Raw genomic sequence first — 68344 nt, 5'->3', positions numbered from 1 at the left:
GTTATTATAGACTACCTAGGTACTGCTACATACTAGCAGATCAGCCCTGTCTTTTTAAGGACATGAAGCATGTACTACGGAGTACCTAGGTACCCGAACAGGCTTCAGGTCGAGCGACTCTGCAAAAACAGCCCTAAATTTCATAAGAATGGGTGCTACGCACAATTATATCTTGTATGCACGGAGTATCTCATTCGTGGGCAATTTTCATCGCTAAGCATGTAGGTGGTTAGATCGTTGGCTGGACTTTTTACTATGTACGATTATGACTACGCAGAGTAACGGCAGCGCCGAAATCGCTCTTGTTGCATGGAACCTACCCCACTCCCTAGTGTTATTTGTGTCTTTGACCACCCCAGTCAACCTTCTTACGAATTTCCGGAGTCTCTCTACCAGACATTAATTTCCTGGATTTTGTCTATATATCGCATCGCCGTGCTACTGTCTTTCCTTGGTACGATGCTCCAAGATATTGGAGGCCCAGTCCCTCCTCACACCGATCACGTATGTTTATAATCCCACGTACCCCGCTTTGCTTCCAGTGTAATGTCTTGTCTGCCATTATCTCTTCCTGTACATTACCCTGGCTTTACGTCGCTCGGATTCAACTCGGGAAGGCTTGGAATTGGTCCTTGGCACACAGTCACTCACAGAGGAGCAGGCAGTCAGTGTTTCCCTTCCGACATGGAAAGTCAATGTGGCATACGAGGAAGGGGAGTCATGGGTTATGGATAGAATGAAATGCGGCTACCCTCGGTTTTTCATACACCCCATTATCCAGGAACTCGCGCGAGAAGTTGTGCGTCGCTACGGGAACTCAGAATCGGAAACCGCCATGTTGTTCCCATCTCCAAAGACTGCGGGGGGCTGCTGTTCGTTCCTCCTGTCAAAGATACCGGCCGAAGATTCCTGCAAAGTCCGAGTAATAGATTTCGGTCCTTCCCGTCAGATTGATGCCGTAATATCTACTACAGAGTTCCTGTTATCCTGCGTGATATACCCCATTCAATATGCCCCAATTGCCAAACAGGTATGGCAACATACGGGCAATGGCATATCGAGTAGACGCGCTGAGTTCTGCCTGAGTGCACTGGAGTCTGGATTCTTGACAGATAAAAAAGCAGGCATTTTTGACACAACGTCACCGAGATTCTGCAAAGGCCCTAGAAGATATCAAGGACGGGACTTGATAAGCGGAAAGCCTCAAGGATGTGGAGCACAGGCGCATGAATTCATCCCAGGTACAAACAGCTGCATACCAGATGGCCGAGAACATGATCAGTTCATTGAAGAGCGATTTGGTCGCAACTTGAGCATTTCGCTTGCTGGCCAGGCAAAGTTGGCCGTACGCCGACGAATAGCAGGTGTTCTTACTGCCGATGTTGAGCTCAGTGAAGCTCTTGAGGAAGAATCCGGAGAAGGCCGTGTCGCGGGGCTAATAGAGTCTGATGTATACCTGTTTCCGACGGGAATGAGCTCTATATTCAGCGCTCATCAGCTGTTGATGTCTGCTAGGGGCGAGATGAGAAGCATATGCTTCGGGTTCCCATACACTGATACGCTCAAAATACTACAAAAATGGGGCCCGGGCTGCCTGTTTTATGGAAATGGTTCGTCTGAGGATCTTGATGATTTGGAAACAAGGTTACTAAAGGGCGAGCGGTTCCTCGGCCTTTTTACTGAATTCCCAGGCAACCCCTTACTGAAAGCTCCCGATCTGAAAAGAATCCGATCACTCGCCGACATTTATGATTTTGCGGTCATAGTCGATGAGACAGTCGGGAACTTCCTCAATATCAATGTGCTTCCCTACGCAGATGTTGTTGTTAGCAGTTTAACCAAGGTTTTCAGCGGAGACAGTAATGTCATGGGGGGAAGTGCCGTGCTTAACCCACATGGACACTATTATCGGTCTCTAAAAGATACATGTGCGCGTGAATACGAGGAAAATCTTTGGGCAGAAGATGCCGTTTTCCTAGAAAGAAATAGCCGCGATTTTGTGTCGCGGATTGACAAGATCAACAATACTACAGAAGAAATCACAGCAATGTTGAAGAGTTCCCCACTCGGTAAGTCATCCTTCTTTTGTTTCTCTGGTTCTCTTTCGTTCCCCTCATCGATATCAGTGGAGATAGTTCAGTGCTAATTGGACATGCAGTGAAAAATGTTTATTATCCGAAATATAACCCTTCAAGGCCAATCTATGAGTCATTTCGTACCCAGAACGGAGGCTATGGTGGTTTATTTTCTGTTACTTTTCATTCCACGGCAGAGGCCGTTGCTTTCTTTGATCACCTTGAAGTACACAAGGGCCCTAGTCTTGGGACCAATTTTACATTAAGGTAAGTTTTTGACCGGTAAAAAGCAAGCCAGAGAGTGACCCCTGTTAACCGCGTCGAAATGCTAGTTGTCCTTACACTTTGCTAGCGCACTATAGTGAGTTGAAATGGGTACGCGAGCCGCCTCAATCTGCATATATTGTCATGGGGGTGAACCCCTTTAGTGTAACTTACTGACAGACACCTATCCAGGCCAGCTCTTTTGGCGTCGACTTTGACCTGGTAAGAGTAAGTGTTGGGTTGGAAGACGTGCCGGATCTCCGCCATCGGGTGCAGCAAGCATTGAATGCTGTTGCCCAAGTCAATAAATAATGTGCGCTCTTGGGCGTCCAAGCCATTTGGCTCTAAAAACAATGGGTCGGGGCAAATCATAAGATCTGAACGCTCTCAGCGTCTACGGAATATAGTATCACTTCAACGAAAATCGAATAGACTTGTGCGATGAAATATTATCTACCATATGATGTCCAGGGTTGTGAAATGTTAATGTCTCAAGGCACAACAGTGGCTTGAGTTCACCAATTATAGCCCATGGCAATATGACACAGGTACTTCGTATGTGAGAACATTCTTCCATAGCAATTCTATCTATTACCAGCTTAGCTTAGGAACATACCGTTACTCGGTACCTGGATAGTATTCTCCTTTGGTGGTCACATGGTTGGTGAACATGATCCCTGGCCTTTAAATGCCAGCTTTCATAAAAAAAGTTTAATACAACATAGCAATGTAAAGGCGCCATTCATTGTCGCTAAGATCACTTCCCCAACCTGGGGGAATTTATCGAGTGATCAGATTGAAATACTACCGACGTCCATAATATAATTATTTTCATATATTGTCAGGTGCATAAGGTGATGTCTCTGCCATGTATCGTGTACATCTAGCTCCTGCGGATGCGGCGGGTCCCATAAAGAGTTAGGCTGGTGGTTGCAAGGTCACGAGACTAGCAGCTCGGAAAAAGTCAACTTCCCAAATTCATGCGGTATCCATCACTTTCAAACACTCCTATCCATTACAATCATGCTCTGGTAGTCCCGACCACAAGTTCGCGGTTGTACGTACGTACGTTTTTATTCCTAGCCCTAAGCCTCCCTCCTCGTTCCCTCCCCCCCCCCTTTCCCCCCCGAAGTCGTATCCGCTATTAGATGTATAATTGCTCACTATGACCCATTTGCGCCAGATTTACCCTTCACCGGATCAAACCCTTTGGCTACCCCTAGTCATCTTTGCAGCGCCACAACCCATCAAGGAACCTCAATCATCATGGCCCACTGTATTGCAGCTCCTAAGAGGCCTTTGGTGGCTCTACCGTTTCTTCTACCTTCTCCTTGCGAGTCCATCGCTCTAGCTTTGCGACGAAACCAGTCCTCATATAGGCGCACCAAGCAACGTCTACGTGTCAAGCCCGATGCCTCATTCGGCTCTTCCTTGACCCATACTCAAGAAGATCACATTGTCCACAACCCGCCCTCGAGTGCGCCTTCAGTCTACCTCACGCCGACTAAGTTCCTACCATCCGGCGATATCCGAAGAAATTTACGCCTTGCGTCAGTCAAAAACAACGATGCTGAAGCGCTTCCTCCTGTAGTCAGGGCACCCAGCGAAAAAAAATACCACCTAACCCCATCAGATATTCGAGAGATTAGAAGGCTTAGAGCCACTGATCCAATGATGTGGAGTCGTCTGAAGTTGGCCAAGCACTTTGAATGTTCTCCTATATTCATTTCACTGGTTTGCGAAACTAGTCCACAGAAAAAGGAGATACAGAAGCGGGTTCTAGAGGCCGTTCAATCGAGATGGGGCTCTAAACGCCGGATGGCCAGAGAAGACCGACAGTTGCGGAAGGATGCATGGGGAAGGGATGAATAATACTTTTGCACACTCTTCCGCCTTCTGTCTCCATGTTCTTGCTGTTTCGATTTGTGAACCTTTTGGGTCGCATTCCTAGCCAAAGGTTGTCACACTTTGCAACGCCCATGATACTGGAAGCTTTCGTTTTTGGTATAAAATCATGTATTGTAGCGTCATTTGTACCGGGAAATGTGTGGAGTACCCTCTGCAACCTCTTCATTAGGTAATTATGCTTATCAAGTACCACGAAAGTAGGATGCCTGGCAGCCGCCTATTTGCGCTTTGCAACGGGTCATCTCTATCTACTAGTAACGCGTAGTAATTTAGTTGTACAGGTTACTCCGTAGATACCTCGGAACCCCGACTGATAGCGAGGATACTGTTAGGTAAACTTGTTCCAATCCAGCAAGCAAATCAGGTTACTTCGATTAACTTCCACCACAGCACCAATGCCCCTCCCCCTCCGTCGCATTGCAACGTCGCTTAGGGAGTTTAGAATATACCCAACATCTTTGTCGACCCCCAAAGTTACCAGGGCACGACGAATCGTTCCACACCAACAAAAAGGCTACATATCTTCTCGCTGCTCATTCTACGGAAGCATCAGTGATCCGACAATGGCACCGCAACTTGAGCCTTTTTTCAAGCAGTAAGCGACTCACCTACGCCTCAAATCCAATCCCCTCACCCTTACTTGTCCGCAAATCGTCTAGTCGTTCTGCATCAATGTGCAGCAGCTGACAATCTTTGGGTGGTTATATTGATAGGGTCGATGATCTGTCCGGATCTTTTATTGACCGTACGTTCATGTTTTCCAACCAATGTTATTTGGGGAGTTGAACCAACCCTAAAAATCCTTCAGGTCTGCGAAAGGCCGTCGCTATTCCTTCTATTTCTGCTCAGGATGAAAATAGGAAGGATGTCTTCAGGGTATTTCATATTATCCCATATCCAATTGAACGGCGAGTAACTAACTTGTCGACTCTCTCCATAAGATGGCCCAGTTTCTTGCTTCTGAGCTTGAAGCTTTGGGAGCCGAAGTTGAGCAGAGACCCCTAGGGAAACAACCCGGAAAGGAGCACCTTGACCTACCCCCAGTCGTGATTGCTCGGTATGGTAATGACAAGAGTAAGCGAACAATCTTAGTTTACGGTCATTATGATGTCCAGCCTGCTCTGAAGGAAGATGGCTGGGCAACAGAGCCTTTCCAGTTGACAGTCGATAGCCAAGGAAGGATGTACGGGCGTGGAAGTACAGATGATAAAGGCCCAGTTCTGGGATGGCTGAATGTGATTGAGGCTCATAAGAAAGCTGGGGTTGAGTTTCCAGTTAATCTTCTCTGCTGCTTCGAAGGGATGGAAGAATACGGCTCGGAAGGTCTGGAAGAGTTCATCCAAGCCGAAAGCAAAAGGTTTTTTAAGGATACAGATGCTGTGTGTATCTCAGACAACTACTGGCTTGGAACCGAAAAGCCTTGCTTGACCTATGGGTTACGGGGCTGTAATTATTACTCCTTGAGCATCTCGGGCCCTGCCCAGGACTTACACAGCGGGGTCTTTGGTGGCTCCGCCCACGAGCCAATGACTGACCTGGTCAATATCCTTTCTCGGCTTGTTGATTCTCAGGGCAACATCCTAATTCCTGGGATCATGGATCTTGTTGCACCTCTCACAGAAGAAGAAAATTCACTTTACGGCGGCATCAGCTACACCATGGAAAACCTCCACGAATCGTTGGGCAGTGAAACCAGCATCCATGCTACCAAGGAAAGAACGCTTATGGCTAGATGGCGATACCCATCTCTGTCTATCCATGGTGTTGAAGGCGCATACTCTGCTCCTGGAGCAAAAACAGTGATTCCAGCCAAAGTTATTGGCAAGTTCTCAATCAGGACTGTTCCCAACATGGAGAGTGAGGATGTGAACAGGCTTGTCTTTGATTATATCAAATCGGAATTTGCCAAATTGAATAGCAAAAATACATTGGACGTATGGCTCCAGCATGATGGGAAGTGGTGGGTTGCCAGTCCCAAGCACTGGAACTTCACAGCTGCAAGCAAGGCAGTAAAGCAGGTTTTTGGGGTTGAACCAGATATGACCCGTGAAGGTGGCAGGTACGTCCTCGATGTTTTCCCCTCTTTTTTATATTATGTATTATTACAGAAATTCTAACTCCAGGAAAGCATTCCCGTCACACTGAGCTTTGAACAAGCAACGGGGAAGAATGTCTTGCTTTTGCCCATGGGAAGCTCTACCGATGCCGCCCATTCGGTCAATGAAAAGCTCGACAAGAGGAATTACATTGAAGGGATCAAGTTACTGGGCGCATATCTGCACTACGTTGCAGAAGAGCCTATGAGCCTTTAAGTGCCTCTGTAACAATTTCCCGGCAGGCTCAATTTAGTGCAACCCATCTCCGTTGGTGAGAAACATTACGGGAATATCCAAAGGATGCTGGAAGGTCTGGACATCCAACGGCCTGTGTCGCATGTTAGTTAGGTCAAATGGCATATTATCCTGTCCCATTGTAGGACAGGAAACTATTTGATATTTTAAAATGCTATTCATTATTTTACTCATGTACAGTAGTAATAAACTTATCTACCACAGCATTTGAATCTGTACGTAGATGAGTACTGTTAGATCAACACCCTTGCCTGACCTTCATAGAGTCGTGCGACCTTTCCAACCTTCTAGAGTATTATAAACACGCCTTTGGACCTTGAACTGAGTAGTAGTTCCCCTCCTGCAGCCCCGCATCATACAGAATTAGAAACAGCAAGGGTAAATGGGCATACAGTGATTTATAATACAAAGTACAGATACTATACTATCTGTATCTAGTGGTACTAGTACAACTCTGTAGTTAGGTACTGTTATGTATCAGAGCAGTAAGAATATTCTGAGTACTATGATTACTGCAGGTAGACAATGCTTATTAAATGATAATAATAATAAAATTATTTGTAAATAATAAAGGCGGGAACTCCAGTGTTAGGGGAATGATTGGATAATGGATTATGCTAATCCAATGATTGACTGTTGATACAGAGTAACAGAAGGAATTAATAGAAGAAAAAAATTAAGAATATTTAAATTATATTTATCTTTTTTTATATAGTACTATTTCTTGCTTTATTATTATTTTCATTATTTAATATATTATATAAATATTATTAAGTATTTTAAGATTTAAAAACTTTATATAAGAATCTTATAATAATATTCTTTTTTTTATTTTATATATATTTATTTAATTTATAAATAATTTTAAAAATTTGTAATTTATATATTATAATTTATATATTAGCTTTATTATATAAAGAGTTTATTTCTCATATAAATAGAAATCTTTTATCTTTTTAGACTCTCTTAAACTTAGTTTTTTAAATAATTTAATAATTTTTTTATTATTTTTACTAAATATATATCTTTTTTTATATATATTATTTATACTCTCTCTATTCTTATAATTATAATTAATAAATATAAGATTAAAGATATTATTGTTAGAGGAATAATTGGATTAAGCTAATCCAATGAATTATATTAGATTTTTTATTATCTTCTTATATATAATTAATTATTCATTAATCATTTATAATAGTTTTTATAAGCTACTAATATTTTAATTATATAATAAATTATTAAATTTTAATATTTTAATTAATTTATTTTAAGTTATATACAGCCAGTTGCCGAACTATAATATTTCTTTTTAAAAAATTATTTTTAATATTAAAAATAAAATTTATAAACTTTAAAGAACTGAGTCTATATATATAAAAAAATAACTAATATTTAAAAGAGAGTTCTTAAGAATCTGATAATTTTATATATATAAGTAACTTAGTGAGTATTGTGTTAGGGGAATAATTAAATTAAGCTAATCTAATGATTGACTGTTGATACAGAAGAAATTAATAAAAAAATATTTAAATTATATCTTTCATTTTTTCTTATACAGTGCTATCTCTTATTTTATTTAATTATTTATTTAATTATAATATATTAAACAAAGTATTTATACAGATATTATCAAGTCTTTAAAATTTAAAAAAATTATATAAAATTTATAATAGTATTTTTTTTTATTTTATATATATCTATCTTATTTATAAATAATTTTAGAATTTTCTGATTTATATTTTATATATTAATTCTATTATATAAAAGATATATTCTCTATATAAATAATAGTTCTCTGATTTTTTTTAGTTTTTTTAAATATAATTTCTTAAATATTCTAGTATTTTTTATATTATTTTTATTAAATATTTTTTATTTTTTATATATTAAATATATTTTTTCTAATCTTTATAATTATAATAGAGAAATCTAAGATTAAAAATATTACTTTTTTAATATTTATTTATTATTTATATAATTTAACTAGATTTATATAGATTAATTTATTTCATAATAAGTTTATTTTATTTATTTATAAATTTTCTTAAAAAAAAACAGATATATAGCTGTATAATTTATAGCTTATAAAAATTTCTTTTATATAAATTTATTATTTATATTAGTTTTCTATTCATTATAAAAAGAAATACTTGTTTTTTAAGTCTTATATAAATATTATTAATATATATTATAATTTTTTATAGCTAAAAATAGTATATTTATTATATATTAATATTATTCTTATTATCTTTTGCAATTCATTATAATTTATCTTATATAATAATAATATCTGATCTGTTTTTTTAAAGATATATAATTATTTAAATATTAAAATAGATATTATTCTAAATATAAATAAAAGGATTATGAAATCTGATATATATATTAATAAAAATAAGATAAAATATTAATCTATAAATATTATAGTACTTTTTTATATTATTATTCAAAAATTAAAAAACTAAATCAGCTAAATAAAAAAATCTCTTTATTTTTTTTAAAAATTAAAATAGTTTTTTCTTATTATTATTTTTTTATCTTTTTTTTAAGAATTGAAAGTTTATTAGTTAGATAATATTAATAATAGATTATTTAAAAGTCTAATAATTATTTTTAAGTTTTAATTAGTTATTAAGAGTCTTAGTTTCTTATAAAATAAAAACAGATTCTTAAGTTATATAAATATATTTAATTTATTTAATCTTATATTAGAGTTATATTTTGTAATCTTTTTTTATATATTTTTTTTATTCTAAATCTCTTTTATTATAAATTCTTTTTTATTATTAATTATTAATTCTAATAATTATATCTTACCTAATTCTTAGAATAAGAATAGATTTAATAATACAGAATAAAGAAGATTTATATAAAAAATTGAATAAATATTAATAAATATATTTAGTTATATAATATAAAAACTGATTATTCTTGTAATTATATATTTAGAGTGGCTAACGGCCAGGTCAGGTCAGGTTAATTAGAATTTTTATACCTAACCGCCAGGTTATAATCAGATTAAGAAAATTTTTATATCTGACCGCGATATAGTTAAAAATTAGATAATTAATTATCTTAATTATTCTTAATATTAAAATCTATTTGCTATATTTTTTTAAGCTCTAGTATAGTTAAGATATATCTAGATTAAATAATTATTAATCTGGCTATTTTTATTATCGCCTAAAAATATATAAAAAGAAGCTTTTTAGATTAAAAAAATATAATTAAAAAAAAAATTAATATCTTTTTTATTATTATCTATCAGAAATAATAAAAAAATTCTAGTTATATTAATAAAATTTAGCTTTTTATAAAATTATTGTTTTTATAATAAGAAATATATATAAAAATATATAATTATTACTCTGTTTTAGCTATATATCTTAATTATATTATAAAATATTAGAAAAACTATATATTAATTATTAATTAGAATACTAAGAATAAATATATTATTTTTATTTTATTATTTTTTTTAAATCAGACTATTCTTAGATTTATAGATAAGATATAGCTTAAAGAACTATTAATAGAATTAGAAATAGACAGATAGTTAAGAAGATTACAGATAGTTAGATTATTAAAATAAAGTAAATTAAATAGATTAAATAGATTAAATAGATTAAATAGATTAAATAAATAAAATAAATAAATAGAATATCTAGATAGAATATATTAAATCTATATTATAATATTATAATTTTTATAAAAGATTCTGTAAAAATCTTTTATAAATTTTTTTTATAAATATCTATTTTTTATTCTAATCTATTATATCTTAAATAGTTTTATTTAAAAGAAGAGATTATTTTATAATTCTAAATTTTAGATATAAATTTCTGCTTGCTAGATCTATTATTAAATTTATAATTAAAAACTAAATTTTATTTTATTATTATATTAAATTTTTATTTTAATTTAATATTTATTAAACAGAGTTTTCTGCTTTTATTTTTTTATATTTATTATTTTTAAAATAGTTTCAGAATTATAAATTAATTTTAATTATTTAATTTATTTTTAAAAAATATTATTAAATTTTTTTTTTTAATTCTTAGATTTTTATAAATTATAATAATATCTAAACTAAGATAAGCTTCTTAAGTCAGATTTTTTTTTTTTTTTAAATCTTAAGATTATATATATTATAAAGAATCAGAAGATTATTCTATATTTAGTTTTTTAAAAAAAAATTTTTATTTTTTAGAATTAATAATAGAAGATAATCTTTTCTAAAGATTATATATAAACTTAAAAACTATTATTTTATTTTAATTAGAAAAAGTTATTAATAATATAGAACAGCTTTTAAAAAGATATATTATTTTTTAATAAAATCTTTTATATTTATTATATTATATATTTTTATATTTTATAATATTCAGAAATTAAAAACTCAGAAATTAGTTTTATAAACTATTATTTTTATAAAAATTATAAAAAGAAATTATTATTAATTATATCTAAGTAAATAATTAGTCAGATACTGAGTAAAGAGTTATTATAGATATTTATTTATTTTTTTAAAATAAATCTTTTCTAATTATTATTTTTCTCTAGATTTCTATAATTTATAATAAACAGGATTTTCAGAATTAAGTTCTATATTTTATAATTATTTATTATTTATTATTCTAAATTATTAAATATATTTAATTTAAATAGATAATTAATCTTATTATTTTATCTTTTTATTAAAAATTAAGTTTTTTTAATTAAATATAAATTAAAAAATATTTTATAAAATTATTTAAAAAGATATATATATAACTACTATTAAAATTCTTAAATATTAAATAAATATTAATTATAATAGACTATTAGATTAGTTCTGATTAGAAAATATTTCTTAATTTAATTAAATATTTCTTAATAAAAGATATAAATTATTATAAGATTTTACTAGATTTTTAATTAATATCTAGATCTTATATTAATAAAAATCTAGCTGTAATTATTCTATTAGTTTTATATAAATATAATCTTATTTATTAATTATTAGATATAATAACTAATAATATTAGTAATAATAATATAATATTTAATATAATCTTAGCTAAACTTTAAACTTAACTTAATTAAAGTATTTAATTTTATAATATTCTAGTTAATTCTAATTTTTTAAAAATTATTTAAAATCAGTATTATATTCTCTGTTTTATTTATATAATTTAATTTATAATTAATATTTTTCTATAGAAACTTTAAATTAAGATCTTAAATAATATTATTAAATATATATAAAAAAATAATAATAAAAGTCTTAAAATCTCTTTTAATATTTTAAAAATTTTTAAAAAGATATATTCTAGAAGCTGTCTATAAAAGATTAATATAGAATTTTTTTTTATAAAGAGCTTTTAGAAATCTTCTATTAGCTAGTTTATTATATTAATTCTTAATTATAGATTCAGAAGATTATATAATTTATAAATATAAATTCTTAATATTATAAAAAATTTTTATTTATTTAATAATTTAAATCTGGCTTAGTTTATTATTTTTTTTTAATTATAAAATCTATTAGAACTTAATCTATCTTATAATTTATTAAATATTTAAATTTTATTAAATAATTAAAAGTTTTATTCAGTACTATAAGTATAATAATATTAATTATTTTTATTTTATTATAATAAAATAAAAATAAATAAAATATCTTCTTAAGCTTTTATATCTCTTTTTTTTTTATTTTCTATTTTTTTAAAAATAATAAATCTACTGTTTATAAAATCTATAATATTTATAATAATTTTTATAATTATTTAAATTATTTAATTAATAGATTAAAAAGAAAGCAGATATTCTAAAAAAAAAAGATTTTTAAAAGCTTATATAATATATATCAGAAGCTTTAAAAATATTATTATTATATTTATTAGACAGAAGACTATATTTATATAATTATAATTATTCTAAACTTAATATTAAAGCTTAAAAACTTTAAGAAAGATATATAACTAAATAAGAATATTAACTAATATTATAAATATTAAACTATTTTTAAGAAGATATTTTTTTTTATTCTAATTAAAATCTAGTAATTAATATATTATTAATAATCTTTAAATTATTATTAAATTTAAATAAGATTTTTTATAATATTTTTAAATATTAGAGATTCTTATCCGCAGTTAAGATATATAAAGAACTTAAGATATATCTAGATATTAAAAATATATAGCTTCTTAAGATATCTTTAATTAAATTAATATAATTTTAGATATTATAAAATATACTAATATCTTTGCTTATTAAAAGTCCTGCTATAATTAGTTTTTTATTTTTTATTAAATAACTAGAGATTTTCTTTTAATTATAATTAATAATATTAGTATTAAATATCTTTTTAATAATTCTTAAGATATCTGCTATTATTACTAAAACTGTCTTAATTTTAATATAATTAAAATAATTATACTTTAAATATATATTAATTATTTTATTATAAGTAAAAAATATCAGAAAATACTTAATAATCTTAATTTAGATTTAATTATTTTTATATTTAAGAAGCAAGAGAAGAATAAGATAATTATTATTTTTTATATTAATAAGAATAAGAATATAGATAATCTTAAAGATAATTTAAAAAATAAATTATTATTAAAATTAAAAAAACTAGTCTTATTTAAATCTTTAATTATTATATATATTCAGATAAAGATAGAGACCCGGTCTTTATAATTTTTATATTATTATAATTATTATTCTAAATAATATAAAGAATAAATATTTTATATTTTTTTTATTTTTTTTATACTAGATTCTGTAAAAGCCTTTTTCAGAGTATAATATATTTTTTAAAAGTCTAAGATAACTAATTAAGCAGATTAAATAATAAATTATATCTAAAAAAATAAGAATATTATTATATCTATACTATAATTAAATATATATTATACTTTGTATATTATTTATATAAAAAGTATATATATATTATAAATTAATCTGCAATTATTAATTTATCTGCTATATCTAATTTTTCTGATTAATAGATATAAATAGTTATAATAATAATTATATCTTAATCTGATTTTAACTATATAATTAAAAATTTTTTATATCTTAATCTGATCATCAGGTTATGGCCAGATTAAGGTTAAGATATAACAGTCAGGTTAAGCCACTCTATATATATTTAATATTTTTTTAATTAAGTTTCTTACTAAGTTAATCTATATAGATATTTTTTATATTTAGTTAGACTTTATTTTTTTATATTTAAATATTCAATCTTTTTCTTAATTTACTTGCTTTTTTATTTATTTTTATAGATAGATTATTAATACTTATATTTACTCTTAAATTCTTTTAATAATTTATATAATGGCTTTTTTCTATTAAATTAGATTTTATATTAATTCTTTAACTAAACATTCTTAATTTTTAGTTAATAAGAATAATATAAAACAATATCTATAATCTAAAGAAAAAAAGAATTTATTCTAATAAATAAAAATATATAACTACTTAGAACCAGTTTTTTTAAAAAATAATAGCTATTTTTAATTAATTTAATTATATAAAATATAAATATAGATATATATCTTAAGTATTTTTATATATTGAATAATTCTTAATTCTTAAGAGATTATCTCTTAATAATAATTAATTTCTAATATTACAGAAATAATTAAATTAAACTAATCTAATAATTAATTATTAATATAAACAAATTAATAAAGAAAAAAAAAGAAATAAGAATATTTAAATTATATTTTTTTATTTTTTTTATATAGTGCTATTTCTTATTTTATTTGATTATTTATTTAATTATAGTATGCTGAACAAAGCATTCACACAGATATTATTAAGTCTTTGGGATTTGAAGGGTTTATACAAGAACCCTATAATAACCTATTATTATCAGAATATTTAAATTGTTTTTACTCTTTAATAAATTAATAATAAAATTTATAATAATATCTTTTTATATTTAATTAGATATAGCTAGTAATTTTAGTAATTGTTTTTTAGATTTTTATATAATTATAGATATTATAATTTCTTATAAATCTCTATATATTTTTTAATATTATAAATCAAAGATATAATTAATTAATTAAAATATATATTATTTTATAGCTGAGATATTCTGCTAGTATTAAGTTATAAATATATTAAATAATATTTATATAAAAAGATTTAAAATTTAAAATCTATTTTCTTTTTTAAAAATAGATATATATTTTATTCATTAATATATATTTAATAATAAATGATTTAAAATTTAGTTATAATAAAGATTTTCTCTATTTTTAAGTTAATATTTTAATTATTTTTTAATATAATTTATTATTATTTTAAGCTTTTCTTCAGCTCTCTGTATTAATATATAATATTTATTTTAATTTATTTATAATTTGTATTAAAGTAGATAAAATTATAGCTATATTTATTAATTTATTTAAATAAAAGAATAACTGAATTATAGAATTTGAAAAATAATTATTTTTATTTATAGATATATCTTATTTATATTATAATAAAATATTTGATTATTTATTCTTATTTTTATTTTTATAAGTTAATTTAAAATTAAACTAGCTTAAAAATAGAGATTATTATATATATTATTTAATTAGCTTTTTTAAAAAAGAAATTTCAGATTTCTATAACTAATTATTACTTGAAAATTTTATATTAATTCTAATTTAATATTTTATTATTTTAGATTTTATATAAATATAATAGTAAATAGTTTTTTATTATAAATTAAATAATTATATTTTATTAATATATTTTATTTTAAGAAGTATATATAGAACTATAATATATTATTATTATTATTATATTATAAAAAGACTTCTTTTATATTATAGTCAGATAAATCTATTTTTATAATTATTATATATTTAGAATAAAATAGAATTAGAATTAGATTAAAAAAATTTATTATTTAATTTATTAAAAATTATATAATAATTTAATATTTATTTAAAAACTATATTATTTTATATTAATTAGTTTAAGAGCTGTATTATCTCTGAAAGGTTTTTAATAAATTATTTATAGAAATTAGTAAAATTAAGGAATTTTTATATAGTTTTTATAATTATTAAAACTTTTTATTTTTAAAGAATCTAAATATTTATTAAATTTATTTAAACTTCTTTTTTATTTATATAATAAATTTAAAATATGTAGTTTTTTAAAAAAAATTATATTTTTTAATATCTAGATTAGAGTTGCTTAACCTGATCATTATATCTTAATCTTAATCTGGCCATAATCTAGTAGTTAGATTAAGATATAAAAAATATTTAATTATATAATTAAGATTAGATTAAGATATAATTATTATTATAACTATTTATATTTATTAATTAAAAAGATTAGATATAGCAGATAGATTAATAACTATAGATTAATTTATAATATATATATTTTTTTTATATAAATAATATATAAAGTATAATATATATTTTATTATAATATAAATATAATAATATTTTTTAGATATAATCTATTATTTAATCTATTTAATTAATTATTTTAAAAAATATATTATACTCTAAAAAAGACTTTTATAAAATTTAATATAAAAAAAATAAAAAAAATATAGAATATTTATTTTTTATATTATTTAAAATAATAATTATAATAATATAAAAATTATAAAGATTAGATCTCTATTTTTATCTAAATATATATAATAATTAAAAATTTAAATAAAATTAATTTCTTTAATTTTAATAATAATCTATTTTCTAAATTATCTTTAAAATTATTTATATTCTTATTTTTATTAATATAAAAAATAGTAATTATCTTATTCTTCTTTTATTTTTTAAATATAGAAATAATTAAATCTAGATTAAAATTATTAAATATATTCTAATATTTTTTATTTATAATAAAATAATTAATATATATTTAAAATATAATTATTTTAATTATATTAGAATAAAGACAGCTTCGGTAATAATAATAGATATTTTAAGAATTATTAAAAAAATATTTAATATTAATATTATTAATTATAATTAAGAGAAAATCTCTAGTTATTTAATAAAAAATAAAAAGCTAATTATAATAAAACTTTTAATAAATAAAAATATTAATATATTTTATAATATCTAAAATTATATTAATTTAATTAAAGATATCTTAAGAAATTATATATTTTTAATATTTAAATATATTTTAAGTTTTTTATATATCTTAGCTATAAATAAGAATCTTTAATATTTAAAAATATTATAAAAAATTTTATTCAAATCTGATAATAATTTAAAGATTATTAATAATATATTAATTTTTAAATTTAATTATAATAAAAAAAGAATATCTTCTTAAAAATAGTTTAATATTTATAATATTAATTAATATTATTATTTAATTATATATCTTTTTTAAACTTTTTAAGCTTTAATATTAGATTTAGAATAATTATAATTATATAGATATAGTTTTTTATTTAATAAATATAATAATAATATTTTTAAAACTTTTAATATATATTATATAAGCTCTTAAGAATTTTTCTTTTTTAGAATATCTGCTTTTTGTCTAGTCTGTTAATTAAATAATTTAAATAATTAAAAAATTATTATAAATATTATAAATCTTATAAATAATAAATCTATTATTTTAAGAAAGATAGAAAATAAAAAAAAAATATAAAAACTTAAAAAATATTTTATCTATTTTTATTTAATTATAATAAAATAAAAATAATTAATATTATTATATTTATAATATTAAATAAAATTTTTAATTATTTAATAAAAATTAAATATTTAATAAATTATAAAATAGATTAAGTTTTAGTAAATTTTATAATTAAAAACAAATAATAAATTAAGCTAGATTTAAGTTATTAAATAAATAAAAAAATTTTATAATATTAAAAGCTTATATTTATAAATTTTATAATCTTTTAAATTTATAATTAAAAATTAATATAATAAACTAGCTGATAGAAAATTTCTAGAAATTTTTTATAAAAAAAGATTTCATATTAATCTTTTATAAATAATTTCTAGAATATATTTTTTTAAAATTTTTTAAAATATTAAAAGAAATTTTAAAACTTTTATTATTATTATTTTATATATATTTAATAATATTATTTAAGATCTTAATTTAAAATTTTTATAAAAAAATATTAATTATAAACTAAATTATATAAATAAAATAAAGAATATAATATTAATTTTAAATAATTCTTAAAATATTAAAATTAATTAAAATATTATAAAGCTAAATATTTTAACTAAGTTAAGTTTAAAATTTAGCTAAGATTATATTAAATATTATATTATTAATATTTATATTATTAATTATTATATTTAATAATTAATAGATAAGATTATATTTATATAAGACTAATAAAATAATTATAGCTAGATTCTTATTAATATAAGATTTAGATATTAATTAAAAATCTAGTAAAATCTTATAATAATCTATATCTTTTATTAAAAAATATTTAATTAAAATAAAAAATATTTTTTAATTAAAACTAATTTTAAATTTAGTAGTTTATTATAATTAATATTTATTTAATATTCAGAAATTTTAATAATAATTATATATATCTTTTTTTAGATAGTTGTATAAAATATTTTTTAATTTATATTTAATTAAAAAAACTTAATTTTCAGTAGAAAAATAAAATAGTAAGATTAATTATCTATTTAAATCAAATATATTTAATAATTTAAAATAATAGATAATAAATAATTATAAAATATAAGATTTAACTTTAAAAATCCTGTTTATTATAAATTATAGAGATCTAGAAAAAGATAATAATTAAAAAAGATTTATTTTAAAAAAATAAATAAATATTTATAATAATTTTTTATTTAATATTTAATTAATTATTTATTTAAATATAATTAATAATATTTTGTTTTATAATTCTTATAGAAATAATAGCTTATAAAACTAGTTTTTAAGTTTTTAATTTCTAAATATTATAAAATATAAAGATATATAATATAATAAATATAAAAAACTTTATTAAAAAATAATATATCTTTTTAAAAATTATTTTATATTATTAATAACTTTTCTTAACTAAAATAAAATAACAGTTTTTAAATTTATATATAATTTTTAAAAAAGATTATCTTTTATTATTAATTCTAAAAAATAGAGAGCTTTTTTAAAAAAATTAAATATAAAATAATTTTTTAATTCTTTATAATATATATAATCTTAAGATTTAGAGAAAAAGAAAAGATCTGATTTAAAAAGCTTATCTTAGTTTAAATATTATTATTTATAAAGATTTAAGAAATATAAAAAGAAGACTTAATAATATTTTTTAAAAATAAATTAAATAATTATAATTAATTTATAATTCTAAAGCTATTCTATAAATAATAAATATAAAAAAATAAAAATAAAAAATTTTATAAAAATAGTTTATTTTATTTTAAAATATAATTTTATATAAATATAATTTATTATATTTTAATATATAGTTAAGATATTTATTATATTTTATTTCTTTTAATAAATCTAATAAACAGAAATTTATATTTAAAATCTAGAATTATAAAATAGTTTCTTTTTTTAAATAAAACTGCTTAAAATATAATAAATTAAAATAAAAAATAAATATTTATAAAAAAAATCTATAAAAGACTTTTATAGACTTTTTTATAAAAATTATAATATTATAATATAAATCTAGTATATTTTATTTATTTTATTTATCTATTCTATTTATTTAATCTATCTAATCTATTTAATCTATTTAATATATTTAATCTATTTAATATATTTAATATATTTAATCTATTTAATATATTTAATCTATTTTATTTTAATAATCTAATTATTTATAATCTTTTTAACTATCTATCTATTTCTAATTTTATTAATAACTCTTTAAGCTATATTTTATTTATAAATTTAAAAATAGTCTAATTCAGAAAAAATAATAAAATAAAAATAATATATTTATTCTTAATATTTTAATTAATAATTAATATATAGTTTTTCTAATATTTTATATAATATAATTAAAATATATAGCTAAACTAAAATAATAATTATATATTTTTATATATATTTCTTATTATAAAAATAATAATTTTATAAAAAACTGAATTTTATTAATATAACTAAGATTTCTTTATTATTTTTAATAAATAATAATAAAAAAGATATTAATTTCTGTCAACAATATGGGCAGACTGGCCAGTTCGCTGCCTAAGGCTCGCAAGTTTGCTGCCTAAGGCTTATCAGTTTGCGGCCTCAGGCCAGTTGGCTGTCTTAGATTATTAGTTGGCAGATTAATAATTCTGAGTTCTGTTTATCCCACAGCGAAGCAAGAGATCTTATTTTTATTAATTATTCTAGTCTCTATTTAATTACTGGTTTTATTATTCTTGGCCCTGTTTTATTTATATAATTTTTATATAATTTTTATATAATTTTATATATTTTTATGTGCTTTTGATAGCCAATTGGCTATAAATATAAATAAAAAGATCTCTTAGTTTTTAATTAGTTTTTTAATAAGTTTTAATTAAATTAAATCAGCTTTTAATCTTTTTCTAATCTTTAATTTTTTTATTATTTTTTTTATCTTTTTCTTATTTTTCTTTTATCTTTATCTTATTTTTATTTTATTTTTATATCTAATTTATATAAGAAAGTAAGAGTTTAGTAAAGTCTTTCTAAAAGATTAAAGAAAAATTCTTATTTAATTATCTAATTTTTAATTTTTTTTATTTTTTATTTCTTTTATTTTTCTCTTACTTTTATCTTACTTTTATATCTAATTTATATAAGAAAGTAAAAGTTTAATAAAGTCTTCTTAAGAAAAGTTTTTATTTCTTAAGAAAAATTCTTAATTATAAGTCTGATTATATTTTTATATTAATTTTTTATTAATATCTCTGAGACTCTTTATATTTTTTTGTTTTTTTTATTTTTATTTTATCTCTGACTTAAAATTTATATAGAAAATTATAGAATTTTTAAGTAAAAAATAAGATCTATCTAAATTCTTAAATTTTTTTGACTATTTCTTTATTATATCTTAAAATTAGTAATTTAAGAAAGTTTCTATTATTTTTAATAATTAATCTGATTAATTTCTTTAGATTAATCAAATTTAATTATTTATTATTAATAAGAGTATCTGAAAATATATAAATCTAGATTTATCTAAGAAATCTAATTATTTTATTAAGCTAGTTGCTATATCTATTTTAGACTTTAATTATTATATTATTTTAATAGTAGATCTCAGTGAATTAGATTGTTTTTTATATTAAGAAATTATAAATTAATTTAATTATTAATTTAAGAAATAGAAGAAAATCATCTCTGGACTAGTCTTTTTAAATTTATTAATAAATTTTATATTAAATAAGCAAAATCAGTATGCTATACTTAATTTAAAAAGATCTTACTAAATTTTATAAGTTCTAAAGAAGAGGATTATTTCTATTAATTAATTCTATATAAAAGAAGTTATTAATAAATATTATAAACTATAATTCTCAGAAACAAAGAATTTTATTAAAAATTATATAACTTAATAAGAGCTTGTTTATTTAAAAATAATAAAGCTAAAATTAAATAAGATTACTAGTTTTATTTAGATAATCTATAACTTTCTTAAATTAGTTCAGAAAATAATAGATAATTTTGTAATAATTTAATAATTAAAATTAATTAATAATAAGAATAATCAGAAAGAATTATCTGAGTTTTTTAAGATAATATAAAGAGTATATAATTAGATTTATCTAAATTCTTAAATTAAATAATTTATTAAGTTAGTTAATAGTAATAGTAATAAAATTAGCTATATCTTTTTTTAAGATTTTTTAAATAATTCTAAATTAACTATTTTAATAATTGTTTTAATAACTAAGTTAAAACAAACTTCTTAAAACAGTAAAATATTAATAAAAAGATAAAGATTTAAGAATTAGCTCTGCTTATATAAATTAAATAAGAATAATAAATTTTATAATTTTAATAATTATTTCTATATTAATAAGAAACTAAGAGATTCTGAATAAAAGTCTAAGATTAAAATCTTAAATTATTTTAGAAATATTTTCAGAAATAATTCTAAATTAAAATATTTCTTTAAATAATACTGCCAGGCTTATTAAATACTGTCTTTATTTAATAAAAATAATAAAGTAACTAATAAAGCAGAAAAAATCTTCTTAGTAATAAGTTAATAAACTATCTATTTAGAATAATTATTAATATTTTATTTATTTTAATAAACTTTTAATACTGCTTCAGATAGTTATATTTATAATTTTTTGAATTTTTTTATTAATTATACTTCTATTATAAATAAAAATAGATTAGTAAGAGTAAAAGATACTGTCTTAATTATTTAAGATTATAAAATAATTATTTTTTATTTTATTTGTCTAAATAAAAAAAATCTATATTTTAAACTTAAAGAAGTAATCTATATTTTTTAATTTTATATAAATATTCTCTCAGCTGCAAAAGCTGACAAAAAGAGACTATTTTTAAATAAAAGAAATAGATTTCTTAAACAGGCAGATAAAACTTTATTATATTAAATTAAGAAAATCAAAAAAATATATTATATTTAATAAGAATAAAAATCTAGTTCTGCTATAATTATTACTGCTAAATTAAATTAGTTAGCTGCTAAGATAAATTAGTTAGCTATTTTAGGCTTATTAGTTCATAGTCTTAAGCTAATTAAACTCTCAGAATATTAATATATAATATCTAGAACAGCCAAAGAATAATATAAAAGATTAGAATATTCTAATAAAAAAGTTCTAAATTATCTAAGTAATTTAGTTCAGAGAATTAATATTATTAATTTACTAAAATAGACTAGCTCAGATAAGCTAAGCTAAATTAAAAAATATTTTATATATAAAATTAGCTAATTAGAAAGGCAAATTTTAAGATAAAAATTTAAGAAAAAAAGTCAGATATTTAAATTAATTTATTAAAACTTAATTTATATAATAAATAGAATTAATAAACAGAGATATATTAGTTATTTTTATTATTTTTATTTAAAATTTTATCTAGAACAAGTTCTAACTTCTAAATTAGATATTTTAGAATTAATTATTAATATAATTTAATTAATTATTAATTAGTTTAGAATAATATTTAAGAGATTTTATTCTAATCAGAACTGAAATCTTAATATCTTTCTAATCTAGACTAATATTAAAGATTTATTAATTAATTATTTACTAGTTTATTAGTCAGAGCAAAATCTATATATAAAAAGATCCAGAGCTCTAATTATTTTTAAAATAAGAAGTTTATTAATTAATTCAGGACTTCTTATATTTTTATAGTCTAAAATAATAGATTCAGCTATTTTTATTCTAAATAGAATATTAAATAAATAATTAAATTAAAAAATATTATATAAAATTATCTGAAAAAGTCTTTTATAATTATCTAAAAAATCAGATATTTTCTGTTTAAGAAAATATAGATTATATATCTATATCTGAATTAGTAATTTATTTAAAGAAGATAAACTAGGACCTAGAGCCCTAATTAATTATCTAATTAATTATTAGATAATTAATATTTAATAGATCTGGGTGCCTATTTTTAAAAGAGTAATTTTAATTTATAATATTATTTTTAATAAAAATTTTAATTATAAATAATATACTGAATTCAAAAATTTATTAATAAAGTAAAAAATAACTAAATTAGTTAATTCTATTTAGTTAGAATAATTAGATATCTTTATTTCTGAAGAATCTGAAGAATCTGATATAGATAAAAATCTTTCTAATTTAGAAATATTAAAATAAATATCTAAATCTTTATTGAGTAATTAATTAAAATAAGACTAGTTAATAATCTCAGGCCAGTTAACTGCTGAGCCAAGCCAGTTAACAGTCTTAGATAATTAGTTGAATATCTTATAAAATAATAATATAATTATAGAGGATTTATTATCTTTATCGCCTGATTTATCTTCTTTATCACCTCAGATTCTTATTAATAATTTAAATATTAATAAGCTGATTAATAAAACTAAATTCTTAGATATTAAATTAATTAAAGATCTGAAACAGATCTGCTCAGAATTATCTAATCTTAATTTTAAAAGAACTAGACTTATTCTCTAAGTTATTTAAATAATAATTAATTATATTAATAAGAATAAAATTCTTTATATTAATTTTTTATCACTTTTATCTTTATCTATTAACTAATAAAAAATAAGAAATTATATATTTTCAAGCTAATTTACTCAGACTGTTAAAACTAAAATTAATTAATTAAAAGCTCTAAATACTTGGAATATATATTTAATTTATAAAACTAATAAAGCTGAAGTATTATTATTAAAATAAGTATTTTTATATAAATTTAATAAAACTAATTATCTGACTGATTTTAAAGTCTGAATTTATATTAGAGATAATTTATAAATATTTAATTAATTAAAAATATATACTAGTACTCTTGCAGCCAGATTTATATAGATTTTTTTAATTCTAATTATTATATTTAATCTGGAAATCAATTAACTGGATATAATTACTGTCTTTTTTAATAATTTTATTAAGAAGAAAATCTATATAGATCTAATTTCTGAATTAGAAAATAAATAAACAGTTTTTCTATTATAAAAAGCTTTATATAGATTAAGATATTTACTATTTCTTTAATAAAATATTCTAAAATAGAGACTAATAGTCCTAGGGCTTAAGTCTATTCAGAAAGATTAATATATTTTTATTAATAAATTTATAATTTTAATAATTTTTATAAATAATATAATTTATATATTTTATAAATCAAATTATTAAAAATTCAATAAATTTAAGTAAGAATTAATAATATTATTTAAATTTAAAGATCTTGAAGAGATTAATTTATTTCTTAATATTTAAATCTTATATAATTACTTAAATAGAAAGTTATAAATTTAATAATTAAACTATATTAATAAGATTATTAATAAATTTAATTTAGAATAAAGAAAAAGCTCTAAATTCCTACTTCTAAGTAAGAAATTAGTAAAGAATCTACTTTATTAGATTATTATTAATTAAATTTATAAATTTTAGCAGAAAATAGGATCAGCTTTATATTCTATAATTTAAATTAGATTTAATATTATTAAATTATACTAGTTAATTTTAAAATATCTAATCAATTTAAGTTCTAAATATCTCAGAACTGTGAATTATTTAATCTTTTATTTAAAAAAAATAAAAAACTTGACTATTAAATTTAGCTCTAGTTCTATTTTATTTTATATAGCTAATAATATTAGTTTTGCTAATAATCAAGATTATACTAGCTTAATAAAATATATTATTTATTTATTTAATAGCTCTATTAATTAGCTAAGCAAGAAATAATATTATATAACTTTTTTAATTACTAAAGCTAAATTATTAGTTCTAATTATTATAATTAAATAACTTTTTTAATAAAGAAGATTTTTTAAATAAATAGGATTTAATTCTAATTAATACTTCTTTATATTATATAATAATTATTAAACAGTTAAAATTCTTATTAATAAGAATTTTTTATTTTAGACTAGTCTAAAATATATTAATATTACTAATTATTAGCTAAGACAAGAAGCTCTGAATAAAATAATTAATATTTAATAAATATTTATTAATAAAATATAAGTAGATAATCTGACTAAGTAGTTTCTTAATTAGAAATATACTTAATTTATTAAATAGTTAAATATAATAATTTATTAAATTCTATTATTATTATTTTCTATTTTAGTAATTTGTTTACTTTAGTTTTTTCTGATATTTTATCTTATTAAAACTACAGAAATATATTAATAATATAAGCAGACTAACTAGTTTACTGTCTAAGATTTATAAGTTTACTATCTAAGACTTATTAGTTTATAGTCTCAGATTAGTTAATTATCTTAGATTATTAGTTAATAGATTAATAATTTTAAGTTTTACTTATTCCGCAGTAGAGCAAGAGATTTTACTTTTATTAATTATTTTAGTCTTTATTTAATTACTAATTCTATTATTCTCGGCCCTATTCTATTTATATAATTTTTATATAATTTTTATATAATTTTATATATTTTTATATACTTTTGATAGCTAATTGACTATAAATATAAATAAAAAGATCTCTTAGTTTTTAATCAGTTTTTTAATAAGTTTTAATTAAGTTAAATCAGTTTTTAGTCTCTTTCTGATTTTTAATTCTTTTTATTATTTTTTTTATCTTTTTTTTATCTTTCTTTTATCTTCACCTTACTTTTATCTTACTTTTATATTTAATTTATATAAGAAAGTAAGAATTCAGTAAAGTCTTTCTAAGAAATCAGAGAAAAGTTCTTACTTAATTATCTAATCTTTGATTTTTCTTATTTTTTACTTCTCTTATCTTTCTCTTACTTTTATCTCACTTTTATATCCAATTTATATAAGAAAGTAAAAGTTCAATAAAGTCTTCTTAAGAAAAGTTCTTACTTCTTAAGAAAAGTTCTTAATTTCTTTTTTAATTATATTTTTTTAATCTAGAAAGCTTTTTTTTATATATTTTTAAATAATAATAAAGATAATTAGATTAATAACTATTTAATTTAAATATATCTTAATTATATTAAAGCTTAAAAAGATATAATAAATAGATCTTAATATTAAGAATAATTAAAATAATTAATTATCTAATTTCTAGTTATATTATAATCAGATATAAAAACTTTCTTAATCTAATTATAATCTGATAATTAGATATAAAAATTCTAATTAATCTAATCTGACCTGGCTGTTAGCCACTCTAATCTAGATATAATTCTGTTTTATTTAATTTAATAAAAATCTTTTATATATATTCTTAATATCTTTCTAGAGAGCTGCTTAAGTAAATAAATATATTATTTATATAAATTAAACAAAACTTATCTTAATATTCTTTAAGAATTTAATTAATAAATTTCTAAAAGATACTTAAAATATTAATAGGATTAAAAAGAATTATTAATTATTTATATAATTTATATTTTATATAAAAGATTATTATTTATTCTTAACTTTTAATAATTTATATATAATAAAAAACAGAGAAACTATTAAGCTTAATAAATTATTGAGCTTATTAAATCTAATTAAATATTTTCTAAATTAAAGATAAAAAATATTAATTCTTTTTAATAATTATATTTAGTATATAATAATTTATATAGAAATAAAGTCTTTCTTCTAGTTTTTATATAAAAAGAATAAATATTATAATAAATAAATAGCTGACTTTAATAAAGTTTTTATTTAATAATTTTATTAGTATTTTTATAATATTAATAATTTATTATAAGATATATTATATAAAAGATTTTATAATATCTAAGAATCTTATTTATTTTTTTATATTAATTTAATTATATAATTTATATCTTTGCTATAATAAAACAGTAATTTATTCGCAAATAAAGATTTAAAGAATTAAAAAAGCATATAATAATAAATATTTTAAGATTTTTAATTTTTATATATTAATATTATTATAAATATATATTTATAATAGCAGCAGAAATCTGAGTGATCTTTATTTTTAATTTTCGTGAAATTAAATTATATAATTCTAGTTTTTATTATATAAAAATATAATTAGCTCTATTTTAATTTTAGCTATATATTAAATCTTTTTATTTAAAATAATTCTAGAATAAGATTATACTTAAGTCTATTTAATAAAATATAAAAAAAGGCTTTTTTTAAATATATATCTATATTTAGATAAGTTTATATAATATATATTAAATATTCTATCTATTCAATAGTTTTTTTATTAGTTAGAAAATAATCTTTATTATTAATAATTCTTTTTAGTATATAAATATTTTATTAATTATTCTATAGCTTAAATAATTATTATTTATTAATATTTTTATTATAATATTATAATTTAATAATATTTATATTTTAAAAAAATTATTCAGATATACTTTCTTAAAATATTTTTAATTTAATAATATTTTTCTATTATTAATATTCTCTAATATATAACTTTATACAGAATTTATTTTTCTTAACTTTTTATTATTTAATATTTTAATAGATTTTATTATAGCTACTTTACTTAGTTTATTTTTATAATTTTATATAAAATATTTATTATTTTTATATTTAAAATAGAGTTTTTTTTTATTTTTTTTAATTGTTTTTAAAATTTATTACAGAATAATATTCTTCCAAGAAAGATTTTATTTTTTAAAAAACACTTTTTAAATAAAAAGTCATAATCTTGATTAATATAGTTTTTTAGTTTATTTTATTTAAATAATAAGAATTTTATTTTAGAGTATTTATATAATAAATATTATAATTAATCTTAAGAAATTAATTATAATATTCTTTATATAAATTAGCTTTCTTTATTTAAATTATATTTTTAATAATTATTTAATAAATAATAGTATTAAATTTAGTTTTTTTTTAATTATTTAATTAGCTAATATTATTAATAATAATATAAATTTTATTAAATTTTTTAAGAAATTTCTCTAGATTTTTTTTTCTTATTTTATTATTACAATTTATATAAAAGTCTTTTTTTTATATCTAAATTTTTAAATAATTAATTTATTATTTATAATAAATTATTTTATTATGTAATTTTTATTATTTTTTATTTAAAAATAATTTAAAAAAGTATATATTATTTATCTTTTTTATAAAAATAATTATAAATATAATAAATTTTTTTTATTTTATTCATAAAATATTTTTTATTAATAAAAAATTTTACATAAAGCTTTTTGTAAAAAAATAATATATTTTAAAAAAAATTTTAAATAAAATCTAAAAAGTAAGTTCAGAATTATATAATTAAATATTAAATAAAAAATAATATTTTTAATATAAATAATAATATAAAATATTATTATAAGCTTTTTAGTTAGATTTATAGCTGAGCTTTTATTATCTAATATTTTTATTATTATTAATTAAAATATATTTATTAATTATTTAAATCTATTTATAATATATATACTATTTATATAAATTCTTAAATAATTTTTTAATTATTATAAATTATTAAGTAAAAAGAATTTATTATTTTTATATATTAAATAATTTTTAATTCTTAAGAGATTATCTCTTAATAATAATTAATTTCTAATATTAAAAAGATAATTAAATTAAATTAATCTAATAATTAATTATTAATACAGAAAAAATTAATAAAAAAAATAAGAATATTTAAATTATATTTTTTTTATCTTTTTATATAATATTATTTTTTACTTTATTTAATTATTTATTTAATTATAATATATCAAACAAAGTATCCACACAGGTATTGCTGAGTCTTTGGGATTTGAAGGGTTTATACAAGAACCCCATAACATATTGGTCTAATAAGATAGACTAGCTAAGTCAGATAGCTCTGGGATGTATCCTATAATATAATTAATTTCTAATATTAGAAGAATACTGAATAATTAAATTATATTAATTTAATCATTAACTATTAATATAAAAGAAATTAATAAAAAATAATAATATTTAAATCATATTCTTTTATTTTTTTTTATAATACTATCTCTTGCTTTGTTATTGTTTCAGTATGTCGCGCAGATATTGTCAAGCATTTGGGATTTGAAGGGTTTGTACAAGAACCCCATAACATATAATATACTGCGGTTAAATAGTTCTTATTATATAATAATAATATTAGATAAAGCTATTCATAAATAGTAAGATAGTGATAAAAATAACATTATTATAACTAGCTAGATAATAAGAACTTATAGATAAGATTATCTATACTATTAATAGCCGCAAGTGGCAACTGCTCACTATGGCAGGTTCGATCCGCCTCCTTTTCACCGCCTTTGGCAGTACTACATCATTAAAGTCCCAGTCTTGAATCACGTGTATAGGCTGACGCGCGACACGCGACTTATATCACTAATAAGCTTCTCTGAACACGGAACAAAGATGCGATTTTTGCTTTCAGCCTCAGCGGATGGAAATTGAGCCGGTGGGTAAAAAGCGGGGTTCCGTTTCTTTGTTTGTCTTTTCCTACAAGGAGACCTTCCGACCTCTTTTTCTACTTACTCAAAGCATAGGGTATGGCTTATTAGGTATTAGGTCTCTTCATACTGCAGTCGCCGTTTCTCAATGCCATCAATGAAACGCCCTCAGGTATATTTGGGGCCAGAAGTCTCAAGCGAAGAGGATAACTCCAGCCCTTCGCCATCGGTAAGCGTCATCCGGTAGTGTCTATTTTGAAGAGCGAGCTGACCCGGGTACCATAGCAAAAACGCCTTCGGACATCGAGTTCTCTTGTTTCTGGAGGCAGTGATGATTCAGTAAATGATATCAACGAAGAGAGGAGGAAACGATCTATAACACAAGCTCTCGATGACGAAGAAGATGAACTTGAACTGCGCGCTACCCAAGTCATCCAGGAAAAGTATTCCTTCGCCAGTGATGAGCCAAACCTGCCGGCCGAGCATGGCATACTAGAACGCGTAGAATGTTACAATTTTATGTGCCATGACCAGTTCTATGTCGAGCTGGGGCCCCTGATTAATTTCATTGTGGGCAAAAACGGCAGCGGCAAGAGTGCAGTTCTCACAGCCATAACCCTTTGCCTAGGTGGTAAAGCATCTGCTACCAACCGAGGTCAAAGCTTGAAAAGCTTTATCAAGGAAGGCAAAGAGTAGGTAATACCAAGCCCTTTGAGTACAATGGAGTTCTAAAATTGGTGTCCAGGAATGCGACGATTGTCGTGCGAATAAAAAACCAGGGAGATGGCGCTTACATGCCGGATGACTATGGCAAGTCTATCGTTATAGAGCGTCACTTTTCCAGAAATGGCACAAGCGGGTTTAAGATAAAATCGGAAAGTGGACGAATTGTTTCAACAAAAAAGGCCGAACTTGACTCCATCATTGACTACTTTACTTTGCAATTTGACAACCCAATGAATGTTCTTTCTCAAGATATGGCCCGCCAATTCCTCAGCACATCAAGCCCCAGTGAAAAGTATAAGTTCTTTGTCAAGGGTGTGCAACTGGAACAACTGGACCAAGATTATCGGCTGATTGAGGAGTCCGGTGACCAGATTGAGGAGAAATTAAGAAGTAGAGAGCAGGATATTGTCATCTTACAAAGTCGAAGAGATGCAGCGAAACGGAAATTGGATATATCTGATCAACATGAATCCCTGCGACAGAAGATGAACAGTGTCCGAAGGCAAATGGCTTGGACCCAAGTTGAGGAACAAGAGAGGGTATGTACGTTTCTGTTAGGGATGAATATGTATTTTTGACAGAGAGCAGGTACGGGATTCCTTGCAGGACGAAATTCTCAGGGCAGACAACAACATTACGGTAGCTGAAGATAGCTTGGGTAGCTATGATGTTGCTATACAAAGGGCCGAGGGCGAATCTGAGGCCGCTACTGAATATGTTCAACAAGCCACTGCCAAACTCAATCAAGCAGAGGATGAAAAAAACGAAGTCAAATCGACCTGGGACGCTCAGATGAGTGAGCGACATGATCTACAGGTATCACCGGCCCTTGCCTCGAGCTCGCTTTCAGAAGATTTTTAACGTTGGTGCGCAGGCTGAGCAACGGCAAATCAGAGAATATCTCAAAGATGCAGAAACGAGAATTTCCAAAACGCAGCAAAATATCGATAAGGAGAATCGACGTCTAGCCGAGATCAGCGGTGGAAGCTACTCTAGAAAGCAAGCAGAACTCGAGCAAGCAAAAGCAGAAGCCGCCCAATTCCGTACTCAATATGAGGAGCACGAAAAATATGCCAGTTGTTTGGATCAAGACATTGATAAAGCCGAAAAGGAGGTGAAGTTAGCCGCAGTGCCACTGGCCAAACTCAAGGCCGATGTTGAAGAGGCAGAATCATCCTTACTGAATATGAACAGAAAAGGAGGGCCTCGGAGCTCAGGTTTCCATGAAAATATGCCAGTTCTTCTTAACAAGATTGAAAAGGAACAATCCTTCTCTAGGCGTCCTGTCGGGCCTATCGGTCATTACGTGCGCCTGCTGAAACCTGAATGGTCTTCCATACTCGAGAATTCGTTCGGCGCCACATTGAACAGCTTTATCGTTGCCTCAATAAATGACAGGGACATTATTTCAGAGATAATGAACAAGGTGAATTGGTAAGTATCTTCAGGTCTGCTTCAGTTTTGGAAGATTTTAACGAAAATTGAAGTGTTTGCCCTATCATCATAGGGGGTGATCAACGCCTTGATACATCAGACAAAGAGCCGGAACCTCAGTTCGTTACAGCCTTGCGGATCCTTCAGGTCAGATATTCCTTTGGTACAATCTAGTAGGGTTTCTTTTACTCTAATTTCAGCTTTAGATCGAGGACGAGTCAGTCCGTCGACAGTTGATTATCAATCATGGCATAGAACAGATGCTGCTCATTGAAAACATAGAGGAAGCATCCTCGGTTCTCTTCGACGGGGAGGCTCCTCGAAACGTAAAGCGGTGTTATTGCATTAACCAAGGAGATAGACGCAAGGGCTTTCATCTCTCTTATAGCCGGTCAGGTGAGCCAAATCACGCACCGGTTCCGGCCTACAATGGGAGCCCTCGCATGAAATCTGACTTGGAATCACAAATAAGGTGATTTTTGATCAACTCCTTCTATGGCAATGTCATTGGTACTCATAGCTTTTCTTAGAGTGCAGCAGAGTGTAGTGGCAGAACTGAAGACGAATCTCAGTCATCAAGAACAACAATTTCGATCTGCCCGGACTCGAGTGGAAAGCTGCAAAAAAGCCCGTGTGAAACATGAGCGAAGGGCCAACGAACTACGAGTTGCGCTACAACAAAAGGAAGATCGGGTTGAAGAACTCACCGACACACTCGATAGAGAAGCTGTCGAAGATGGGAGCCTTGATGTGCTACGAGCTACTCTTCGTGAGGCTGAAGAGGAGAAGAGCATTAATGACGGGTCTTTAAGGGACAGCGTGGATGCTATGAACAGAATGGTAAAGGCATTAAAAGCAGCCAAACAAGTGCTCTCAGCCAAAGAAGCCGAAATCACCGTCATAGCTGAAGAGCTAAGAGTTGCTCAGAATGAGGAGTACATCGCTAAAGAAAAGCGCCGAAAAATTATAGGTGATAAAAATGCAGCAATTGAGAAAATCAATGACAGCAAACAGGACAGGGAAAGACTGTACAGCAAAAGAGATGAGATTGCGGCACGTATTCTTGAATACAGCGAGAAAGCGAGCATAATCTCCCCACGCGTTGCAATTGATGAAGGCGAAACTGGTGCTAGTCTGGACAAAAAGCTTGACCATCTTGAAAACGAACTCGGACGCTACAACCAACAGTGAGTGGGAAAATTCATGTACTGTCAAACACTTGCTTACGATAATTTAGGCTAGGAGCGTCTCGCGACGAACTCTCTGCCGAAGTTGCGAAGACAGCTGAATCCTATGATCGGGCTCTAAAGCAGGTTGAGGAGTTCAAATTATTGGCTGAAGTACATATGATGCCTTTCTCGCAACAATTACACCTTCTAACAGTTAATCTAGGTACTCAAAGCAACACTTAAGCTTCGCAAAAACCGCTGGCTCATTTTCAGGTCACATATTTCATCACGTGCAAAAGCACAATTCACGTACCTTTTAAGTGAAAGAAGCTTTCGGGGTCGACTCTTAACCGACCATGAGGGCAAACTCTTGGATCTCCAAGTATGTGTCCTTACTATCTTTCCCCCTCAGCAGTACTAACAATGCTCCATAGGTGGAACCTGACATAACAAAAGACAGTGCCGGTCGTGGTGCAAGGACGCTTTCTGGTGGTGAGAAGTCGTTCTCTCAGGTTTGCCTTCTATTGGCGTTGTGGGAGGCTATGGGTTCTCCAATTCGCTGCTTGGATGAATTGTAAGGCTCCGTGTGTTTCTACCATCTCTTGAGGCTGATTTAATCTTGGCAGTGACGTGTATATGGATCATATCAATAGGAAGATGGCTATCGATATGCTTGTATGTTGGAAACACCAATGTAGTAGAGGCTTGCTGATGAGACAATAGATGCTCGCTGCTAGACGATCCATCGGGCGGCAGTTCATACTTATCACACCTGGGTCAAGAGCTGAGATCAGTCTGGCACCTGATGTCCGAGTTAAGGAGTATGTATATTCATGACATTTTATAGACTGGTACTTACATGACTTGTCCAGGTTAGCCGAGCCAGAGCGAGGACAGACAAGACTGCCCTTTTAACAGCAGCTTTTTAAGTGATTGCCACGTACCTATGTCATTCATTTTTCCTTTCCTGCCCTGTACTCTGTCTTTTTCTTACCACTAATCTTCTTACGCTCCCTCTTCTTCACATATTCGTTTTGGACGTCTTTCTCACGTGCTATCCTAAAAATGTATCAGATCTCAGCCTGTGATGTCTCTCGTCGTCATTTTATCCAGTAGATATTTCCCCTCCGGGTTGCGTTTGCGTTTGGGGTGTGAGATATATGGGCAATAATAGTTATCTGTCAAATTACACTATCCTGGCATGTAAAAATCGAACCTACCTACAAAGATGGCTGTCTTGAATACCTAAAAAGGTAAGAAAGCTCGGAGGAATTGGGTATTTGCGAAACTTAATCGGCTCACGAAGTGAGTGGTACACCATTCCATGAACAAGCGCATCTATGGGCATATCTATATCATGGATACTTAGCAGTGTTCTACCTAAGTACGCACCTAAAGGTAGGTAGGTATCTTAGTATCTATCCCAGGTACTGTGGTGGTATTGCCAGTGAACGAAAAACAAGCCGGGTCCAGAAAGGCGGTAAGCGCGCTTTGCCCACCCGGAACAGACTACTTACCAGTACGGAGTACGGAGCTCTACTGACTGCCAAGTACGTAAGGCCTCCTACGGAGTACCTCCGGGGCTAGGTATCTAGGTAGTTAGTTAGCTATCTAGGGGCTGAGGTACTCTGTAGTACATAGGTACGGAGTACGGACTCCGTACCTCGTTGTACCCTACCTACTGGTAGGTAAGTAGTAGTGTAGTTCTAGTACGCCGTAGAGCACATGACTACCTAGTGAGTGGGTATGCTACGGCATCTACTACCCCGTATCAATATGTATGGATGTATTATTCACCTTACCTCCCACCCACCACATTGAAGTTTTCCATCTTTCCCACTTCGCTCTTCCACGATAAGCCATTTGCCTTCTCTCCCTACGACCAACCTTTATCAAACAAAATTTCCTAACATCTCCAACATCTAGAAACTCAAACACACCACTGATCCGTCTGACTAGCTCGAATCATAGCCTACATTCAATTCAGACAACCCTTGGAGTCTCGTTCTTGACTTCCACATCGACGGCCTTTGCACACGGGCACTTTGCCTTAGGACGCCTTGAGGTCTTTACAAAGGAATCAACAAGTTAATTACCAGACCAGGCAGACCCCTTACATACGTCCCTCTCTCTTTCTTCTCTCATCCCCAGCCCTTGTATTCTGTCAAGTAGCCTCGTGCGTTGGCATCGCGGAATCACCAACTCATCCATCCACCCTGTCGCCTCGTGTGTTGTTCCTCCCAAGTGTTGATCAAGATACTTTGAAATATTGTGTTTCCAGCACCCTTAAAGTACTGGGCCAACATCAATCTTCTCGTGCTTGCTTGGTCTAATCTGGCTGCATCCATCAACAAATCCCTCCCGGGTTGTCTGTTCCTATATTGCCATCACTTTGTAACTCTTACGTCTCTCGATAATCAACCACCATGGCAGACGCGCTAGCCTCACAGTTGAACAACACGACTTTGGGGTATGTTATTTCCATACGCTGACTGGTGAATCCCGTCACGCTCTAACTCCATGCTCTTGTAGGGATGCAAACCCAGACGCGAAGTGGAAAGATCAATTAAATGTCCCTGCAAAGGATGCAAGGCCGCAGACTGAGGTTTGTCTCCGCGTATATCTGCATATCTAAGCTGCAGCCTGACCCGTTACAGGATGTGACTGCTACAAAAGGCTTAGAATTTGAAGATTTCTACATCAAGCGTGAGCTTATGATGGGTATATTCGAAGCTGGTTTTGAGAAGCCATCTCCTATCCAGGAAGAAACGATACCAGTAGCTCTCACCGGCAGAGACATTCTGGCGCGAGCCAAAAATGGCACGGGGAAAACAGCAGCTTTCGTCATTCCTACCTTGGAGCGCATAAATCCCAAGAGCACGAAGACACAGGCACTGATTCTTGTTCCAACAAGAGAGCTAGCTCTCCAAACGTCACACGTTTGCAAGACGTTGGGGAAACATCTAGGCATCAATGTCATGGTCACCACAGGAGGAACTGGCTTGATGGACGATATCATCAGATTGAATGACGCGGTTCACATACTTGTTGGAACCCCGGGAAGGGTCCTGGATCTGGCTAGCAAAGGAGTAGCTGATCTGTCTGAATGTCCTACTTTTGTCATGGACGAGGCCGACAAGCTATTGTCACCCGAATTTACACCGGTTATTGAGCAACTGCTATCGTTTCATCCTAAGGACCGTCAGGTCATGCTGTTCAGCGCCACATTCCCCTTAATTGTGAAGTCATTCAAGGTATGTTTGGATTGACCTCTGTCACTACCGACGCGCGCTAATATCTCCTAGGACAAACACATGCGCAATCCTTACGAAATAAATCTTATGGACGAGCTCACCCTGCGCGGAATCACCCAATATTATGCCTTTGTGGAGGAGAAACAGAAGGTTCACTGTCTGAACACCCTCTTTTCCAAGCTGCAAATCAATCAGTCGATAATCTTCTGCAACTCCACTAATCGAGTTGAACTACTCGCAAAGAAGATAACGGAGTTAGGATATTCATGCTTTTATTCCCACGCGAGAATGCTCCAGCAACATCGAAACAGGGTTTTTCACGATTTTCGGAACGGAGTTTGCCGGAATCTAGTTTGCTCGGATTTGCTTACTCGGGGTATCGACATCCAAGCTGTTAATGTGGTCATCAACTTCGATTTCCCGAAGAATGCCGAAACTTATCTCCATCGAATTGGTCGGTCCGGCCGCTTCGGGCATCTCGGTCTCGCTATCAACCTCATAAATTGGGAAGACCGCTTCAACCTGTACAAGATTGAGCAAGAGCTTGGAACCGAAATCCAGCCTATTCCACAAAACATCGACAAGAAGCTCTACGTTTATGACTCCCCAGACACCATTCCACGCCCCATCTCGAACCCATCGCAACCACATACCACCACGGCTCCCAACCCAAACACCGGAGAGCGTCGTCACAACCATCATGCAAATAGTGGACAATATCAATACGGCAGAAGCCGTGGTACCTATCGCGGAGGTCGAGGACAGGGTCAGCGACGCAGTATACAAAACGAGACCAAGTTTGGTGCGCCTCAAGGACAGTCGAGCAGCAAATCTCACCCAACACAGGTGTTATAGGCAGCAGTTTCAGAATTAAGGGAGTATATCTGTCTGCCCGTCCTGTTCTTTTTTTTTTCTATTTCTTTCTCCTCTATATTGTTATCTGCCCTCCCTTCTACTTCTTACATGAAAACGGCAAGTTACAATGACTCGTCTACTTGCTGGTCTGAGCACCTTTTACTTCTGCTTTTCGTACTGTTACTGTTGCCCTTTTTTGATTCGTTTCATATCAACTATGACCATACGATAACGCTTTGAGGTTTCTGTATTATACTATGCGCTGTCTCCGCCTTCTCATTATCTGCGCTTTGTTTTCTTCTCTGGTTTCCGTCTTTCATCATGCACCATTTTTGGACCTTGTCGTATCTAATGGTGTGCTTTATGTTGAATGGGCCACTGTACGCGCGTTCTTGCTTGATCAAATGTACATATGTTTCCTGACACTGCATCAATGATCCCGGACCGGGGATCATGGCGCTTCCTGGCTTTCTCCGTTTGACCTGTTGTGTTATCGGCGTTAAAGGGGGTGGCTTTCACGCTAACAGGCAGATGGTCATTGATCAGACTCCTATCTTGGCCGCAAGGTTTACGTCATTGCGGATACATTACACAACTCACAAACCACATTTTGAATCTATGTGCTTGCCTACAACGCTAATCTCTTGCTAAGGCTTTGCATTTCTACGATTCATGAATCCACTCCGGTGGTGTACTTTCCATGGGTCATCGGCTGCTGTTCGGTCTTTTTGTTCCAGGACAGCCTTGTCTTTCTGAAAATTATGTCCCGTCAAATCTTATTGTGCTATTCTGTTCAGTCTTGTTGGCCCTGGCATCATTGCAAATTAATTAGCAGCCTTAGCAGCCCTGAGCCGCCATTGGTTTGGGCCAAGAGACACCCCGTGGGCATCACAAAGACCCGCGGACATCAACATCTCTGAGGCTGGGGACAAGGGCCAAAGTGAAATAAGATTGATTTGCGGTCAATGGAAGGGGCTACTGTTTGGTACGCTGAGCAGGACCCAATTTAAAGAAATCAGAACTCAAATCTGCCGGGGGGATGAGAGAGAGTGAAAGAGAGAGAGAGAAGAGGGGGGAGGACAAGGGAAAATCCAGGGAGAGAGTTCCTCTATTACGGCTACGTTCTCCGTCGGTTACCAAGCGCTGAAAACTCCGGCTTGCGTTTATGTATGTAGAGTGTGTCTAGCGGAATGTCAATTTCTATCCCTGGGAAGCTATCGCGACGACAAATTGCCCCTTCGGCTTAGGGGGCTTTGAATGCCGCCCCAGAACATAGCATGGTTTATTGCTGTGTACTACACCGTACTCTGTATATCTTTGAAGCTTAAAATACTCACCAGCATGCCCGCTGCATTTTACGGGTGCTGCCCTCTCCGAACCCCGTATCATTGGGGGCTAACTTCCGTCTGGTTCAGTTGCGGGGGTGGTTAAGTGCCTGTCCGTCCAACCGGCACCTAAAGCTGCGCAATTCAATAATCAAGCTTCTACGCTGTCTCAACAACTCCCCTCACAATGGCAATCTCAGAGAATGATCAGAGACCAAAGGTTTTTCATACTCCAGCTTCCTGTACTGCTGTCACCCGTCAGTCGCATAACTAACAGTGACTCAGCCCAGCAGTTTGCGGTCAATTATTGCAGGCTCTACTGCTGGTGCAGTTGAGATTGGTAACGCACATCCTCATTGTTGCTCACGCACGGTCTGCTAAAAGAGAAACAGCAATTACCTATCCAGCTGAATGTATGACTCATACCAAACTCAGCCATAACTACTGCAAATTGACAAGTGTTATAACCAGTTGCCAAAACACGCTCCCAGCTTAACCGCAGATTACCCGATGCAAAGAAACTCCCATGGCCGCCATTTGGAACACAATGGTATGCAGGGTGCACAACCTTGATTATAGGGAACTCCCTGAAGGCAGGAATTCGTTAGTCTAGTCTTGTTTTACCAGAGACCTGTCTTCAATATGTTGTGGCTAATGCTGGTGTTTTCACTATGGCAAAGGATTTGTTGCTTTCGACTGGTTTAAATCACTTCTACAAGATGAAAATGGCAACATTTCCGGGCCTAGAACAGTTATCGCAGGCTTTGGGGCAGGCTTCACAGAGTCCTTACTGGCAGTCACGCCATTTGAGAGTATTAAAACACAACTGTTCGTCAAATCCACCATAATTTCTATCTGCTATGCGCTGTGTGACTAGGACTAATGTGTGCTGACTTATTGTCATCACTATAGGATTGATGATCGGAAATCTCAGAATCCTCGCATGCGTGGGTTTTTACACGGCAGTAAGGTTATATTTCATGAACGGGGTATTCGAGGGTTTTTCCAAGGCTTTGTTCCTACAACGGCGCGACAGGCTGCAAACTCAGCAACGCGGTTCTCGAGCTATACAATGCTGAAACAAGTGGCCCAGGGTTATGTTGCTCCCGGTGAAAGGCTAGGGACTGCAAGCACCTTTGCTCTCGGTGGTATAGCAGGCCTTATCACAGTGTATGTCCATTTCAAGTCATGCTCACGCTGCATATCGTTACTGGTTTTTGGTAGGAATATACTCATACTTTTACATATAGTTATATCACGCAACCTCTTGATACTGTCAAGACAAGGTCTGTTGTGCACCTCGCGTGTCCATCCCCTCTCTTTTTGAACCCAAAGGTGGGCACAGATTAACATGGTAGCAGAATGCAATCACTGGAAGCCAGTAAGAACTATAAAAACAGTTTTGTCTGCGCGGCACGTATTTTCAAAGATGAGGGTGTCCTGACTCTATGGTCTGGAGCTGTTCCACGACTGGCAAGGTTGATCATGAGTGGGGGCATAGTATTCACAATGTTTGTACTAAACAAGACCCGTGTTACTATTTATACCTTAGACTGACACATTTATACTCACAGGTATGAGAAAACCATGGAGGCGTTGGACTCTTTTGACCCAGAGCGGAAATACATTTGAGACTCGGGGACTCGGGGTAATGTCCATGGCGGGAATAAACATTGTAATGATTTATAGTATCTAAAGTACGTTATATGAAAGTATTATATAAATGCTATGCAATGTGGTGATTATATGCCAATGTTTGAATGAATGGTTACTTTGTCATTATACAGACCCTAGGACGGTGGAGCACGCAGCCATTCTTTGTCTTTGGCTGAATCCTCGGCAGCCATAGCCGCTATCTCGTTGTCAACAAGCCATGTCCGCACACTATCCATTACAGTTTCTAGACTCTTGCCACCATCGAGGACATCATCTAGGTTGTGTACTGTAAGACCACTTCGATGATCAGTGCAGCGGCTTTGGCCGTAATTATAAGTTCGGATCTTGTCGCCACGTCCCATCCGAGCAACACCACCCATGACCCCTCTCCTGAGCTCGACCATTTCCTGCTCCCGAGCTTCCTGTCTTGCTTCGGCCAATTTCGCTCGCAGGATTTGCCATGCCTTCTTCCGGTTGGCATGTTGGGACCGGGAATCCTGCATCGATACAACAGTACCTGTCGGGATATGGGTCAAGCGAATGGCAGATTCTGTCTTGTTTACATGCTGGCCGCCCGCCCCACTGGCTCGCATCTTCTCTGTACGGACTTCTTGGGGATCAACATAATAGTCACTGCTAGGGTCCTCGTGATCGTGTGAACTATCCAAGCCGCTTCCAGCATCTCGAAAACTCGGAAGAACCATCACACTGACCGCACTGGTATGGGTGCGGCCCTTGGCCTCCGTAGCCGGGACCCTCTGCACCCTGTGTACGCCTGATTCGGTTCTCAGAAGATCATAAGCTCCGTCTGCATCAACTTCCAATACTGCCTCGCTCAGACGATCATCAGAAGGACCGTCCCCAACTTCCCGTTTTAAAAGGTTGTATCGAAACCCACGATGTGAGCAAAACGTGATATACATCTTTAATAACTCGAAAGCAAAGAGACCGGCTTCATCTCCGCCTGCGCCAGGACGTATTTCAAGCAAGCAGGGAAGATCTGCGAAAGGATGACGGGGAATAAGAGCCTTTGCCAAGTTGTCTGCAATAGCAGGCAGTGTAGCCTTGCTACTTTCTAACTCCTCTACAGCAAGAGATCTCAGCTCGGCTTCGGTATCCGGGTCATGGAGCAAGGACAACAACTCCGATACAGACTATAAGCTGTCAACGAGGCTCAATCACACAGGAACCGGCTTACTACCCACTTTATTTGCATGCTCCCATTCCTTCAAGGTGCTTGCAATCAGTGCAAGCTCGCCGATTCGCTTTGCAGCTTTCGCATCGAATGCATCTGCCAAGTGGGCAGAGAGTGTGGAATGCTCTGTGGCCAGAGAACGAGCGCGAGCGAGTAAACCTGGAGAGAGGCCGGAATCTGTCACACATCTCATCAGTCACCGCTCTGTGGACTTTTAAGACTTGACTTGTGTGTGCGGATGCAGACCTGTTTTCAAACCCCGCCGCTGTAAAAGGAAGCGTTGACTTAAACCAACCCTAGCTGACCGTGCGAAACATTGAGAGCATACCCACAAAGCGTTGGACATGTTGCATGTTTCAGCCTTGATGAAGAAATTCATCGATCTCCTGCTATAGCCCATGAGCGCATCGCATCGGCGCAGTCACGTGCATCCAGCATGGGCGCAGTGTAACGACGAGTACTATGGAGTACTACCGTACCTTAATAACTACCAGTACCTACTGTAGGTATTAGGTAAGGTAATGTACAGTACACCGTGCGTGGTAGTCGTACTGTCTTCTGGTACTGTTTCGGTACGTCCGGTAATGTTACCGTCTGTAATGACTGTGTAAAGGCCAGACTGGTAGGTAGAAGATGAGTCGAGCCTCTTTCTCCTTGAACAACCAGAGGTAGCGAGCGTTCTGTCGGCTGTCGTTGTCAATGATAACATGTAACTTACTATTCGACCTCATCAAGGTCCCTCACACTCCTTAACGCTCATTCTCTGCCTCCTTCTTCGTTTTGGCTATAATACCTTCGGCCTATTATGCTATTGTTGTCCCAATTACATTCTTCATTGTCATAGTTCAATCCTGATGCTTCGCCGGCTGAAAATGCTCATCTCTCTGGATTCTCTTACTGTCTTCCTTACCCTCCTATCGGCCGGTCATGGCTTACAGGCCTCCCAAATATCTCCCGACACCCCGCTGTCGTCTTTGATCGCATCTGCGAAAACCCATCTTGCAGGCGGTTCTCCCCGCGAGGCGTTGCAGTATTTTGATGCGGCTGTATCCAGAGATCCCACCAATTACCTCACGATTTTCCAAAGGGGTGCAGCGCACTTATCCCTCAATAGGAATTCTCATGCCTTAGAGGACTTCAACAGTGTCCTGCGTCTGAAGCCAGACTTCGAGAGTGCCCTCCTACAGCGGTCTCGTCTTAGGGCCAGTTCTGCTGACTGGACAGGTGCATTGGATGATCTTGACAAAGCCGGTAAGCAGTCCTCTCCGGAGTATAAAGAGCTCCAAGAATCGCGTGATGCTGCGTCTGCCGCTTTAGATGCAGAAAAGAGCGGCGCATGGGATGCCTGCATCAGTCACGCAAATGTGGCTCTCTCCAAGGCAACCTTATCTCCCAGCTTGCGGCGGGCCCGAGCACATTGCCGGTTCGAGAAGGGCGACGTCGAAGAGGGTGTCAGTGATCTTATTCATGTTTCGCAAATATCTCAGGGCTCATTGGAGCCCTATCTACAAATATCGTCCATGCTTTTCTATGCCTTGGGCGACAGTGACCGCGGTATCTCACAGATCCGCAAGTGTCTTCATTCTGATCCTGATTCAAAACCATGCAATGGTCTATATCGGAAAGAGAGACTGGTCGTAAAACAACTGCAAAAATTGAAAGATGCTATGGATGCGCGGAAGTACAAAAATGCTATCAACATGTTGGTCGGGGTGGGTGATGAAAGTGGTCTCCTCGATGACGTGCGGAGAGATGTCGAGCAGGCAAAGGAAGCCGGTCACATTCATCCTGCGTCCCCCAACAACCTTTATACTTTTCTTGTCGAACGGACCTGTGAAGCTTTTTACGAGGTTTGTTGGCGCTTTTCCCGCTGCACAACCGTAATTCGGAACTTTCGCTAATTCATTTCAATCATTTAGGCCCAAATGCCAAAGCGCGCTGCTTCTTATTGCTCTCAGACTTTGGAGTTGAATTCCTTTTCCCTACCCGGACTGCTCTTCAAGGGCCAAATTGCTATTGATGAGGACCGGTTTGAGGATGCCATTGGCCTACTAAACCAGGCCAAAGAACATCACCCTGGTTCCAGGGAAGCCCAGGCGCTTTTACAGAAGGCTCATGTCCTACAAAAACGTTCTCGGCAAAAGGATTATTACAAGGTCTTGGGTGTCAGCCGTGACGCTGATGATAGGACAATCAAACGTGCCTATCGCCAGCTGACAAAGCAGCATCACCCTGACAAGGCCATGTCTCAAGGTGTGGCTAAAGAGGAAGCTGAAAAGAGGATGGCTGCCATCAATGAAGCCTACGAGGTTCTATCAGATTCTGAACTTCGAACCCGTTATGACGGCGGCGATGACCCTAATGACCCCGAGTCACAGAGGGGTAGGCCGTTTCAAGGGAGCCCGTTCGGGCACGGGGGTGGTCAACAATTCTTTTATCAGCAGGGCGGTTCGCAATTCAAGTTCTCGGGACAGGGTTTCAATTTTCCCGGCGGCTTTCCGTTCCGCTGAATTTGGTAGCCAACCGACATTTTTTAAAGCAGAGCCTACCAGAGTACTTCTTTCCTTCGCTGTTTCGTTTTTCTATACTGTTCTTACAGAGTACGAGGGAATTTTGATAATAGACAGTCGCCTTTGACTAGCACATCTAGCATCATCCTTGAAAATATGGGGCTTATACTTCCCATTTGCAAATTTCAATTTCGGGTATGCCAAAATCAAAAGAGCATTGGCATTGGTCAAACGTTGCAGACTTTTTGAACATCAGTCGGGCCTTCTGCCTATACTCCTTGTCCAGAGCAGCATCGTAATAACAGACATTTTGCTTATTTCTTCGGGCGGTCCGTCAAAGGGACGTAGCTGACCTGAAATACTTTCTCTTTGTGAACAGACCCATCCTCTTTCTTGTCGACTATCCATATATATTGTCCGCCGCCAAGTCTCAGGCTTCCTGTGGCGGTTTCATTGCCTTCTGCGTTGACGGGGATGAACATCCGCCCTGGAGCACGGAGCTGTTCAATCAATATAGGATGGAGCTGCTCTGCAGCTGCACCCACATGGATAGCATCATACGGTGCACCTTCCTTCCAACCCAGACGACCATCTCCAGTGATAAATTTCACTCTTCCATGAGAAAGATACTCACGCCCTTGTTTTGACTTACGCATGTTGTTTTGGGACAATTCAACCAACTCTGGGATGTGATCTATAGCTATCACTTGACAATTGCACTGGCTCGTGGATGAAGGACCTATGACGAGGTTGGCGAGAACATGGGTCAAGTAGCCCGAACCAGACCCAATGTCCAAGACGCGCGAGCCGGGTTGAAGGAAGTTTATAAGATATTCACAAGCATGGCCATGCATATGGGGGGCAGAAATGGTTGCTCCGTGCCCAATTGGTTGTGGCGAATCCGAGTATGCCCTCGATGGCGCGTAATGGGCTCGATCAACCTTGCCTACCTGTCAGATTATTGTATAGAGGTGTGTTTGGCTTGTATTCATTGTGGGTGATATTGGGGGGGGATGTCTGGTAGCTGTTGCCCTGTTGGCAGATGCATTGGATCAAATTATCCGCCATCTGCCAATATCCGGTGCCCGTGGGGGTTGGGAGGGGTTGGGTGGTGAAATTTGCTCACTCCTAGCATCGCCTTTTTCACTCTTTCATTCTTTATCAATCCAGTCTTGGACAAGTTCTCAATCAGCTCACTATTTGTGGAGCCAGAACAGTACCACGCCATTGAAACGGGCTTCTTGATGGCCTTTCCGGACAATAAAACAGCACTTGGATGTCTCTTGGACATCAGCTATGTGACTCTTTGGCCTTGTAGTTTGGGGAATCCAGCGGGCCAGTTATGCTTGGCTCGTGAATTTATGTCTGGAAATGACAATGTAATGTTTATAGTAAAAGAGAAGAACTGCAAAATCTCCAGTCTTGTGCCGGGATTCTGCTGGTGTTGGTGCCATTGTCAAGTAGTAGTAGTAGGTATGTGTAAAAGTATGAGTGTTATGGAGGTGGGGTAGTTACTATATATGACGTCATGGTGATCACTGTCATTCTTTACAGATGTACATGGGCGATGGGTGATTGTTTTGATCACTGTCACGTGCCCTTCTCGTATACTTCTTTAGGTCGATGCGGAGCCTGTATTGGGCAGTTCTTCACAACAAGAAACATGCATTTCATGGTTGACCTACTGTATTCCATGCTATAATACATGGGCATGGTCATAGGAGATCTGGGAGTACGAGGGCAGAGGAGGGTGTCATGGAGCTGTGCAGATATTCAACTTTGATTTGAACATACATGTATTAGTATATATATTCGACAGTACCATGAACAGCATATGCATTAAAACACCTGGGCCATCTCTGAGAGCCTCCTAGCTAGGTCTGGTAGCCAAAGAGTAATACCCAACCGTTTAGAAGATCCACAGCCTTCAAAGTTATGCAATACCCAACACTGTAGGGTTGCAGTTAAAAAGTCGTAACAGATAGTAGGCGAGAACTATGTACTTGACTAGTACGAAAATGCGGCCGAGGTAACTTAGGTATCTAGCTAATAATACCTAAGACCCGAAGGAGTACTACAGTACTCCACAGTACAGGCTAATATTAACTACCGTACTACGATTGGCCCGCTCCGTCTCATTCCTTAGTCACACGAGTCGGTAACTAACTAACTAGTTAGTAACTACTAGTTACCTACCCAGTATCAAGACTTGTAGATACCTCGAGGTACTACCAGTTTCATGAGGGGAGCTTCTGTCTGAGCAGTCACGTGTTCCCCATACCGTCATTCTTGATGTTTATCTACATAGCACCATCCTGGATTCAAAATGCCATATCGGCAATACCATGCAGTGATTACCCGAAAAAGACGGAATGGCCCATAGGCCTCAATACCATATTCATGCACAATGGAAAACATGCCAGATGCAGATCCAGATACCCGAGCAGAGGTAGATCTTATGATATTGGATTATATTGTTTGCACTACCATCGAACTTGCCCTATACCATGGGAAAGAAAAGAGCGAAGGACGACATCCAAGTAACAGGAGCCTCAGCTGGCAGTTCAACACCACCAATTGTAAGTAAGCCCACGGGCCAGTCAACTGGGAGTGTGAATATTAACATTTGGTTCAAAGCTACCAGAACTGTACTTTTGCATCCTGATCCTCTTCCCAGAGACATGAACATCAAAATCCAGGTTCTAGAATTCGCACAACTATTCTTTAAAAATCTCGTGTTTGCAGACCAAGAACATGCGCCATCCATTGAAGTGTTGCAGGACGGGATGTGCACAGATTATGTGAACGAAAATACCGTGACAGAAAACCAAACACGCCCATCTCGGACAAAACTACCATCCGGAGAGGATAGATTGCGGACCCGCAATGCCTACCCATGTTTTCATACATTAGTTGAATTGATCACCCTTTGCTCCTTGGCAGATAAGAAACTGCCTGGGGATATAATCGAGCATTTCGTCGCACTCGCCGCGTGGGATGTGTATCGCCTGGAGGATAGATCCCCCAATGGGTACAAGATTTTCATGTCCCATGCTTCTGAACGGCTGCATGGAACACCATACGCAAGGTTTGTACAGGAATACTTGAGCAACTTCCAGCCACCTATCGACCCCCCACCCGGTACACGTACCGGGACCCCGCCGCAGGAATTACTTCAAAACAAATTGCAGAGGTCGGTGTTCGATTTCCTCGCCTGTCTGATGAAAACGTTAGACTCCCCAGTACTCATTCAACTCGAAAGGGGTAAACTTGTGGGATTGAGTCGGGAAGAAACCGAACAGCTGAAGGGTAGAGTGGGGCTCTGATACCAAAATAAAGCAAGAACGCAGACGGTCAGTCTGATCTTAGAATCCAAAGTTATAAAATGGACACAGGAGAAAGTAGCAGAATTTGATGGATTTAGGATAGTATGCTAATGGGTTTGGGTTTTCATACAAAAATTGTAAGTCTACATAGCAAAATGTGCAAAAAGAGACGCGGAAAACTGGAAGGAGCCCATTGAAACATTCGCTATCCAACTAGTGAGTTAGTACATGAATTTTAGCCCAACAGCATACGGCGGGGATCTTCAATGTATTCCTTGACCTAATATAAAGCATGTTAGCACCTGTCCAGGAAATGAAATTGAAGTGAAATAACCTTGACAAGGAAAGTAACGGCCTCACGGCCATCAAGTAGTCGGTGATCATATGTGAGGGCAAGGTACATCATCTGTTGGAAAAGTAAGCAGATACTACGGAGGTGATTATGGGTAGGAAAGCCTCATACAGGGCGAATCTCGATTTTGCCGTTCACAACAACTGCTTTATCCTTGATCGCATGAAGTCCAAGAACAGCTCGAAGAAGTTAGAATATGTCGGCAATGATGATATGAGAAGGTTCTTACCTGTCTGTGGAAGATTGATGATAGGGGTCCCCATCAGAGAGCCAAATACCCCACCCTAGAAGAAGTGTTACCTCCGAGGAAGGCTTATTCCGAGAAGCCGCTTATGCACTTACGTTACTGATGGTGAAGGAGCCTCCAGCCATATCCTCGATAGTCAACTTGTTATCACGTGCCTAGTGGAAGCAAACAGTCAGCATTGAACAGATTTGCATGCATCGTTGACTAACCTTCTTGCCAAGATCAGCAATAGCCTTTTCAATGCCAACGAGGTCCATGGCCTCTGCATTACGGACTACTGGAGTCACTAGTCCTTTCTCAGTAGCAACTGCCACGCTTATATCCACGTAGTCACGGTAGACAATGGTATCCCCACCATTGGGTCCCTCGATGGACGCATTGACTGCCGGGACGTCTCTCATGGCCAGAACGCAAGCGCGAGAAAATGCGCTCATAAACCCAAGCTTCACGCCCGTCTTCTTCAGCACGTCCTCCTTGTATAGCTTCCGGAGTTCCATCAGCGAGGACATGTCAACCTCGTTGAATGTGGTGAGTGACGCCGCTGTGTTCTGAGACTGCTTCAAGCGCTCCGCGATCCTCAACCTCATCCTGTTCATCTTCACCTACAAACAGAACCAACCCAATTTCCAGAATCAGTAAGAGCTGAGACCAACTCAAATTGAGAGGGAGGGGGTTGCCAGACACATACCCTCCGTTCTTCGCGACCTCCAAGGTTGAGTCTGGCATCTTCAGGGGCCTGCGACTTGGGGGAAGTTGATTCTGCCTTCTTCGAGGGCCCAGGCGCCGGTATAGAAGCCTTCTCCGAAGAAGGTTTTGGGGGTTCTGGTGCCGTCTGCTGTCCCGATTCAGGAGCTGTGGGCTTGTCAGCAGCGGCTGACACGGCAGGCTTTTCGTTTGTCTCTTCTTTTTTAGCTTCAGGGGCGCCTCCAAGCTCCAACCTGACAAGATCCTGCCCAACGGTGACCGTGTCTTCTTCGCTCACAAGAAACTCTTTGATCGTTCCTGACTCAGGGGCATTAACGGACACATCGATCTATACAGGGTGAGCACGTAGTTATGGAAAGTTTCAGGCCAAGAAGATTCCTAGAATTAGTTCGCCGGATCTTCTTTGGTCTCGACCTACCTTGTCTGTTTCGATGGTTGCAATTTCTTCATCTCGTTCGACATAATCGCCGACCTCTTGGAACCCTATCAGTTTACTACAGAGAACCGTTTGCAGGAAACTCACGCTTCGAGAACTGCTTCAGCGTCCCTTCGGTGATTGACTCCGCCATCTGCGGAACTTTGACAACAGTGTCCGCTGCCAACAGAATTATAGTCCTGATTAGAGTGATGGCCCATAGAATTGAGGAGGATAATGATACCATATGTTCGGACTTGAGAAGCTCCAAAGGGGGAAATGGTAAAACGAGACATGTTCGGACTAGAAACAGTGATCAGCAGTCCATTACTTCAATATGTTGGTCGATTCTCACTGACCCGAAAGCGGCGACTTGCTGGAGTCCCGGGTTTGGCTTGATGTAGCCTCTGGCATTTTTCCGGAGGATGACTGAAGTGATGTTCCTGGAACCGCCAGAGTACATGTTGCGGACGCCATTGGGGTTTCGGGAGAGCGTTCTCAGATGTTGCCCAGAGAGACGATGAAACGGTAATCGAGAAGCCATATTAACTTAGTTATGAGGGAAGCAGAGACAAAGCTCGTTAGCTTGGGGTATATTAACGATGAGTAGCTGTGTGGTTGTAAGTCTTCAAGAAAGCCCGTCAGAGAGGATGGGTGATGTTATGTGTTGGCAGATGCTATAGATATTTCCTGTCGGGGATTGAGAATGACGAGACTTGTGTCGGTAGAAGAGAGCTCAAGGCCGGGCCGAAAGAACCGGAATTTCCCTCAGCATTCCCTGCGCCCGGCAAATGAACGGAGTATTATTATTACGCCTCTTCGGGTACCGAAGTATGCCAGCCTGGTACTTTCTCAGACCCGCCGAGAGCCAATAGCCAAACTGTCAAACAAGCTGCAACTTGTGCGAAGCTCTAGAAACTGCGAAACGAATAAGGGTATACCAACCCACTGACATCGGGCCCTCTAAAAACAACAATTATTCTAGAAAACTTATTCTGGAATAGCCATGCCTCTTAACACAGCAGCGTGAGTTCAGACTTCGACCAACACGTGTAATATAACCTGACCTCTTCTTATGCAGTTCGCTTTATCGACGGTCTTTGAAACTCTCACTTGACTGGGCTGTTCACCGACACGTCTGGAGAGGACAAGCAGTGTATATTCGCTCCCTTTTCGACGCCAATAAGGGCGTTCGCGACCCCCGTCAGCAAAAGGTAACCCCCTTGCCCCAACCACTCTACATCTTGCTTTGAACAAGCTGATACCAGAGCGAGCAGGTGCTGCTTCAAGAAACAGAAAAACTGCTAGAGACTTGGAAGCATCCCGATCCTTACCGCGCACCTACTGCTCCGGGTGGTGAGTATGATGAATATTGGAAGGCAGGCGAGTCATTATCTAAAAGATTTACAGGCAGCAAATACGAGAGAAACCTTCCAGCTCCTCAATTGCCGCGTGAGTAAAGATGATCCTTTTGGAACAGTAGCACTAACACGTTTTATCAGTTGCTCAACAACCACAAGGCCACTAATTTCAACTATAATTTCCTGTGGGCGCATGCTACCTTTAACGAAATTGCGAAGTGTCTCAAATGTGCTTCAGCCATCATAACAATTGAAGAGTACAAAGAATACACACATCACTTGCGATACAATTTAATTGGAGCGAACTCATGCTGAAACTTGACATGGAATTCATTTTGGATCCATGAAGATGCTACCGGTATCATTCCATGCCCGTAGACATAATGTACAACCATAAACTTCAAATCAACACTAAAAAGAAAACGCAGAGCCATAAACGTTCCGACCAGAACCCCGTTATCACATCAATAAGAGAACCAAACCGCGCCGAATCAGAGAACCCAAATTAGAAATAAATCGATCACAGCTCCTGGCTTCCAGAGCCCTTTCCGCTCTTGGGGGTCTTCTTGGGCAGAAGGTCTATGTAGCATTAGCATCATGAGATATAAGTATCATGTCAAACATACTTTGGTGGATGTTGGGGAGAACACCACCCTGGGCAATGGTAACGTGTCCCAGAAGCTTGTTCAATTCCTCGTCATTACGAATGGCGAGCTGAAGGTGACGCGGGATAATACGGGTCTTCTTGTTGTCGCGAGCAGCGTTTCCGGCCAGCTCAAGGATTTCGGCAGCCAGGTACTCCAGGACAGCAGCGAGATAGACGGGGGCACCTTGCGTGGTATTAGATTTGTTTACCACAGGAACAATGTTGGACTACTTACCAGCACCAACACGCTGAGCGTAGTTGCCCTTGCGGAGAAGACGGTGGACACGTCCGACCGGGAAAGCGAGACCGGCCTTCGATGAACGGCTAACAACTCATTAGCTCCCATTAGATACGCGATGCCAGGCGGGGTTCCCGTACGACTGGGCGTTCTTGCTGCCGCTGGCCTTGCCTCCAGATTTGCCTCCAGTCATTTTGATTGATGATATATTGAAACCGTGGGAAACAGAGGGTGGGGATTGGTGGTTAATGAGACGGAAATTCCGAAATCGCGATAGGGATAAGCAGGACGCGGTGTTAGAGGGTGGACGGCCAACGCGAGGGAGCGAAGGGCATATATAACAACGCGATTTGGGTGACGTTGGACGACCCGGGAGCCTTTCAGATCACCCTCTCGCTTAGCGGGGCTAGCCAATCACAGAAGAGATCATAGCCTGCCGCACCGATAGCTTGCCAAGCCTGGGTTTTGTATGATACCGCGCGAAGTCATTCCAACTGTGGCTTAGTGTGGTAATTTACCAATGATGTTATATTACGGTTTTACTGACGTGATCTGAGTCAACTTTCCGCGATGGATGACGCGTTTCCCCTCATCTAATCATACAGATCATACATAAACGTGACGGTATTGAAATTCTGCTTCTTTTGCGGATCTCAGGATCAACTGGGCATTTACAACCTAGTATAAGTAGCGCGCCTCCCTCGTCACCGCGTCTCCCTCATTCTCCTCCCCATTCTATCCTCCGTCCACACCCACGCCCACGTTACAACTCTGCTATACCCATCCACCAGCATATTATCCATTTTTCATATCTAGTACCGAATTCCGACCAACAACATGCCTCCCAAAGCCGCTGAGAAGAAGCCCAGCACCGGTGGCAAGGCCCCGGCTGGCGGAAAGGCCCCTGCTGAGAAGAAGGAAGCTGGCAAGAAGACCGCCGCCGCCGCTTCTGGTGATAAGAAGAAGCGTGGAAAGACTAGGAAGGAGACTTACTCGTCCTACATCTATAAGGGTAACTATTGCTGAACCGCGGACTCGTTGGATCGAAAACTAAAGCCCACTTTCAGTCCTGAAGCAGGTTCACCCCGATACCGGTATCTCGACCCGTGCCATGTCGATTCTGAACTCTTTTGTCAACGGTATGTTGCTTGAAACATGATCTGTGTTCCACGGTTAACTTACGCTCTTTCTGCAGATATCTTTGAGCGGGTTGCAACCGAGGCCTCCAAACTTGCCGCCTACAACAAGAAGTCTACCATCTCTTCGCGGGAGATCCAGACCTCGTAAGTGAACATTCTGTCGCCATAGATACCGGGTCCGTTCCTAACATTATCTTAGTGTCCGGCTTATTCTTCCCGGTGAGTTGGCGAAGCATGCGGTGTCTGAAGGCACTAAGGCTGTGACGAAGTATTCTTCGTCTGCCAAATAAGCATTTTCTTTTTGTCTTTGTTTTTATGCAGGATTGTTCTTTTGCCGCCTCGTCATCTGATATGACTGTGGTGGTGGGTTACAGGGTGTTTGCGGGATTTTTCTAATGTGTCATGGGATGGCTTGATTTCTTTTCCCTCTTGGGCCAAATGTTTTTATGGGCTTCGTGACGTGAATGCGGTGTAACATAACTCGGATTTGGGTTGGCTGCATGGGCTCGCCTTCCATTAGCCGAATTCGAATATCAAATTGCTCAGTTGCATAATCATATTACTCTGTATTATGATCATTTACGGTGTTGGACATCCTTGATAAAGCTAGCATAAATTGTGATCCTTGCCCACTTTCTCTGTTCAATCACTATCTTCCAACACCTCAACTTGGTCGAAGGCTTCTGCTTCTTGCTGGGAGTGGTTCACTTCGTTCAAAACGTGGATTATCGGTCTCCCTTCAACGGCTCTTACGCGGGTTATCCAATCCAGCCAGTCCTCTTCGTTTCGGATAAGGAAGCCTATCAGCATGCTGGGATCCATATCCTTGACATGAATCCTTCTCAGTCGCCGTGTATGATAACTATCGATGTTAACTGCCGAATATGGTTCGCTCAATTCCCGTTCTGGAATCGCCGGGCGAGTATTATGCGGGTCTAGGTAAAACAAAGATGATCCCTGGGTGCCAACAAAATAGTGAGACGCGGACGGGCGTCCTCTGTCAACGTCAGCTGTGACTGATGTGTAATTCAGACCGGGGTGTGGGAGTATACCCTGCAATCCCGACAGATTGGGGAAACCGCAATACAGCTTTTAGCCCGTCCCAATATACGGGTGTAATGTGGTCGATACCTAGCCGGGTTCCTAGGAGAATGAGGGTGGGCTGGAAGACACCCATGTCGTTTTGAGCGACACTCATGAACTTGTCTTGGTAAACCTCTGAGGTATCATTCGTCACGTATACCTTCAGTGGCAAATTGTCACACTGGGATGAAAGAGTCCTGTTTTGCTATTAGCCTTCTAGTTCAGTTGTGGAGTTGGAACTCACTCTATGCATTTAGCAGTTGCAGAAGGGCCGAACCATTCTCCTGGGTGTTTACCGCACGACTCTGCGCCATGCTTTACAAAGCGGTGTATTGAGAACGGGGCACTCGGAACGTCAGCAAAGAGTGATAGCAACTGTGACTCTTCTCTAGGACTCTCCTGCCGGCGCCAATCTAGATGCGTGTTAGTACATCACCACAGGGATATGTGCACGCTACAGTACCTCGCCCCATCAGCAATATAGAGATTGCATTTGCCAGCAGGCTTTGGCCAGATCGAATCATGCAGCCCCATCCAGTATCCGAGGTGAACCCTTGCGTATCTACGAGTTGACTTCTCAGACGTACGCCTAGTGTCATAGATATATTCGAGTCGCCACCGTCGAACTTTGGTATCGGTGGGAAATTTGATCGATAAGTCATCCATATCCTCGATTCGAAGTCTGACAAGAACAACTCTGGCCAACCATAATCTTGTTGTTTCCAGGGCCTTGCTGGCTCCGTCGTACTTTTGTACGGGTCGCCCCCACTGGCTATGTAAGATATTAGCCATGTATGAAAAAAAATATTGGAAAATTTATATGTATACATTGAGTCATGGAATTGTGTAGGGCCTTACGGGTCTTGCTCCCGGCAGGTGCATCCGAATCGGGGGGGTACTCTATGCCTAGGCACCAGATCGATGCATCAGGTTCTTCGTCATTTCTGGGTTCCGGGTCCCAGAGATACTGTACGATGCGTTTGCTGCATCGTCCTATGTCCATACTGATGGCACCTGCTATCGTGTTGGCACCTTGGTGTGTCTCTCCGGTCGCACGAGAGTGGTAGTTGAGGTGAGGTGAGGTGTGGCAGACTGGCAGTACGTCACCGTAAAGTAAATATAGCCCCGGCCCACTGGAATTGTGGAGGCAGTCGGGGTTGACGGGTGTCTATCGGTTCAATATGATTATACTAGTCACCAAATAGTGGGGGGGCAACGACCCAAAGGTACTTGGTTGATATGGGGTGTCTAGTGGCACTGCGATAAACTTACAATCATGGGGAGGGGTCATACATTCCTTAAAGTTATATGTTCCAGTGGTCACGGGGCAGGCTAGTTCAGATAGATAAACAATCAAGCCCCCCACTGTTTAATTATATATATAGGTGCCAGGAGGCCTGAGAACACTACAAACAGGTGGTATGTATAACAACACGAAGGAAGGTTGGTACACAGAGCAACAGTAATAGGTTGATGTTTGGCGTACACTCATACCAGCGCATGTCACGTAATGGTCATTACTTATCCAGGCTGTGGAAATGCAGTGTAGAGTAGCATCCAGTACGGAGTAGATAGACAAACCAGCATGGATAGATCAGGAGTACGTTGTACAACCACAAGATATTCAAGGGCTCCCTCGCATAGGGATCTCCCTCTCCGCAAATGTTAGGACAATTTACTACCCCCTGATGTAATAGAGGTACTAATGGAAATATTTTACTAGTTGATAGTCATGATTATGCATCAGGTCATGTGATGGAGTGTACCGTAGGTACAGTAGGGGACTTCTGCCACCAACTTTCTGAGGTTCCTGTTTACGCATTAGGTTTAGCGCAAGTACATTGGGAAGGCGGTCGTTTGAGCAAGTCATCGGATATTATGAACTCAACAATGATACGGAATATTATCAGCTGAATAAACACTGAATGAAGAGTGCTGTCTACAACTTGTGCGCGTATACGGAGTATCAGTGGCTGACATCCTCACAAATACTACACCATAAGAGGCCCATAAAAATCTTATCATACCAAATACAGCATAGCCTGCATCCTTCCTGTTATAGTTAGCGCTGGGTACTGCTGGCAGAACAGTGGAACACGGGAACTTCAGAAAGTTGGTGGCAGAAGTCCCCTAGTAGTAACTGTCTGCCTATACGGTAAATAGGCAGTTATTAATAGACAGTAGGAGGAAGAAAGAGACGGTAAGTAATGGAGCCAATGACTTCCCTATAAGCCATTGCTGGGCAGATGGGGGAAAATGGTAAAAAGGCGGAAAGACGAGGGTATTCACCGCCTACCGTGTTCACTCTGGCCAAGAACCAGATGTTTACTCCACAGCAAAAGAGCTGATCGGGCTGATCTTTCACCATCATCATCTGGTCGTGGGCCTTCACCCACAACGACCTCCACGAGCAACTTGACACAAAGCAGTATCGCACGAAGATATCCATAAAGATGACTCGATCTCTCAAGGCGAAAGATCGCAACAAGAAACAGAAGGAAGCGGGTGATGGATTGCCTGGTATGGTGACCTCCACAGAAAATATAGAGTTTTATTGCTAACGTCCGCGAGACCACTACAAGAACCACCTCACAATGCAGCAGGAAGCACGGAATACAGAGGGACGTGGAATTTGGAGGACGGGTGTCTCCCTTCGCCACCGGACGGTCCAGTTTGTGTGCGCGCAGGATTCGCGTCTTGATCAAGAAATAGAACCTCCATCGCCAAATGTGACTGAAGATATATGTACCGAAAAGGCCGCAAAGGAAAAGCCTTGTCATCCTACCGACATATCATTGCCAGGATATCAGGGAGAATTTAATGACTTGGTTGCCAAAGCTGCACGCGTGGTAAACCCGGACTCGGTCACCAGCTCCTTGCAGACTTCGACAGACTCCAGCGAAGATGAAATCGTTTTTCGTGGGCGAAGGAAAGATCAAGACTGGAAATTACTTTCCACCAGTTCCCGGGTGCAGCAGTCCATTATTGGCAATAATAGTACACCATTCGGAGGCATCCAGAGAGGAGACCTGCAATCGCCCCCTGCCAAGCCCGGGAACGAGTTCTTTTCTATCTCCGATGATGCCTTTGATCCAACACCAGACAGAGAAGATGTCACATATTTTCCACTCAATCTAAAGAAACAGAAAAAAGAAGGCAGGAGGACGATGGACGAGAACGATGCCCTTGCTGATTACATAGCGAACATTGATGAAGAATACCTGATGCCAAATAGTCATTCACATTCAGTTGAAACTCTTGGCCACGATATTCAAGCTAGCGATCCGGCGATGCCTATCGCAAGCCTCAACTCGATGAGTTCTGCGTCCATGAAATTGTTGATTTCGCATGACGATCAATCGCCCCCACAAAGGAATGATAGATCCACGATACAAGAGGGTCACGGGAACCGCAACGTGGGCGTCTCAGGATGTAAGTGAATAAACTACAACTATTGGCACTACCTGTCGTGTAGCCGCTTACTTGTTTAGGCCAAGAAGATAGGGAACATACAGAGATGGAAAGCTTTCTGCATACGCAACACCCGCAGTCAGATGCCGATAGCAATGCTTCATCAGGCATTTCTGATACACATGATTTAGAGAGCGATGAATCAGATGTGAGCCTCTCTCCCCTGCCCCCCGTATCCGTCTAACCACGGAATACCCATGTTACACAAAATGTCGTGTAAAGAGGCCATTTGATTGATTCCCAGTAGGCTTCGGACGCCCCGGAGAGAAATTTTTTTGCATCAGCTACTTCTTTCGCCAAAGCCCTAGAATCCGACCCTTATTATGGGTTTGATATCATGGATTTCAATCGGCCAAGTTTAAGAAAACAATCCAAAGGCAAAGGCCGTGATTTAGATGCCATGATTTCAGACAGTGGCCTTGATTCCGAATTGGTGAATGCATGGCGAAATGATAGGAGGAAGAAAAAATTTAGAAAGCAACAAAGGGAACAATTGCGTGCACAGGGACTGCTAGGTCGAGCTCGTCAGGCTCCAGATCTGAAAACAAAATATGCAAATGGAATAGACCCGGAAGATCTGAAAGAGGAAATTCGACAATTTCTACAGTCGCCAAAGAACAGGTGCTCTCCACTACGCCCCCCTCCTGCCCTACCCCCCTCGCCCTCTCCCTATCCAAAGCCAAAGATCGCAGGGTTTCCGTGACTCTCAGTTTTCTAACAACGGGTTCCGCAGTTTGGCTTTACCATCTATGGCAAAACAGCATCGGAAGCTGATTCACGAGCTCGCCAACTCCTTATACTTGAACTCGCAATCTCGAGGTAAAGGATCTTCTCGATTTCCAATAATACATAAGACATCTCGAACTCCCCCATTTACACCGAAGACCGTCGGTCAAATTGACCGGATCCTGTCCAAAGGGCGTCTTGGCCAACGCGGGTTCAAGACGCGGGACCAGAATTCTAACAAGACTAAACCTCGCCGTGCCCGCCCAGAGTCATCTGTCTCTTACTTGGATGGCGAAGTCGTGGGCGGGTCTGCTCCTGAAATTGGTGCAGAAAACAGAGGTAGGGCCATGCTTGAAAAGATGGGGTGGAGCACTGGTACTCCCCTTGGTGCAATTAACAATAAGGGGATCCTATTGCCTGTTGCCCATGTTGTGAAGAATTCAAGGGCTGGCTTGGGATAAATTGAACAAGCCGCTATCTCAAATATAATAGGCTAAAGCTCATTCCGTATATCGGGTAGTACCACCATGACTACCTTAGGCATCCCAAGTGGCTTTGAATGTTAGACTCGCAGAGAAGGGGGGGGGGGGGGGTTAAAAAAGCTCTTGTATCCTGGAAGTAAGTGGTTGGAATCTTGTCTTAGAGGCCTATTTCAGTAGAAGAAGACACGGGCAGCAATATCTCGATATATAAGTTCCTAGTCGGATAGGGTATAGGCACGTTGCAGTCGACCTCTCTAAATCTATCTCTTTTTCCTGTGCTTCGGTATTGTTTGTGGTTTTGCATGATCCAATTCCGTTAGATGGGAGAAAAGCTGGGACTTGGTGGCAAACAAAGCATTGCAGGTCGCACATCTGATCTCTGGCCGCTGGGTCTCCAAAGATTTGGGGTTTTTCATGCGCTTTTGTTTAGCCTTTCCCAATTTCTGAACTGTTGGCTGGTTGTTCAGATCTAATCCCGAAAGATCTTGAGTCAATCCATCCGTTGCGTTTCCAGCATTAATTGAAATATCGACAGGATGTATTTGGCCTTCAACCGAATCTCTCGAAGCGTCATCAGTATCGTCATCCGAAGGTGGGTAGTTATTTTTCGGTGAGTTAATAGATGAAATGCGATTCTCATATGTGCAATGATCAAAGTTACCGTCAGGATTTCTGACCTCTTGCGTGCTGCTTCCATCATCATTTCTAATGTTGTTGCACAGAGTTGTATGAGTTGATATAGTTGCGAATGATCCACTGGCCTTTTCTGTAGGTATTGGGTCTTCGTTAAGGGCAAAGGTTGTTGCAGCTTCTGCCTCGTACTTGAAAGAATCCCCTGCCAAGCCCAGTTTTCTATTCTCATTCCTCATTTCCTTCTGAAGTTGCTTAACAGCTTTAACATGTTTCTTGCTCCGTTCATGTGCAACGACCTGTTCCACACTCTTGAAGACTTTCCGGCACACAACACACTCGAAATGTTGCATCTCTCCCTCTGAGCTAAACAGCTCGTCTTCGAAATCCTCCGACTTGGCCCAATCTTGTGTCGTATAATCTCGTAACTTTGCCTGGTTTGCTGCTCGTGATCTGGCAGCTTGCGAGGCAACAGATTGTCGCAGGGCTTCCTGGCGCTGAGACTCGCTCTGAGCACTGGATTTGTAGCGTGGGTCGCGCTTTCTTACAAAAGTCACAAGCGACCTAACAGCATCATTGAACTCGCGTATACCTTCGTCTCTCAGACGTTTATTTTCCTTTTCCATCAGCCTTCGAACGCGACGATCTGGAGCATCCGAATAACGATGGACATCTTTCCACGCGAATGTCTTTCTTGTAGAAAAACCAGTCCATGACGCATAAAATGGGCGTACAACTGCTTCAAAATTGTCATCACGAGATCCGAATGGCGGGTAATCAATTGACTCTGTATTTGTCCCGCGACAAGCGATCTGCTCCTCCATGGCAAGACGCGAAAATATTTCAGAGAGGCCACCATAGAATCCATCTGGGGAATCGGAAAATTCCATCCCAGGACTGAACCTTGGGAATAGCTTGTAGATGTCATTTGCAGTTGTTGTCCGAGCATTAGACGAGATGTCGGGTGTTCCAGGACCACCATAGCTTCCTAGCATGACATCTCGATGAGCATTGTACCATGAGCGCTCCTGAGGATCTGAAAGGACCTCATAGGCAGATTGGATTTCTGCAAAACGCTTGGTGGCAGATTCCGCGTTCCCATAATTTCGATCGGGGTGCAATTCAAGGGCCTTTTTTCTATATGCCTTTTTGACTCTAGACAACAGTGTATTATTATTAGCTTTCGACCATTTTCAGTGTTCAGCTCCATCGACTTCATAATTTCTCGGGTTATCTCTTTGAATAATCTCATCCCGTCTTTCTAGTATTCAACGTAGAAGCTTTTAGATACAAACATGAAGTGAAAGGCTGAAGAGGACAAAATAACGTGCTGGGCTTACTCCTCTGTAGATGCATCCTGATCTACCTGCAAAAGATCATAATAGTCGGCTATCCGATGCGATTCTTCATTGGGGCGATCTGCGCTATGTGCGTTATTTGTGGAGTAACTTTGACCCATGGATAAAATTGCAATGTTGAGCAGCGAACAGACGCTGATTGTGGATACGGTGATAGCAATATTTCTCTTTTCGGGGTTGTAAAGGGAGGTAGACGGCAGAACTTGGCTCTTGGTTGGCTTGGCTCGGATCCGTTGCACCATCAAAACGGCACTTTGACTCCTTGCCAGCGGTGCAGCCTTACTACCATCCCATTGATCCCATTTATCTGTGCCACATGCACCGGAATGGTTCCATATCTTGACTGCTTCCCTGAAGAATTACTACGCCACATTATCAGGTATTGCCAACCATATTCCACTACCGCTTTAGAACAGACTGCGCGTCGGTTTCGCGAAGTTACAAATGAGCCCTTATTGTGGCGTTACTATTGTTTGAGCGACTTTAAATATTGGGCTCAAGAGCATGAATTTCCAAAGAAGGTTGCAGGTCCTGTACTGAGTGTGAACTGGAAGTCACTTTATAAATCAAAGCACTTAAGATATCGCGCAACCTGCCGTTCTTTGGATGGCATACTTGCAACCCAGACCAGACGCCTTGACAAGATCCAAACAATAATAGATCTCGGGTACGATGCTAAGGATGCCCTCTTGCAGAATTTCTCAGTACACCCGGAAGTCGAAGATTACCTAGCAAGAAGGTTTGGGATCTCTACGCTCGCCGGATAAGGGCATGTTGTTCTAACTATCTTCCGATCTTCAAGATACTATGCCGAAGCACTTCTAACCAGCTTGCACCGAAGTGTCGCTGTACGAGAATGGGCTAGGCTGAAGAATGGTGAGGAATTAGCTCTAGATAGATTATTGGGTGCATTTGACCTTTTTATCCCCAAGAGCGGTCTTAAGAGCTTGGATGAGGTACGTAGGGCGGCGATCTGCTACAATTTGACTTCTAACGTGATTATAGATAAGCGACCGGCTGGATGGGATTTCCATGCTGATGAATCTGGCTTACCCTGCAATCGATCGGCTTACAACTCGTGATAAGGCTAGAGCTGTTGCGAGTTTCTTAAGGGTAAATAATCTTACGGGCATCGAGCCTGATAAGGAGTATCATTGCCTGGAACATAACTTTTTAGGCATTGCTTTGAGCGATCCTCGGCATAATTCACTCCCTCTAGTGTCGGCCACTATCTATTGCTATGTGGCCCAGCGTGTCGGAATCGATGCCAGGCCATGTGGCTTTCCTTTCCATGTTCATGTGATAGTCCTGCCACCGAGTGGCTGTGATGTCGACGGTAACATTCTTGAAGCTGGAAGGCAGGGGACCCCGATGTATATGGACCCGTTTCGATCAGACCTTGATACACCAGTTGCCGATCTGGAATATCAGTTGGCCTTCCTGGGTACATCTCCTACGGAGCAGGCGAACTTTCTAGGCGTATCTCAACCATTAGAGATTGTTCTGCGATGCAGCAAAAATATACTGAATTCCTTGCGACACCTGGCCCAGATCTCACATAAAGAGCTGACATCAGTTGATGTGATTGGTGCTAAATATGCTGCTATTTGGTCGTCTATGTTACTTTCTTATGGTACTAGGCCGACAGAATTCAGACATAACCTGCAATGGCTGATTGAGCTTCTCAATACCGAATTTCCGCTGGATATACACCTGGTTGAACAGTATGTCATTCCTCTCATTCATGGGTTGCCTGAGTATCAAGATATACTTCAGAGCCTTCATGCAATGCGCGGAATGGACGAGATACCCAGGCGGGTGAAGCGGCGCTCTTCTCAGGTCTCCGAGATCAAGTATAAAGTCGGTCAAGTGTTTAGACATCGTCGATACGGATACCGGGCTGTCATTACAGGCTGGGACGTGGAGTGCGGTGCAGGGGAAGAAAGGATCAGAAGGATGGATATCGATTACTTGAAGGGTGGCAGGCATCAAAACTTTTATCATGTACTGTATGTCTTGCTTGGCTTTTGTTTTGGCTATGTTTTTGACGCTGACCTTGTCTCTAGTGTCGAGGATAGGAGTATTCGTTATGTTGCCGAGGAGAATATCGAGCATATGGAACCTGAATTGTCCGATATTCCGCTAGCTCTTGTTTTTGTAGCAGGGAAATACTTCAAGAGGTGGGATGAATTGACCAAAACATTTGTCAGTAACATCCAGGACGAATATCCAGAACGTTAGTGTGGCATTGTTGGTTTGCCATGGGCGTAATATATATGATATTGGCTCTTAAGTATTGATTGATTGGTTCAAAGTAGCAAGCACCCTTATAACCTGTGCTTAGTTAAGTCTTATTACTTATTGGCACTTATTATCTTGTTCTATTTTTTGTTCCTTGTTGCCTAGATGTGTGAGGATCTTGTTAAGTAACCGGCTCATGATGAGCTTGTAGTACTGTAGTATAAGGGATAAAGTGGTGGTGGACAGTGTGAATATATATTTATCAGAAAGTCAAGATATATAAAATTTTATTAAAAATACTAAAATTAATTTATTATCTCTTATTTTTATATGTAAATATATTTAAAAAAAAACTTTGTAAAATATATAGTGAGATATTTATTAATATAATATCTGTATTGCCAAGATGCGGGCGAACAGGATGTAGAACAGGTGCTATAACAGGCAGACAGGCTGTTATGGGATATATTCTATGTCAAGATGCGGGCGGGCTGGAGTAGACTAGTAGTAGAAAGATAGTTCAAGCAGGAAACAACTATTAACAGAATATCTGAATAATTGATTAATAATTAGACTAGATATTAAGAAATAAATAAAATATAGTTTAAAATTATAAATAAAAATTTAAAAATAAATAGATTTTATTTTAATAGAGTGGCTAATAGTCAGATCAGATTAGATTAATTAGAATTTTTATATCTAATCACCAGATTATGATTAGATTAAGAAAATTTTTATATCTAATTATAATATAGCTAAAAATTAGATAATTAATTATTTTAATTATTCTTAATATTAAGATTTATCTACTATATTTTTTTAAATTTTAATATAATTAAGATATATCTAGATTAAATAATTATTAATCTGATTATTTTTATTATTATTTAAAAATATATAAAAAAAAGCTTTTTAAATTAAAAAAATATAATTAAAAGAAATTAGTATTTTTTTTATTATTATTTATTAAAAATAATAAGAAAATTCTAGTTATATTAATAAAATTTAGCTTTTTATAAAATTATTATTTTTATAATAAAAAATATATATAAAAATATATAATTACTGCTTTATTTTAGTTATATATTTTAATTATATTATAAAATATTAGAAAAATTATATATTAATTATTAATTAAAATACTAAGAATAAATATATTATTTTTATTTTATTATTTTTTCTAGATTAGATTATTTTTAGATTTATAAATAAAATATAGCTCGAAGAGCTATTAATAAAATTAGATATAAATTATAAATTATATATAAAATAATTAAAAAAATAGTTAGATTATTAGAATAAAGCAGATTAAATAAATTAGATAAATAGAATAAATAAATAAAATAAATAAAATATACTAGATTTATATTATAATATTATAATTTTTATAAAAAGTTTTATAAAAAGTTTTTATAAATTTTTTTTATAAAAATCTATTTTCTACTCTAATTTATTATATCTTAAATAATTTTATTTAAAAAAAGAAACTATTTTATAATTTTAGATTTTAAATATAAATTCTTGCTTATTAGATTTATTAAAATATATAAAATATAATAAATATATTAGCTGTATATTAAAATATAATAAATTATATTTATATAAAAATATATCTTAAAATAAAATAAACTATTTTTATAGAATTTTCTGCTTTTATTTTTCTAAATTAAAAACTTAGAAACTAGTTTTATAAATTATTATCTTTATAAGAATTATAAGAAGAAATTATTATTAATTATATTTAAATAAATAATTAGTTAAATATTAAATAAAGATTTATTATAGATATTTATTTATTTTTTTAAAATAAATCTTTTTTAATTATTATCTTTTTCTAGATTTTTATAGTCTATAATAAATAGGATTTTTAAAATTAAATTCTATATTTTATAATTATTTATTATCTATTATTTTAAATTATTAAATATATTTAATTTAAATAGATAATTAATCTTGCTGCTTTATCTCTTTATTAAAAATTAAGTTTTTTTAATTAAATATAAATTAAAAAATATCTTATAAAACTGTCTGAAGAAATATATATATATATAATTATTATTAAAATTTCTAAATATTAAATAGATATTAATTATAGTAGACTATTAAATTAATTCTAATTAAAAAATATTTTTTATTTTAATTAGATTTAATTAGATTAATTAGATTAATTAGTTAAATAATTATATTTTAAATTTAATATTTTATATCTTTTTTTATTTTTTTATACTAGATTCTGTAAAAGTTTTTCTCAGAATATAATATATTTCTTAAGATAATTAATTAAGTAGATTAAGTAGTAGACTATATTTAAAAAATATTATTATATTTATATTATAATTAAATATATATTATATTTTATATATTATTTATATAAAAAGAATATATATATTATAAATTAATCTATAATTATTAATTTATTTATTATATCTAATTTTTCTAATTAATAAATATAAATAATTATAGTAATAATTATATCTTAATCTAATCTTAATTATATAGTTAAAAATCTTTTATATCTTAATCTAATTATCAGATTATAGCCAGATTAAGATTAAGATATAATAATCAGGTTAAGCCACTCTATATTTTAATAAAAAGTTATATATTTATTAATTAATTTTGATAATATTTTAAGATTTTAATAAATAATTCTATAAAAAAGGTTTACAGTCTTTTTAAGATTATATTATAATAATATTCTTTTTTTTTAATCTAAGCTTCTGTAAGAAAAAGACTAAGACTTTTTAAAATAATAATAATAATAAATCTTAATAAATTAAAAAATATTTTCTAGATATTTTAAAGATTTTATAATAAAATTAGAATATTTTATTTATTTAATAAAGTAAATTAAGTAAAATTAATTCTGATTTTAATAACTTTAAACTAAATCTAATATTTTTTTAATTTTTTATTTTTTAAAATTATTAATTTTAATATACAGCAAAAAGAGCTGATATTAATTTAATAATAGATTATTATTAATAGAAATAAATAGACTTATATTAAATATTAGATAAATTTTTATATTTAATAAAAAATTAGATAATAAATATATAAATTATTAATTTTTTTAATTAGAAATAGTTTAAGAATATTTTAGTTAAGTTTTTTATTAAATTATAGAATTTTAATAAATTAATTATTTAATTAAATATTTTATTTTTTCTGAAATCTTAAATTAAAATAATATTTTTTATTTATTTATTTTATATATAAAGACTAAGCTGTAATTATTTTAGCTTATATAAATTTAATAATTATTTATATTTTAATAATAAATTATTTTATATTTCTAATAGCTAAATAATTGAATATAATTATAAATTTAAATTTTATATAAGAATAAAAGCTATAATTAGTAAGAAATAGAATAATCTTAATAATATTTAAATAAATAATATTTATTTATTCTGTTTATTTATTAATTTCTGAATAATAAATTATAAATAATTTATTTATTATATTTAAATATTAAATAAAATATTTCTAGAATTTAGAGTGGCTTAACCTGATTATTATATCTTAATCTTAATCTAGCTATAATCTGACAATTAGATTAAAATATAAAAGTTTTTTAATTATATAATTAAGATTAGATTAAGATATAATTATTATTATAATTATTTATATCTATTAATTAAAAAGATTAAATATAATAAATAGATTAATAATTATAGATTAATTTATAATATATATATTTTTTTTATATAAATAATATATAAAATATAATATATATTTAATTATAATATAAATATAATAATACTTTTTAGATATAGTCTACTACTTAATTTATTAAATTAATTATCTTAAAAAATATATTATACTCTAAAAAAGACTTTTATAAAATCTAATATAAAAGAAATAAAAAAAGATATAAAATATTTATTTTTTATATTATTCAGAATAATAATTATAATAATATAGAAATTATAAAGACTAAATCTCTATTTTTATTTAAATATATATAATAATTAAAAACTTAAATAAGATTAATTTTTTTAATTTTAATAATAATTTATTTTTTAGATTATTTTCAAGATTATCTATATTTTTATTTTTATTAATATAAAAAATAGTAATTATTTATTCTTTTCTTATTTTTTAAATATAAAAATAATTAAATCTGAATTAAAATTATTAAATATATTCTAATATTTCTTATTTATAATAAAATAATTAATATATATTTAAAATATAATTATTTTAATTATATTAAAATAAAAACAGCTCTGATAATAGTAGTAAATATTTTAAAAATTATTAAAAAAATATTTAATATTAATATTATTAATTATAATTAAAAGAAAATCTCTAATTATCTGATAGAGAATAAAAAATTAAGTATAATAAAATTTTTAATAAATAAGAATATTAATATATTTTATAATATTTAAAATTATATTAATTTAATTAAAGATATCTTAAGAAACTATATATTTTTAATATTTAAATATATCTTAAGTTTTTTATATATTTTAACTATAAATAAAAGTTTTCAGTATTTAAAGATATTATAAAAAATCTTATTTAGATTTAATAATAATCTAGAGATTATTAATAATATATTAATTATTAGATTCTAATTATAATAGAAAGAGAATATCTTCTTTAAAAAAATTTAATATTTATAATATTAATTAATATTATTATTTAATTATATATTTTTCTTAAATTTTTTAAGCTTTAATATTAGATTTAAAATAATTATAATTATATAAATATAATTTTTTATTTAATAAATATAATAATAATATTTTTAGAGCTTTTAATATATATTATATAAATTTTTAAAATATTTTTTTAAAATATCTGCTTTCTTTCTAGTCTGTTAATTAAATAATTTAGATAATTAAAAAAATTATTATAAATATTATAAATCTTATAAATAATAGACTTACTATTCTTAAAAAGATAAAAAAAAGAGAGATATAAAAGCTTAAAAAAATATTCTATTTATTTTAATTAATTATTAATAAAATAAAGATAATTAATATTATTATATTTATAATATGAAATAAAATTTATTATTTAATAAAAATTAAATATTTAATAAATTATAAAATAAATTAAGTTCTAGTAGATTTTATAATTAAAAAAAATAATAAACTAAGTTAGATTTAAGTTATTAAATAAATAAAAATTCTTTTATAATATTAAGAACATTGATATTTATAAATTATATAATTTTCTAAATTATAATTAAGAATTAATATAATAAATTAGTTAATAAAAAATTTAGAAGCTTTTATAAAAAGAAATTTTATATAATTTTTATAAACAGCTTCTAGAATATATCTTCTTAAAAATTCTTAAAATATTAAAAAAGATTTTAAGATTTTATTATTATTTTTATATATATATTTAATAAATTATTTAAGATCTTAAATTAAAGTTTCTATAGAAGAATATTAATTATAAACTAAATTATATAAATAAAATAAAATTATAATATTAGTTTTAAATAATTTTTTAAAAATTAAAATTAATTAAAATATTATAAAACTAAGTACTTTTAATTAAATTAAATTTAAAGTTTAACTAAAATTATATTAAATATTATATTATTATTATTAGTATTATTAATTATTATATTTAATAATTAATAAATAAGATTATATTTATATAAGATTAATAGAATAATTATAGCTAGATTTTTATTAATATAAAATTTAAATATTAATTAGAAATCTAATAAATCTATATAATAATTTATATTTTTTATTAAAAAATATTTGATTAAATTAAAAAATATTTTTTAATCAGAGCTGATTTAATAATTTATTATAATTAAGTATTTATTTAATATTTAGAAACTTTAATAACAGCTATATATATATTTTTTAGATAATTTTATAAAATATTCTTTAATTATATTTAATTAGAAAAACTTAATTTTTAGTAAAAAAAAATAGTAAGATTAATTATCTATTTAAATTAAATATATTTAATAATTTAAAATAATAGATAATAAATAATTATAAAATATAAGACTTAATTCTGAAAATTTTGTTTATTATAAATTATAAAAATCTAGAGAAAGATAATAATTAAAAAATTTATTTAAAAAAATAAATAAATTTTATAATAATTATTTATTAATATCTAATTAATTATTTATTAAATATAATTAATAATATTTTCTTATAATTCTATAAAGATAATAATTTATAAACTAGTTTTTTTTTTTTTTCTAAATATTATAAGATATAAAGATATATATATATAAATATAAAGATTTT

General features: G+C 32.5%; 19 protein-coding genes across 19 annotated transcripts; 13 read left to right on the top strand and 6 right to left on the bottom strand.

The window, feature by feature from the left end:
• Positions 1 to 459: 459 nt before the first annotated feature.
• Positions 460 to 2651, top strand: BO70DRAFT_375051 (cystathionine gamma-synthase; the record flags this gene model as incomplete). The annotated part of the gene is made up of 5 exons (XM_025545006.1): positions 460 to 504; positions 662 to 2069; positions 2159 to 2342; positions 2408 to 2450; positions 2532 to 2651. 5 exons carry the CDS (start codon positions 460 to 462, stop codon positions 2649 to 2651), a joined length of 1800 nt encoding a protein of 599 aa, XP_025394411.1.
• A 683-nt stretch (positions 2652 to 3334) lies between these two features.
• Positions 3335 to 4458, top strand: BO70DRAFT_346699 (mitochondrial 54S ribosomal protein mL58). Its single transcript, XM_025541558.1, has 2 exons — positions 3335 to 3404; positions 3523 to 4458. Exon 2 carries the CDS (start codon positions 3606 to 3608, stop codon positions 4209 to 4211), a length of 606 nt encoding a protein of 201 aa, XP_025394410.1. The 5' UTR covers positions 3335 to 3404; positions 3523 to 3605; the 3' UTR covers positions 4212 to 4458.
• A 352-nt stretch (positions 4459 to 4810) lies between these two features.
• Positions 4811 to 6559, top strand: BO70DRAFT_375049 (M20 family dipeptidase; the record flags this gene model as incomplete). The annotated part of the gene is made up of 5 exons (XM_025545005.1): positions 4811 to 4842; positions 4961 to 4992; positions 5056 to 5123; positions 5189 to 6306; positions 6376 to 6559. 5 exons carry the CDS (start codon positions 4811 to 4813, stop codon positions 6557 to 6559), a joined length of 1434 nt encoding a protein of 477 aa, XP_025394409.1.
• A 22921-nt stretch (positions 6560 to 29480) lies between these two features.
• On the top strand, positions 29481 to 34100 carry BO70DRAFT_366838 (DNA repair protein SMC6). The gene is made up of 15 exons (XM_025544445.1): positions 29481 to 29566; positions 29677 to 29787; positions 29844 to 30250; positions 30304 to 30823; positions 30873 to 31100; positions 31159 to 31718; positions 31772 to 31865; positions 31925 to 32190; positions 32249 to 32905; positions 32956 to 33058; positions 33111 to 33269; positions 33322 to 33461; positions 33514 to 33562; positions 33611 to 33708; positions 33760 to 34100. Exons 2-15 carry the CDS (start codon positions 29707 to 29709, stop codon positions 33800 to 33802), a joined length of 3405 nt encoding a protein of 1134 aa, XP_025394408.1. The 5' UTR covers positions 29481 to 29566; positions 29677 to 29706; the 3' UTR covers positions 33803 to 34100.
• Positions 34101 to 35313: 1213 nt separating this feature from the next.
• dhh1 (DExD/H-box ATP-dependent RNA helicase DHH1) lies at positions 35314 to 36996 on the top strand (the record flags this gene model as incomplete). Its single annotated transcript, XM_025541952.1, has 4 exons — positions 35314 to 35357; positions 35420 to 35492; positions 35545 to 36141; positions 36193 to 36996. 4 exons carry the CDS (start codon positions 35314 to 35316, stop codon positions 36994 to 36996), a joined length of 1518 nt encoding a protein of 505 aa, XP_025394407.1.
• A 1512-nt stretch (positions 36997 to 38508) lies between these two features.
• On the top strand, positions 38509 to 40002 carry BO70DRAFT_346687 (putative mitochondrial tricarboxylate transporter (Ctp); the record flags this gene model as incomplete). The annotated part of the gene is made up of 9 exons (XM_025541557.1): positions 38509 to 38541; positions 38607 to 38661; positions 38714 to 38734; positions 38793 to 38924; positions 39002 to 39149; positions 39234 to 39491; positions 39572 to 39607; positions 39683 to 39832; positions 39896 to 40002. The coding sequence occupies 9 exons, from the start codon at positions 38509 to 38511 to the stop codon at positions 39951 to 39953; spliced, it is 891 nt and encodes a 296-aa protein (XP_025394406.1). The 3' UTR covers positions 39954 to 40002.
• Positions 40003 to 40036: 34 nt separating this feature from the next.
• BO70DRAFT_366833 (putative mitochondrial translation release factor (RF-1)) lies at positions 40037 to 41537 on the bottom strand. Its single transcript, XM_025544444.1, has 3 exons — positions 41419 to 41537; positions 41183 to 41349; positions 40037 to 41131 (listed from the first exon to the last, which is right to left on the bottom strand). The coding sequence occupies exons 1-3, from the start codon at positions 41516 to 41518 to the stop codon at positions 40112 to 40114; spliced, it is 1287 nt and encodes a 428-aa protein (XP_025394405.1). The 5' UTR covers positions 41519 to 41537; the 3' UTR covers positions 40037 to 40111.
• A 392-nt stretch (positions 41538 to 41929) lies between these two features.
• On the top strand, positions 41930 to 43682 carry BO70DRAFT_346681 (DnaJ and TPR domain protein; the record flags this gene model as incomplete). Its single annotated transcript, XM_025541556.1, has 2 exons — positions 41930 to 43022; positions 43092 to 43682. Exons 1-2 carry the CDS (start codon positions 42027 to 42029, stop codon positions 43680 to 43682), a joined length of 1587 nt encoding a protein of 528 aa, XP_025394404.1. The 5' UTR covers positions 41930 to 42026.
• A 314-nt stretch (positions 43683 to 43996) lies between these two features.
• Positions 43997 to 44910, bottom strand: BO70DRAFT_302533 (protein-L-isoaspartate O-methyltransferase; the record flags this gene model as incomplete). Its single annotated transcript, XM_025539755.1, has 2 exons — positions 43997 to 44623; positions 44809 to 44910. 2 exons carry the CDS (start codon positions 44908 to 44910, stop codon positions 43997 to 43999), a joined length of 729 nt encoding a protein of 242 aa, XP_025394403.1.
• Positions 44911 to 45857: 947 nt separating this feature from the next.
• On the top strand, positions 45858 to 47129 carry BO70DRAFT_366831 (uncharacterized protein). The gene is made up of 2 exons (XM_025544443.1): positions 45858 to 46261; positions 46320 to 47129. The coding sequence occupies exons 1-2, from the start codon at positions 46090 to 46092 to the stop codon at positions 47006 to 47008; spliced, it is 861 nt and encodes a 286-aa protein (XP_025394402.1). The 5' UTR covers positions 45858 to 46089; the 3' UTR covers positions 47009 to 47129.
• On the bottom strand, positions 47126 to 49271 carry BO70DRAFT_420706 (putative dihydrolipoamide succinyltransferase; the record flags this gene model as incomplete). Its single annotated transcript, XM_025547517.1, has 11 exons — positions 47126 to 47288; positions 47343 to 47414; positions 47472 to 47539; positions 47590 to 47644; positions 47703 to 47762; positions 47817 to 48209; positions 48296 to 48640; positions 48731 to 48786; positions 48836 to 48907; positions 48972 to 49030; positions 49087 to 49271. 11 exons carry the CDS (start codon positions 49269 to 49271, stop codon positions 47244 to 47246), a joined length of 1410 nt encoding a protein of 469 aa, XP_025394401.1. The 3' UTR covers positions 47126 to 47243.
• Positions 49272 to 49513: 242 nt separating this feature from the next.
• On the top strand, positions 49514 to 50401 carry BO70DRAFT_189071 (NADH dehydrogenase [ubiquinone] 1 beta subcomplex subunit 9). Its single transcript, XM_025538494.1, has 4 exons — positions 49514 to 49753; positions 49809 to 49941; positions 50005 to 50083; positions 50138 to 50401. The coding sequence occupies exons 1-4, from the start codon at positions 49734 to 49736 to the stop codon at positions 50185 to 50187; spliced, it is 282 nt and encodes a 93-aa protein (XP_025394400.1). The 5' UTR covers positions 49514 to 49733; the 3' UTR covers positions 50188 to 50401.
• On the bottom strand, positions 50337 to 51165 carry BO70DRAFT_346670 (histone H2A; the record flags this gene model as incomplete). Its single annotated transcript, XM_025541555.1, has 4 exons — positions 50337 to 50667; positions 50715 to 50918; positions 50970 to 51058; positions 51113 to 51165. The coding sequence occupies 4 exons, from the start codon at positions 51163 to 51165 to the stop codon at positions 50609 to 50611; spliced, it is 405 nt and encodes a 134-aa protein (XP_025394399.1). The 3' UTR covers positions 50337 to 50608.
• Positions 51166 to 51809: 644 nt separating this feature from the next.
• Positions 51810 to 52493, top strand: BO70DRAFT_390922 (histone H2B family protein; the record flags this gene model as incomplete). Its single annotated transcript, XM_025546200.1, has 4 exons — positions 51810 to 51984; positions 52040 to 52111; positions 52168 to 52255; positions 52311 to 52493. 4 exons carry the CDS (start codon positions 51810 to 51812, stop codon positions 52399 to 52401), a joined length of 426 nt encoding a protein of 141 aa, XP_025394398.1. The 3' UTR covers positions 52402 to 52493.
• A 158-nt stretch (positions 52494 to 52651) lies between these two features.
• BO70DRAFT_324980 (cysteine protease ATG4) lies at positions 52652 to 54474 on the bottom strand. The gene is made up of 5 exons (XM_025540629.1): positions 54023 to 54474; positions 53658 to 53966; positions 53439 to 53607; positions 53164 to 53391; positions 52652 to 53108 (listed from the first exon to the last, which is right to left on the bottom strand). The coding sequence occupies exons 1-5, from the start codon at positions 54195 to 54197 to the stop codon at positions 52754 to 52756; spliced, it is 1236 nt and encodes a 411-aa protein (XP_025394397.1). The 5' UTR covers positions 54198 to 54474; the 3' UTR covers positions 52652 to 52753.
• Positions 54475 to 55401: 927 nt separating this feature from the next.
• BO70DRAFT_188886 (uncharacterized protein) lies at positions 55402 to 56906 on the top strand. Its single transcript, XM_025538493.1, has one exon. It carries the CDS (start codon positions 55789 to 55791, stop codon positions 56632 to 56634), a length of 846 nt encoding a protein of 281 aa, XP_025394396.1. The 5' UTR covers positions 55402 to 55788; the 3' UTR covers positions 56635 to 56906.
• On the top strand, positions 56572 to 57964 carry BO70DRAFT_366827 (uncharacterized protein). Its single transcript, XM_025544441.1, has 4 exons — positions 56572 to 56626; positions 56686 to 56813; positions 56913 to 57286; positions 57399 to 57964. The coding sequence occupies exons 2-4, from the start codon at positions 56712 to 56714 to the stop codon at positions 57850 to 57852; spliced, it is 930 nt and encodes a 309-aa protein (XP_025394395.1). The 5' UTR covers positions 56572 to 56626; positions 56686 to 56711; the 3' UTR covers positions 57853 to 57964.
• A 169-nt stretch (positions 57965 to 58133) lies between these two features.
• Positions 58134 to 60050, bottom strand: BO70DRAFT_346658 (putative C2H2 finger domain protein; the record flags this gene model as incomplete). Its single annotated transcript, XM_025541554.1, has 3 exons — positions 59844 to 60050; positions 58631 to 59658; positions 58134 to 58552 (listed from the first exon to the last, which is right to left on the bottom strand). The coding sequence occupies exons 1-3, from the start codon at positions 59960 to 59962 to the stop codon at positions 58134 to 58136; spliced, it is 1566 nt and encodes a 521-aa protein (XP_025394394.1). The 5' UTR covers positions 59963 to 60050.
• Positions 60051 to 60187: 137 nt separating this feature from the next.
• BO70DRAFT_302573 (YccV-like-domain-containing protein) lies at positions 60188 to 62102 on the top strand (the record flags this gene model as incomplete). Its single annotated transcript, XM_025539756.1, has 3 exons — positions 60188 to 60600; positions 60664 to 60817; positions 60867 to 62102. 3 exons carry the CDS (start codon positions 60188 to 60190, stop codon positions 62100 to 62102), a joined length of 1803 nt encoding a protein of 600 aa, XP_025394393.1.
• Between the last annotated feature and the right edge of the window lie 6242 nt (positions 62103 to 68344).

The sequence above is a fragment of the Aspergillus heteromorphus genome, assembly GCF_003184545.1.
Source record: "Aspergillus heteromorphus CBS 117.55 chromosome Unknown BO70scaffold_54, whole genome shotgun sequence".
NCBI classification, from domain to species: Eukaryota; Fungi; Ascomycota; class Eurotiomycetes; order Eurotiales; family Aspergillaceae; genus Aspergillus; species Aspergillus heteromorphus.
The sequence above is the reverse complement of the archived record's forward strand: the minus strand, read 5'-3'. Positions and strand labels throughout refer to the sequence as shown.

Bases quoted from the DNA above. Each gene is read 5' to 3' on its own strand.
- BO70DRAFT_366838 (XM_025544445.1), top strand. From the start codon at position 29,707: ATGCCATCAATGAAACGCCCTCAGGTATATTTGGGGCCAGAAGTCTCA. The intron at 30,251-30,303 runs GTAGGTAATACC...ATTGGTGTCCAG, and splicing joins TTTATCAAGGAAGGCAAAGA to GAATGCGACGATTGTCGTGC. The intron at 32,191-32,248 runs GTGATTTTTGAT...AGCTTTTCTTAG, and splicing joins GACTTGGAATCACAAATAAG to AGTGCAGCAGAGTGTAGTGG.
- BO70DRAFT_366831 (XM_025544443.1), top strand. From the start codon at position 46,090: ATGGAAAACATGCCAGATGCAGATCCAGATACCCGAGCAGAGGTAGAT. The intron at 46,262-46,319 runs GTAAGTAAGCCC...TTTGGTTCAAAG, and splicing joins GCAGTTCAACACCACCAATT to CTACCAGAACTGTACTTTTG.
- BO70DRAFT_366833 (XM_025544444.1), bottom strand. From the start codon at position 41,518: ATGTCCAACGCTTTGTGGGTATGCTCTCAATGTTTCGCACGGTCAGCT. The intron at 41,350-41,418 runs GTCTGCATCCGC...GATGTGTGACAG, and splicing joins GCGGCGGGGTTTGAAAACAG to ATTCCGGCCTCTCTCCAGGT. The intron at 41,132-41,182 runs GTGGGTAGTAAG...GACAGCTTATAG, and splicing joins AATGGGAGCATGCAAATAAA to TCTGTATCGGAGTTGTTGTC.
- BO70DRAFT_189071 (XM_025538494.1), top strand. From the start codon at position 49,734: ATGCCTCTTAACACAGCAGC. The intron at 49,754-49,808 runs GTGAGTTCAGAC...CTTCTTATGCAG, and splicing joins ATGCCTCTTAACACAGCAGC to TTCGCTTTATCGACGGTCTT. The intron at 49,942-50,004 runs GTAACCCCCTTG...CAGAGCGAGCAG, and splicing joins GCGACCCCCGTCAGCAAAAG to GTGCTGCTTCAAGAAACAGA.
- BO70DRAFT_324980 (XM_025540629.1), bottom strand. From the start codon at position 54,197: ATGGACATAGGACGATGCAGCAAACGCATCGTACAGTATCTCTGGGAC. The intron at 53,608-53,657 runs GTACTGTAGCGT...ACACGCATCTAG, and splicing joins TATATTGCTGATGGGGCGAG to ATTGGCGCCGGCAGGAGAGT. The intron at 53,392-53,438 runs GTGAGTTCCAAC...ATAGCAAAACAG, and splicing joins GCAACTGCTAAATGCATAGA to GACTCTTTCATCCCAGTGTG.
- BO70DRAFT_346699 (XM_025541558.1), top strand. From the start codon at position 3,606: ATGGCCCACTGTATTGCAGCTCCTAAGAGGCCTTTGGTGGCTCTACCG.
- BO70DRAFT_188886 (XM_025538493.1), top strand. From the start codon at position 55,789: ATGCAGCAGGAAGCACGGAATACAGAGGGACGTGGAATTTGGAGGACG.
- BO70DRAFT_366827 (XM_025544441.1), top strand. From the start codon at position 56,712: ATGGAAAGCTTTCTGCATACGCAACACCCGCAGTCAGATGCCGATAGC. The intron at 56,814-56,912 runs GTGAGCCTCTCT...GATTCCCAGTAG, and splicing joins TAGAGAGCGATGAATCAGAT to GCTTCGGACGCCCCGGAGAG. The intron at 57,287-57,398 runs GTGCTCTCCACT...CGGGTTCCGCAG, and splicing joins CTACAGTCGCCAAAGAACAG to TTTGGCTTTACCATCTATGG.